Source organism: Cricetulus griseus, chromosome 6 (genome assembly GCF_003668045.3).
Source record: "Cricetulus griseus strain 17A/GY chromosome 6, alternate assembly CriGri-PICRH-1.0, whole genome shotgun sequence".
In the NCBI taxonomy this organism is placed as follows: Eukaryota; Metazoa; Chordata; class Mammalia; order Rodentia; family Cricetidae; genus Cricetulus; species Cricetulus griseus.
The window spans coordinates 12,075,064-12,146,716 of NC_048599.1; the positions used below are offsets into that span (position 1 = coordinate 12,075,064).

At 46.8% G+C, this 71,653-nt stretch overlaps 1 protein-coding gene across 1 annotated transcript; it reads left to right on the forward strand.

Moving 5' to 3' along the window:
* Positions 1-2,966: 2,966 nt before the first annotated feature.
* Positions 2,967-54,607, forward strand: B4galt5 (beta-1,4-galactosyltransferase 5). The gene is given in 10 exon segments (NM_001246778.1): positions 2,967-3,031; positions 3,033-3,082; positions 41,441-41,575; positions 46,104-46,217; positions 48,403-48,527; positions 49,343-49,459; positions 50,267-50,454; positions 50,924-51,046; positions 53,380-53,481; positions 54,369-54,607. Coding segments are annotated over 10 exon segments (1,167 nt in total). The 3' UTR covers positions 54,517-54,607.
* Positions 54,608-71,653: the final 17,046 nt, after the last annotated feature.

Here is a 71,653-nt window from a genome sequence, read left to right on the forward strand (position 1 = left end):
TGAGCTTCTGAGGATTCTTCAGTCTTCCCACAGGAGCACTGGCATCATAGACAAACACTTGGGCTTTGAATCCAGTTTTTTTGTGGGTTCTGGTGATTCAAGCCCAGGTCCTCATACTTGTACTGAAGCCCTGTTACCCATGTATTGCCCTTCTTAACCTTGTTCATTTTTGAAAGAGTCTTGTTATGTAACCCTGGCTGGTCTTGAACTCGTGGCAACCCTTTTGCCTCTGGACTGCCTGTAACTCCAGTTATAGAAGGATCTGATTTCCTCTTGTGGCCTCAGCAGGCGCCTGCAGTCATGAGCACATACCACCCCCCTCCACATACAAATAATTAGAGTAAGATAAATCTTTTCAAAAAAGAATGAAAAAACAGGCTGCAGTATAGCATAATCCTGATCAGTTAGGATAGACAGGCCAGGTAAACAAGAGCCCTGGACTGTTTCTGAAGTGCTGGGATTACAGGCTGGTGCCACCCTGGGGTTTTGCCAGCTCTCAAAGCTGCTGGCCTAAGTGCTAACCTTCCTTTTCACTTTGAGTTTCGTTTCCGTTGAAAGGGGATGGTTGACCACAGGGAACCTCCCAGCCAACTAAACTTAGCATACATGGGCTTACATGGGCTGGAGAAAACTCCAGGACCTGCCTGTCTTTAAACGCTTTGATTTTCTCTGCCTTCAGAGTTTGAATTGAGATAATCCCGCCCAGAGATGCTATCTTACTTTAACTGTTTATGAATTCATTGTGCAATGGCCTTCTCTGGGCTGGCATCTGGAACCTTCAGGAGAGCTTGAGGGAAGAACAGGACACCTTGCTACTTGTCAGTTTTTTCTTTGACACAGGTCTCATGTAACCCATGCTGCCCTTGGATTCACTATGTTAAGACGAGGAATGGTTCAAATTGCTTAAGCACCTAGTACGGGCTGGACACTTTACAGAGACCCTGCCCTGAATCCTCGTGGAGGAGGAGGGAAGGAGGAACGGGGGAGCTTCTGATTTACAGATAGAGAATCAGAGGCAACTTGTCAGAATGAAGTAAAAGAAAGGAAGAGGCCAGATCTCGAGGATCCTGTTGAGCCATGGCTATGGCCTTTACCAAGACCATATGCTTTAGCCAGAAAAACCCTATCTCACCCCTTCCAAACCCACCTTGACCTTCTGTGTGAGTTTCACTTTTACTTTACATATTCTGTGTGTGTGTGTACACAAGTGTGGAGGTCAGCCCAATGTGTCACCATGACTGGTTCCTCTCATTGAGGGTTCTGAGGCATCCTGCTTGAGCTCACTTATTTCATGTGGAGCCTGCTCTGTGCTCTGGGACTTCAAGAAGTAGCTATCTGGTCTTAGCAGGCACTCTGCATACCTCTGCTGCTCTTATGGGTCCCGGGCTCTGAGCTAGCTGCACAGACACAGCAGAAAATGAAACAAAATCCCTGTTCTTGTGGAGCTCTGATCTGGGAAACCAAAAGGAATACATAAACGAAAGCATGGTTTCAGAGATGATGGGAAAGCCAGGGCTCAGAAGAACATACATGACAGTGCAGAATGAGAAGCAGGGTTAGTGGTCAAGGGCCTGCAGTGGTGACAGGCCACTTTTGATTTGAGCCCTTGCTGCGCAACTTGGATGACTTGCTTCTCTCTTTGCGGAAACTTCCGTTTTCTCATGTGTGCAACAAGAAAAAAAAAAAAAAACCCACAAAAAAACAAAAAACCCAAAAACCTAATTACCTAAGGACTCAGAGTGGGTTAATGGATAAGAAATCCTGTCTCTCAGAGTCTTTACACTGACAGTTGTCACCATTGTTCTGTCCTGTAGCATGTGTGTGACCTTGTTTGGATCTTTCCTTTCTTCCCGGCATTTTATCTGTGCCGGCCTTGGTGGGGCTTCTCTTTCTCCATCTTATTCTACAGATGACAGGTTCTCACTCTTGTGTTCATGCTACCTATGGGGGGAGGCTTTTTTCGACAAAAAGCATTCCCATGTTCAGTTGTCTTCAGATCTCTTAGCATCATCTGCTATTACCGAGTTCTGTTTTCTCCTCCACATGAATGCAGGCTCCTAGAAGACAGATTTTTATCTTTTTTTGCCCTGTGAAGCATCCCCAGCCCAGGCGCTGGCACTTTATCATGAATGGTGACCGGAATGAATGGATGAGCGAGGGCGAACACCAGTGCCCGGGCCTCGGCATCCTCTCTTTCCTGCGGAAGCGGGCTGCCTGGTGGCCCAGACGCTGCCCACCTCCCCTCGGCCCTCGGGCTGGGTGCATGCTCCCGGAACCAACGCGTACTCTAGGACTAGCGAGATGCTTCCTGCCAGCATGGGCGGCGGCCGCGCGAGGGTCTTGCGCTAGAGTGCAGGCGCGCGGTCTCCTGCTTGCCCCGCCCTCACCTTCAGGCCCCGCCCCACTGCCTCGGGCCACGCCCTTCTCTCCTCCCCGTCAGGCCTCAGGCCCAGTCTGCGCCGAAATGCTTCTTAGGCTCGCGGCGACGCTCGTGTTCCTCAGACCCCGCCCTTATCCCCCCACCCCGTCAGACCTCAAGCCGGGTCCCTGCCGCTGTGGTCCTCAGGCTCGCGGCGGCGCCCTTAGCATCAGGCCCCGCCCAGGTCCCGCCCCCACCGTAGGCTCCGCCCTTCTCCCGCCCCCGTCAGGCCTGCCTCAGGCCTGGTTCCCCCTGCTGCTCGCTCCTCAGGCTGTGGGCCTTGCTCCCGCCTCCCCGGGCACCAGACCCCGCCTCTCGCCCCGCCCCTCCCGCCCTGCCCCGCCCCGCCCGCCCCGCCCCCGCCGCTGCGCTCCTCTGGCCGCCGGCCCCCCTCCCGCCTCATGTGGCCCGGCCCGCGGCGGCGGCGGCTGAAAGCGGCGAGGCGGCGCGCGCGCGAAGCCCGGAAGGCGGCGGCCGAGGCCCAGGCGGCGGACCGGAGCGGCGGGAGCGGGGCCCGGGCCAGCCCTCGAGCGGCCGCCGGCTCAGCATGCGCGCCCGCCGGGGGCTGCTGCGGCTGCCGCGCCGCTCGCTGCTCGCCGCGCTCTTCTTTTTTCTCGCTGTCGTCTTCGCTGCTCTACTTCGTCTATGTGGCGCCCGGCATAGGTAGGAAGGCGCCCCGCGGCCACCCCACGCCCTTCCCGCCGCGGCCGCGCCGCCGCCCCGGCCGGCCCCGCGCTCCGTGACTCGCCGTTTCCTGCCGCGCCGCCCCGCAGCTCGCCGCACGCGCGGCCTCCTCCCTGACGCAGCGCCCGCGCCCCCGCGGCCGCGCGTTGCCGCTGCCCAGACCCGGCGGGGCTGCGGGCTGCGCGCCCCTTTCCCCTCCCCCTCCCCTTCCCCGAGCCCGCGCTCGCCCGCTGCTCGCCCGCGGCTCGCCCGCGCCTCCTCGTAGCGGACCGGACCCGCTCTGGGCACCGATGGGAAGTTTGAATTGGCCCTGGAGGAGGTGCTGTGTGACAGGGGCCTTGGGGAACCGGTGCCAGGTGGAAGGGAGGGGGCGCCCAGAGAAGAAACGGAATGGGTAGCGAGCGAGTCTTCTCCAAGGCCCGCCCTTTAGAGGGGGAGACGGCCTGGGGAGAAAACTAGCCTTTCCCGGAATAGAAGGGGCGCTGATGAGAAGGCAAAGGTAGCGCTTTGAGGGTTAAGGGTAGAGGACACCGAGGTCAGATGTCCTGTGTGACCTTGGGCCCTCAGCTTCTCTCCTCTGTGAAATGGGGGCATGAATCCCATCCTCATCAGGTTTTAAAGAATAGCGGTCCATAAGTGCCCCTTTAAGCTTTTATCGCCATAGCGGATGCCCAGTGTCTTGGAAATAAAAAAAAAAAATCTTCTGTTACAGGTAGTTTGGGGAGGCAGGAGGGAAAAGGTCTAAGGAATGCGACTTGTCTGCCTTAGTGTGGTCTTGGAGTTCTAGAGGAAACTTCAGCCCATGGTGAAAAATGAGAAGATGCTGTTGGGGGTGGGGCCGATAGCGAGAATTCTGGATGGTTGAGATGGGTGCCGCTGTGGGGAAGTGCCTTTGAGATCGCAGTAGTAAATGCTGCTGTTCCCTGTTGACCTGGCAACTCTGAACTGGCAGAGAAATTTCCAGAGAGAGAGTGGGAGGTTCTCTACTGATTATTTTTTTAAAGCTTGTTTCACTTGATGGTTAAATGTTGGTGTTTCACGCTGTCAGCCTTATCTGGGAACATGGAAAAGCCAACATGAGATTGTCATGACTGACTTGGTGAGCAGCGTCCCACTAGGGATGTATAATTATTGTGGCTTGTTAGGCTTGCTAAGTAAAAGGACAGGAATTCTGGCTGAACAAGAATAGATAACTAATTAGTGGAATTAATTGAGAAGAGAGCTCATTAGCGAATAGGATATTAGATTCTCATAAAATGTGTGTGAATTGATGGGTTTAAATCTAGAGGCATCTTCCAGCCAGATCCTTTTTTTTGTCCTTTCATGAAAGTGACAGGTGTTTCTGGTCTGTGTCTATGTATCCCATGTATTTCCATGGTGATCACCCTTTTGATAAGAAAGGGTAGAAACCAGACTCTCCAACAAAAATTAAACTTACTGACTTCAGACTCCTCAATGGTACATTTTAGGTCGATGGATCCCCAGTGCCACCACCACACTTAGAATCCCAAATCCTGTGTCACTGCAAGATGGAGCACTTGGGATTTCATTGGTAGCTTCTTAGAAGTAAGCAAGAGAGCAAATTTATTGTGGATTCATAGTGTGTTGGTAGAGAATAGGGACAGCAGGACTGGGCTGTGACTGGGTGTTAGAGTGGCGTTTAATAGTGTGCAAGGTCCTGGGTTTGATGCCTAGCACTGTAAACAAGAAGAGGGGCTAGAGAGATGGAGTGAAAAGAAGGGAATCTTAGGAATACATAACCACAGTTATATTTAGCTATTTGGCTGTTTTTAGAAAAAGATTTGTATTTTATATGTCTTGCTTGTATGCACGGCTGTGTACCACATGTGTGCAATGCTTATGAAGACCAGAGGAGGGAGTAGGATCCCCTGGATCTGGAGTTACAGATGCTTATGAGCCACCATGCTGGTGCTAGGAACCAAGCCTGGTTCTTTCCAAGAGCAACAAGTATTGCTCTTTGCTGACCCATCTCATCATCACCTTCCATGCCTTCCTGGTTAATGAACTTCATTTTTCAAATGTCCAGCTTTTAACTGTGCGGTGGTAAATCTTTCCCAAAGGTTGAGGCAGTCTAGAGAATGTCAGGGTTTATGTGTCTTCAGATATAAAAATCTTATTTGAGTTGGTTATAAAAATGAGTTTAAGCCGTGTATTGTGGCACATGCCTTTAATCCTAGCACTTAGGAGGCTGAAGTAAGAGGATCTCAGTGAGTCTGAGGCCAGCCTGGTCTACATAGTGAGGCAATAGTAAGTTCTAGGACAGCTGGGGCTACAATAGACCCTGTCTCAAAAAACTTAAAAAACTTAAAGAAAAAAAAAAAAAGAGAGAGCTTAGAGGGTTGGAGAGATGGCTTAGTGGTTAAGAGCACTGGTTGGTCCAGAGGATCTGAGGTCAATTCCCAGCAGATACATGACAGCTCACAACCATCTGTTGTAGTGAGAGATCCAACTAGCCACACCTGTGGCACTGACCATGCCCATTTGAGCGTGGTCACAGGTGTGTATGTGAGCCTGTGGGATTTGGTCTGGGGTTCAGGACAGGCTTGAGCTCTCTTGGTTCCAGTCTCTCCCGCCCTGCACCCTCCTGTCCTTTGGTTCGATTTGTAGTTGTTGTGACAGTGTACTCCAGGGCTAAGAGACCTCACCATTCCCAGAGTGTATCACAACTTAGTGAGACCCTATATCCCAAATGAACTAGAAACTGGATAAGATGACTCAGAAGTTAGAACATTTGCTACCCTTCCAGAGGACCTGATTTTGATTCAGAGCACCTACCTGGGGAGGCTCAAACTACTTGTAACATTCTTTAGGGGCTCTCAAGTCCTCTTCTGACCTTTTTAGGTACCTTTACATGCACAGGCATACATGTGCATGCTCTCTCTCTCTCTCTGTCTCTCTCTCTCTCTCTCACACACACACACACACACACATATACACACACACTGATACACATCTACACGCAAATAAAAAGAATAAATAAATTAAAAAAACCCCAGGACTATAACTCAGCATTAATCTAGCATGTGTGAGGCCCTGGCTTCAATCCTCATTTTAGGGGCTGAGAGTTGACAAAGAGGAAGGGGAGGAGGTATTTGAGATGTGAGCTACCCTTCTTGAAGCCGTTCCTTCTCCACAGCCTGAGGAATGTTTCTTTCTCATCACTTTACCTGCAGTGTTGACATACCCTCTTTTCTGGAGAAAACTTTGATCTTATTTATGACCCTCTGACTAGAGGAATTCAGAGCTCAGTCCTTCCAGCCTGACCAGGTCTTTAAAGGGAGAATGGGCCTGAGCTGCTGATGGATGCCAGTATTGAGTGCTGATCTGAAGACATCTTAATAACTATGGTCCCCTCATCTGCCATCATTACACCAGGAACCCTTTGAGAGCCGTGCTACATGTGGTTAAGGCTAACTGAGCATTCTACTGAAATTTTACTATGTGAAGTTCTGTTTTGCCATTTCAACCAATTTTTCTCTGCTTTCTTTGACGGCTGGAGAAAGGAAGTGGGGAATGGTTTTCCCATTTTGGTCTGCTTAGTCCCGTGGAGAGTTTGATTTGTGGCTAGTGTTTGAAAGACAAGAAAGAACCCGTTGTTCAGATATCCCTCCTGATTTGACCAAATAACTTTGAGGAAGTACTTCATTTGGTTTCACTCATTTGGGGTGTGTGTGTGTGTGTGTGTGTGTGTGTGTATGTGAGAGAGAGAGAGAGAGAGAGAGAGAGAGAGAGAGAGAGAGAGAGAGAGAGAGAGAGATATTGAGGGCTCAGTGAGTAAAGCTCATGACCTGGGTTTGATCCCATGTGGTGGAAGGAGCTCTGAGTTTTATAATCTCCCCATGGCATCAAATAAATAAATTTAATAAAAATTAGGGTGATCAAGACAGGACAGGTTTTTATTCACTCCAGCTTAGGCAAGCCTTAAACCTTCAATTCTTCTGCCTGTGCCCTTTGAGTATCTGGGATTACAGATACTTTGTGATACCTATATACATACATACATAATCTTGCTGGGTGGTGGTGGCACACGCCTTTAATCCCAGCACTCATGAGGTAGAGGCAGGTGGATCTCTGAGTCAAGCCTTGGAGTGGTATCTTGTTCTGCCAGTGGACTTGGAATGGCTATCTCCAAAGAGAGTTCCTGTACAGCCAGGACTACACAGAAAAACCCTGTCACCAAAAAACAAAACAAACAAAAAAAATTATACCTCAGTCAAACTAATGAATGATTTAGTACATGGAATGCCAGTAGTTTGTTGACATTATAAAAAAATACTGGATTCTAAAAAAAAAGGTTAAAGAGAAAGTACATGTTTTACATAATCAAATAGAGGGTTTTTTCTAATAAATGTTGGAAATGTTCAGATTTCCTTCAGTCTGTTATGGCAGGAAAAGCCTTTTGTTGTTACTGTCCTCAGAATGCCTTCTGAATGTCTCCATCACTTGACACACGGGATTTTCTCGAGGAATTACAGTGGGGGTATATAGATTATTTTGCTTTAGAAAATTAAAGTACCTGTTAAGGTACTTTCTTTCTCCCTCTGTGCTCCTTCCCCAACTTGGGCTCACAGATTGTGTTCTGTTGGGACATTGTCTCATGTAGCCTAGGCTGGCCTTAGACTTGCCCTGTGGCCAAGGATGAACTGAACTTCTGATCCTTGTTCCTCCACCTCCCAAGTTCTGGACAGATGTCTTGAATATGGCAGTGCCCTGTATCCCTTCTTAGGAGGAATCTGTATCTGGAGGGCAGGCTAGATTACAGAAGGAACAGTTCCCCTGCTGTCAGGGTGTGGCCATGTTATTTTGTCCTTTGCAGAGTTCTTGCTGTCTAAGAAAGAAGGTTTTTAGATTTTGAGTGAGCTGGTCTTTGGCAGTGAGAAAGGTGGGTCTGCTTCTCATGCCTGACTGGTCAGGATCATGACAGCCAGGAGAAAGGGGGCTCTCTTGCCATGGATTTCTGGAGTTCTTTGGGAGAGTGACAATCCATAGCCACAATGGCCAAGATGCTACTGACTCATCTGGTCCCCTTGATTGGGCTTTGTGACTGTTAAAGGGAAGGGACTTAGAATCAGTCAAAGGAAACCAGTGAGGAATGGAAAGCTGCTGAGGTCTATCAGGGATAGCAGGAGTAGAGGTGAGGCTAAGTAGATAAGGACTAATCAGAAGCCCGACAGCAGGTGGGCGTGGGCAGAGAGGAGGCCTTCAGTCAGTCAAGAGCTATTGGGGAAGTCACAGTCATTCCTCAGGTTCCAGGACCCACCTTTGACCTTATTTTGTTTTTTGTAGACAAAAGGAATTAAGAAAATGGCTCCATAAGTTGGCATTTGCATGTCTGTCTTGTCCCCAGATGTGGTCAGTTCTGAGTACAACTTTCATTTCAAAGATGGCATATCAGCCAGACTGAGCCATTCACTTGCCTGCCCAGAGTTAAGAACTATGATGTCTCAGGGGCACACCTGCTATACAGATGATGGCAAGATCAGTTGCAAGAAACACATCGAAATGGAAGACAGTATGTCCTGAAGGGCCAAGTCAATCTGTCACCAGCTGACCTAGGTAGGTAGAGAGGCTTTGTTCATTTAGTCAGCAGGTCACTTTGTGGTATCCATCTTTCAGACGTGGGATAGCTTAGAAGTGGGGAGGGCAGAGTATTTCTACCCTTGTGGTCCTTCTAGGGGAAGGTTTTGTGTTTCTATTCTGATGAGGATGGATACAAGTGGGAGAATTTTAAGATCTTGGGGTCAACCAGAGAGCCTGGTTAAAAACTGAATAATACTGTCACTCATTGGTCTGTGGATGGGGGTTGTGGTGCTGGAGGACCAGGACATGCAGTAGCCCTGGAGTAGGAGGGTGTAAGGAGCTGGTAGGAGATGAGTGGGACCTGCAGGCCCAGCTGTGGAGGACTGGGCCTTAGTTGAGGTGGCAGCTGTACCTCTGTTCCAGTCAGCCCTGACTTTGAGGGCTCTTTGTTCTCCCTTTCCCTGCCTGTCCATAGAGGAGACTGCCTCTCTATGTGCTTGTCAGAATTATATTGGAATATGGGTATAAAAGGGCTTGGCATAGAGCCGGGCCCCAAACCCTTTAAGTTTGCCACTATTCCTGACTCAGATTGCCACTGCTCTCAAGTGCATTGAGATGGAGCACCATTCACACTGTGATGCAGAACTTGCTGCGTCTTCTTCCCTGTGGACCGAATAAGCTGGACTATACAACAGAGTCACTTTATGATCTGAGGTTGCATGTACTAGACCCGTTTGCCCTTTTCTGTGTTACTAGGGAGAGAGCCCAGGGTCTCACATATCTTAGGCAAGCTCTGGACACAAGAGCTCGACCTACCCCCAAGAACTCCTATTCCCCGGGAAAACTCTGCTGCTGCAAGTTTGGGGAAGGGTTTGTGTGTGGTTCCCATGCTTTTCGAGGTGCTGTTGCTTGAGGACATTGGCCTGGCATCCAGGCCTTGGGATCTACACTGAAGTCTGTGACAGACAGAATCTGTCTTGTGTCAGGTAGAAAAGAACTACAAAGGATGGTCTGGGTGTCTCTGGGATGTTGTCTGTCTTGTTCTCATCTTTTGTCCTGGGGCCATCTTTAAATTTTAATGTGCAGAGAGGTGTCTTGCTTTTTTTCCAGCCCCTCATCCAACTTGTCAGCAGCAGGGTGGGTGGGCCCTTTGCACTTTTCCTCCAGTCCCTGCAGAGTGGATGAGAAGTGAAAAGAGGATTGCCTTTTGACCCACGGCTTTTATATGGTTCCTTTGTGTGAGGAGCATTCAAATGGGATCCTCCCATGAATTCAGTTTCCCCTTAAATAATTCAGAGAGCTGGCCCTTCTCAAATTCCCTGCTTTTCCTCCTTCCCTTTGTTAGCTTTCTCCTGGTGACACTGACACTGCCTGTGGAAGGAGACTGGACATTGTTCCCAGGTGCCTTAGTTACCTGCATCAGTTAGGAATAGCTCTTTGAGGTAGGGAGTGGCCTAATTACAGAGATGAGCTGTGCAATGGAGTAGCCACGACTGTGGGTGTGGAGTAGTGAAAAACCAAGTATAGAATTGGGCTGTAAATCAATCTCTGTATGCAAGTGGGCACAGTTCTTTGTTATTTTTAATAAAAAGTTGAAGACACTGTAATAAATACCAGTATGCAGAACTTATTTTCACCCTCTAGGTATTCTGAACACTGTAATTTATAGGCATTTAAACCTCTTGCTTAATTCTGTGTCTAGTAAAGTGGGAACTTGGAAAAATGAGAAAAGAGAAAATGTATTTTTTCCCCTCAGAACTGTTGATTGTGAGGGTTTTGCTATTTATTTATTTATTTTGAGACAGCACTATGTAGACCAGGCTGGCCTTGAACTCAGAGATTCACTTGGTGTCTGCTTCCTGATTTCTGGGACTAAAGGTGACAATTTCATGTAGCTCAAGTTGGCCTCAAGTTTGTTTGCTTGGGAGAGTATGACCTTGGGCTCCTGCCTGTTACTCCCTAGCAGGTATGTGACACCATGTCTGACCCAGAGCTCCGTGTGCTACACAAGCACTGTACAAATGGACTACAGTACCCTCTCCCTTTTGACTGATTTTTACATTGGGGTGGGGTTCCCTTCCTTTGGTGATCAGGCTGGCCTTGAACTCCAGATCCTCCTGTCTTTGCAGGGATTACAGCTGTGAGCCACTGTATCCAGTTCATACTGGAGCTGGTTCTCTTGGGCAGTAAGGACAGAGCCTGTGTGGATCATAAACTAGTTATGGAACACTGGTGACCCCTCCCTTGGGTGGACATAACTGAGGAATTGTGGTCTCTTTCCTGTTTCATCACCTGATGTGCTGCTCAGAGATGTTCAAGAAAAGATGACCTCAGGCTCCGTCTGATTACCACCATAAAAGCTATAAAAGACCACTGGGCAGGGCAGCTGGACAGTGTGGAGCCCTTCCCACACTTGGGAATTCTTTCTCACGTTTCTTTAATAAAACTGTCATTCATTCTGCTCAGTGTTTCAGTTTCCTCATTCTTGGACATGAGACAACAAGCATCTTAGCTTCCCGAGTTAAGCCCACCAAGAGAAAGGCTGCATCTCATGAAAACAGCCACATCAAGCTGAGGGATTCTACTTTTATGCCTTTATACACAAAGCCTGAAGTGTTAGTGCTCAGTTTATATTTGGATTAGTGAACCATTTGTGATGGCACAAAATAATATTTTCCTACACTTCTGCCATATTTGTGTTAGTTAAACCTCTGTTGTCATTCAGAAGAATGACAGAATTGTTGCTTTTAGGGAGACTGACTTGTTCAATTGCAATTCTGGGGGTATCTGATTTTGCACATAGGTAGGGTTCCACCATCCCATTATATCCATAGCCCTTGGAATATTCTCAAATAAAGTATTTGGATGGACAACTTTTTTAAAAGATTTATTTGTATGTATGTATGTATGTTGTGTGTGAGAGAGTGCCCAGGGAGGTCAGGTCAGACATTCCTGAGTCACCTGGTGTAGGTGCTGGGAACCCAACTCGAGTCCTCTGATAGAGCAATGCTTGTTCTTAACCACTGAGCCAGCTCTTCAGTTCCTGGATCAGAACCTTAGAGGAATTCTACACCTTTTTTTATTTGACTTACTAAAGGTTTCTGTCTGAGGAAGTCAAACCAGACAGACCAGAAATGACAGGCTAACCCCCTCCTCTATCACATCCAGGGTCTTACCAAACCGTGCCATAGTAGGTTCAGAGCCAGGCTAGGCTGTAAGAAAAGGCATGTGGTATGAATGAATTGGCATCTCATTCTAGTTTCAGTTTTCATTTTCCTGTTGGTGTTCAGCATCTTCTGTGATGATTGGCTACCTGTGTAATAGCTGGAATAATATTAAACCCTTATCAGATGTTAAGATTTTTATATATTTACCTTTACTCTTTGGCTTATCATTGTCATTTTCCTAATAGTGTGTTTTGAGGCACAAAAGAAAATAATTTAGTTTTATTTTCAATGCTAGGACTTAAGTCTAGAGCCTATCTGAATGGTGACTTCCACGGATTAATCTGAGCACTCAAGGCTGAGGCAGAATTGCTTCAGTTTCAAGACCAGAGTGAAAAAACTGGGCTATAGAGTAAGACCCAGTTTCAAAAAAAAGCAGCTAAGTGGGAGAAACCCTCATCTACTTTTATTGCCCTGTCAATGCTGACATGTTCGCTTTTTGCCTTAGGTCTGAGATGGCTAGTGGGTTTTGAAAGGGCCAGTCTGGCCTTGAACTCAAGATCCACCTGCCTCTGCCTCCCAAGTTCTGGGATTAAAAGTGTGTGCCACCACTGCTTGACATATTCTTAGCTGTTTTAAGGCATGGGTTTTATGAAGCCCAGACTTGCCTCAAGCTGGTAGCAGTCCTCCTGCTTCAGTTTCTCTCAGTGCTGGGATTGCAGGCCTGCTCTCTGTGATGGCTGATTTCAGATTGTTTTTAAAAGGTTCATCTGTTTGCCAAACCTGAAATACTCCATCAAGTGTTTTAAGTGTTGGGAGCATCTTGTGACTGATTCTGATGAACATGGCCAAGCCATATTATTCATGTTTCCTATTTACTGATTGTTTTGTTAAGTAGGGCTGAAAAATAACTCAGCATATTAACATTGTCTGCTTGTAAATGCTGTTCTCTAATAATTCGTGCAAGACAAGATTACTACATTTTTATGTGAGAGACAGTACAGTTTCTGGGTTAAACAAATAGAATGAAATTTGGAAAATGTAGATCTATTACCTGTGTCTGCCTGTATTTTCCAAATACTAAGTTCTTTAACCCTGAGCCACCTCTCTAGCCCTAAGTTTTACTTTTTTATTTATGTGTATGTGTCTGAGTGTGTTTGTAGAGGTAAGGAGAGCAAGTCACTCCCTGGAGCTGGAGTTACTAGCAATTGTAAAGCTGTTCCACATGGGTTGTGGGAACTGAACTCAGGTTCTCTGGAGAAGCAGTGGGTACCCTTACCCACTGAGCCATCCTCCAGATTCTGAAGTCCGTACATAAAAGAGTGTCATGGCAGCACACCCCTATAATCCCAGTACTTGGGAGGCAGAGGGTTCAAGTGAGACCATATCAGTGTGACACTTAGTAGGTGCTCACAAAGCGTTTGTTCTGCCAGTACCTTTCCAGCACAGGCCACCTCAGGACTGTTTCCATGGCAGCAGCTCTGTGCTGCTGGCCCCAGGCCTCTCTGGGCCTTGATGCTCTTGGCCACTGCTATATCCATCCCTGGCTCCCAGACGACCAGATGCTCAGGAAGGACTTGTTAAGTGTTGGGCACTGAAGGTGGACAGATGTGAGGTTCTGAGCATTCCCTGTTGCTGGAGTATGTTGATGCTCTCACTGTTAGTAAACCTTCAAGGCAAAGAACTCACATAACACAGTTGTAAATTCATCATGCCCACTGAAGTCAGATGCTTGCTGGCTATCTGAGCGACAGGTCTGTGGGCTGTTGACAAGTGAGGGAGAATCCAAAAGCCCCCAATTTATGACTCAAGATGGGTTCTAACCATGCTTTCAAATGTAGTAAACATAGAGTATATACAGTGTGTGAAGGCTGTGATGTTGCACACCACAAGTGAATGCAGTGTTGCTTTGTTTCAACCTTAACATAGAGTCTGTGAGGTAAAATAATCAATAAACATAAGGACACAGTCCACCCTGACTTGGAGTACAGGCTGCTGTGGGCGTTGTTTCTAGTTTTAATTAGAGGAACACTTAGGTTGATGTTTTCTGTAGGGAGACACTGTAGCCCCGCCTCCTAGTAGCCCAGACAGGTGTGCCGGGACATGCCCGTGAGGGCGTGGTGAGGAGAAGTCTAAGGTGACTCGGGAACGGTTCTTAAGGGACAGCGCACACGTGGAGACCCTCTTCTCCCTTCTCCCTTCTCTCTGGCCTGGCTGCCTTGCTGCCCCTGGCACGCTTTGGCTTGCCCTTGGCTGGTGTTATATGAATAAAGAAAACCTTAGCCATACGGACTGCTGATTGATCTCTTCAGTTTTCCATGTTCTATGTTTCCAGGCTTTGTCTTTGGGACTCCCACATGCTGCCTGTCATCCCTCTTGATTTTTAGTCAAGGTTCGCTGGGGTTCAGACTGGCCTGGAACTCATGACAGTCCTCCTGCCTTAGCTTCTAGACTGCTGTAATTACAGATGTACCTCACTATGCCCAGCCCAAAGTTTGTTTCAAGAGGCAGCTTTTGCTTAGATCTGGAGTTGTTACTTCTTTTAAGGAGAGTGAAGAGCCAAGCCTTTTATGAATTTGCAGCCCATGGGAGAGGCCTGCCTCTCATGGGAGCTACTCTCCCATGCTCTGCATTAATGAGCACAAGGTAGGAAAAGATCCACTCTATTGCAGCAAGGCCAGGGCCCATCCCAGGAGATACCTGCAGGGCTGCCGGATCCCCCACTGCGAGGGTCTGGCTTGGGCTACCATCTGAGGGAGTGGGAAGGAATCCAAAGTTGGTTTGGCATTTGATTTTGTTTTGCTGTTGATTTGGTGAGTCTGGCTTCTTTTCACTCTGGTTTAAAGTATTAGGAATCTTAAGATTTGTAGGAATTAGACTATTTGGATTTGTTCAAATTTCACTTGGCACTAGGGAAGATTAACTAGAGGTTAAAAACTACCTTAGGGGTTGGCTTTGGGCTCAAGCTAATTTGTTTCCTTAGTAATGACTTTATTACAGAAAACTTCAAAGCTACAATTAAGTGAACAGCATAGTGGATCTCCATGATGTGACTCGGGACTTAACCATGAAACAAAGTGGAAGGGCCAGCAGAGCCCCTCCCTGCCCCAGCATAAAGCAGAATGCAAGCCAGGGGTCTGCTAGTCTGTAACATGGACTTTTGAAGCTTTGAATGACTGGGCTTCATTCCTTTATATGACCTGCGGTCTCAGGTGCCATCTGTGGAAAGGGATGGCAGACAGTGGGTAAGCCTGCAGGGACATCAGACATATTGAGAGATTGGGTATAGATGCTTCAAGTGCAGTACCACTTCAGACAAATGTCCCCATACTGTCCCTGTGCCCTAGCTACCATGTTCAAAAGGAAGAGAGCTGGCTAGGTGAACAGGAAGCTTCTTGCCTATAGATTAGAGTCTGGAGTGAATGGATCGTGCAGGGCTTGAAGCTCTTGGTCTCAGTGAAATTTCTGCCACTCCCAGTCTTCATTTGGACCCTTGCAATTCTGAACTTCTGCAAGGGCCATGTCTTCCCAGGCTGTGGTAAACGTGGAGGGTGAAGGGGCCTGTGCCCTGAAGGCTCTGCTTTCTAGTACAGCACCTGTGTGCTGGCATGCCCTTGGCCTTTCCTCTGAGAAGCCGTTGCTAATTTCTGCTATGCTTAATTTACACCAGCCTTGGGCAGAGCCAAGTCTATACTTGCAAGGGAGAAGGCCTGAAGAAGCACCTGCTGGCCTGGCTCTCACTCTTGTGGTTTGTGTTCAAGATCATTGCCCAATAGCCACCAGTTAAACACTACAGGTCTAATTTTAGTGTTATTAGCCTTGTTAACTTATTAGTGCTGATTAAAACAGTAAAGCAGATGGCACGGTCAGAGCTGATGCATCAGGTATGCATTGCATGTTGAAGAACACTCTTCATTGAGTTGTGCCGCTTGCCAGCTCACTGTTGATGGGAGCTGTGTCACCAGACATGGACCATTCTGGAGTTTTGATTAGGTTTTAACACATTGCCATTCTTATTCTGTTGGAACAATATTTTTAAACCATTAAGTCGACTTTAAGAGTGGTAAAGGGAAATGACACTAATTTACTCATACCTGTTTCTGTCACCGTGTTAGTTTCCTTATTTTCTTCTATGAACACAGGTATTTGAGGAGGCTGAGGTGAAGAACAGCAATAATTGAGTAGGTACTAGACTTCTATAGAATACTCTTAAAGCCTTGCTCTCTTTTCTCTCTTTTTCTTTCCTTCTTTTTATTTTGAAATGGTCTTATATAGTCAAGATTTGAGCTCTGGATCTCCAGTCTCTGCCCTCCCAATGGCCTCCTTGCTGTAGTCTTTTCCAGGGTAGTTGTTTCTCTGTTGTAACTATAAATACAGTGTCTGGATATAAGATTATTTCTGGCAAGGGATTTTTTATATGGAAACCATAAAGTATGTTGTCTTTATTGTATATAAAATTCTTGACCCTTTGGTCTCAATTCTACTTAATTTTATTCCTAAGTACTATCAAAAAAGTTAAAGAGACTCTCTTATTCCAATGTTGGTGTGATACTTGGGTTAATTTAATGTGTGAATTTAACAGTTTATCTCCTACTTTGGTTAGTTCAACAAAACAGAGAACCTGTGTGGGCCTGGTGATCCATTGTGTGATTTGGTCATCTGAGCAGGGGCCCTTTTAGGGATTAGGAAGCTGTCTGGAGATGAGTCACGCTGTTGCTTGGTTTCTGTTGTTTTGAGCTGGAACCAAAGGGCCAGTACTCTGTGCTGCCTGCATTTTCCTTTCTCTAGTCCTACACCACTGTGGGCACAGTGGCCTGGCTTGTCCCTGGTTCTGGGGCTACAGGAGTAAAGCTCAGTTAGGGTAGACCTTCGAGGGTGGTGGCTTTCCCATTCTTTCAGTCACTCAGGATATCCCCATGCTTCTCAGTTGTTGGAGATGACTGGTTTGAGGTTAGACAAGGTGCTTTCTTTTCCCACCCCTTTTAAGAATATCTGTGTACCCCCCCCCAAAAAAAAAAAGAAAGAAAAATCAAGCCAGGCAGTGGTGGTGCACGCCTTTAATCCTAGCACTTGGGAGGTAGAGGCAGGTGGATCTCAGTGAATCCGTCTCAGTGATTTCCAGGACAGCCAAGACTATTACACAGAAAAACAAAACAACAAGGAAAAACCCAAACAAACAACAACAACAACAAAAAAGAAGTTAATAGGAATCTTGACTGACAGCTAGTCCTCAGGTCTTAAGGTATTGGGGAGAGCTCTCAGGGTCAAACCCAGTGCTTCATGCTTCTAGGCAAATGTTCTACCACTGACCTGTACCCCCAGACCACTCTATTAAAGTTTAAGTTACCTCAACAGTGTCCCTTTGCTATCACAGGATCTAGGTCACAGTCGTTGTGTTTACTTGCCCTGTTTCTTTGGCCCCCTGGAAAAGTTCCTCAGTTCTCAATTTTCATGAGTGGGACACTGTTGATCTTTGATGACAGGTCTCACTGAGATTGTGTGATGTCTTTGGCCGTGAGATTCCATGTGTGATGGCCTGTCTTGTGCAACCTGTGTGGTGATGTAGAACCCTGGTCTGCCCCTTTGTTAAGGAGGTTCATGTGATCACAGCCTGCCCTGTGATCCTTTCCCTGTTTCACTTTAGTCAAGACCGTCGAGTAAAAGATGGTGGTGCTCTCTGTCCTCTCAGTGTCTGTCTGCATCCAAGGTGCAGTGGATGGAACCCAGGGCCCCATGCCTGCTAGGCAGGTGGCCTGCCACTGAGCTGTATCCCTAGCCCTTTTGTTTATTTCTATATGACATTTATTTATGCCATATGTGTGTGGGCTTGCATGTGGAGGTCAGAAGACAGCTTGTGGGAGTCAGGTCGTCTACCACATGAGTCTCAGGAATCAGGCTTGAGCTGCTGAGCCATCTTGGTGAGTGTACCGTGCACTTGTGAGAACACGTGTGTGTTTGTATGTGTGTATTAATCTGAATCTGTTATTTGCATGCTCCATTGTGTTCATTGGGCTAATGGCACCTCTTTTCACCTTGACTTCTGTCTGTTCCTCCCTTCCTGAACACTTTCCTTTCTGTATGACAAGGTGTCCCACACACATTTTGTATTTCCCTGCCCCAGATGGAGCTGGCACTTTCTCCCCAGAGCTGATTCCTCCTAGTAGGGGGTGGGTTTGGGGAAAGAATTTCTTGTTGCTAGTGTGCACGTTGCTCTGGGCGAGCTGGGTCCTAGGCCTTTTAAGTGTACAGACTGGGATGTGGGAAATCACGGCCCATGCACATTGCCCTATCTCCCATTCATACCAGCACCCCTGGTGTGAATGGGGCACTCAGGGTTCATTCTAGGCTTCTTTCTCACTTTGTGTAGCTCGCTTGTCTGCCAGTGAGCAGCCTGGATAATAACTCCCTCTTCCCTGACACTGTTGGGGTCACTCTCTTGAGTGTGTCCTTGCTGTTGTACCCTGGTCCCTCTTTGGACACCCTGCCCCTAAGCATACTCACCTCCCTGTTGGTCTTTCTTCACCCTGTTCATGCTCTAGCACCCCCAGGAAGCTGGCCACCTTCACACACACACACACACACACACACACACACACACACACACACACACACACACACACACACACACACACTTACTTTTCAAGACAGGGTTTCAGTGTGTACCCCTGGCTGTCTTGGAACTCACACTGTAGACCAAACTGGCCTCAAATTCAGAGAGCCACCTGCCTTTGCCTCTAGAGTGCTTTTTTTCTTCTTCTTCTTTTTTTTTCTTTTGGTGTTTCGAGACACAGTTTCTCTGTGGCTTTGGAGGCTGTCCTGGAACTAGTTCTTGTAGACCAGGCTGGTTTCGAACTCACAGAGATCCGCCTGCCTCTGCCTCCCGAGTGCTGGGATTAAAGGCGTGCGCCACCAACGCCTGGCTCTCTTTTGTTTTTGAGACCAGTTCTTACTGTGGTAGCACAGGTTGGCTCTGTAGCTCAGGCTGGCCTCAAACTGAAGGCATTTTATTTGCCTCCACTTCCCAGTAGCTGGGATTACAGGTGTGTGTCACCATAACTGGTATTGCTTGAAATTGGCATTTTGTTTTGGTAACAGGACCTCTGTATTTCTCCAGGACATCTCCAGTTCCTGAGCCCAAAAGCTCCTTCTGCCTCAGCCTCCTCTGAGTGTTAGAGGCACATACCACTGTGACCATACTTGAGATTCTTGTACTCTCTTTTCTGTGTCTCTCCCTGTCCTGGATGTTTTTGTTGCTTCCTGTGGACTGCACACTTTTAGTTACCCTGAGGTAACAGTAACCAATTAGCTCATGCCATTTCATTGAGTCTCCTGTGGTGTGAGCAGCCCATCTTGTTTGTCTTTAGGCTTCACTGTGGTCTCTCTCTGTTCCCTTGTTAGTCTGCCTCCAAGTGCCAGCATGGTGTGAGGGCCTTCCCCACTGACGGTTTGCATGTGCTAGCCTGGGAGATACAGGTATCTCCAACCTAGTAGCCCAGGCCAGGCTCCCAGAGGTTAGAGAATTTTCCCCATCAGTCACCTGATTTCCTTTGGGTAGAGCTGCCACAGAACACCACTCCCCCCCCCCACCCCCACACACACTTGCAGAAGTCTCCATTGATGAGACTGAACCGGATGTTACCCAGTGTAGTACTTTCGTCACTGGGTTTGAGCCCTTTGATTTAGAAAGTTGTACTTGGAAAAACAAAAGCGGATGCTGCAGTGTTTGGGGGCTCTGGCACTGGCTTGCTGTGCTTTCTGAATAAGCCCTAGCTGCATTAGGAGCCCATCCAGGCCCTGTGCTACCCATATAAGCCCATTTCCTGTGCAGAGAAAGGGGCTTTGAAGTGAGGAACAGAACTTCCTAACTTCTCTGGAAACAGCTGAAAACGAGTCTTCCTGCTCACTTCCCTGGCATACTTTTTAAGAGCTCTGATAGCTGCAGGGCCCACATGGAGTCTCCAGCTCCAATCTGTCACTGCCTTATAACCACCGTGTGGTTGTGAGGTGCGTTTCAGGGCAAGGATTGATTACTTTTGTGCCCTCATCCCCTTCAGGAATTCCCCTTTTGGCAGTCCATGTGGACTGTCTAGGGGTTGGGGCTCCTTGTATGTAGTGGTGTCTTCATGCAAAGCTGTCGCCTGCACTGCCTCACCCTGGCCCTGCAACCCTATTTGCAGTACCCTCTAACTGTAAGCGCCTACCTCGTGCCACAGGAGCTTAGGCATGGCAGCACCAGCAGCCACCCAGACATTTGCTACGTATGTGCTGGGCCTGGCAAACACTAGGCAGCTTCCCTCAGAGCTATGCCCCAAGCCAGGCTCCTTTCTTTTCTTTCTTCTCTCTCTCTCTCTCTCTCTCTCTCTCTCTCTCTCTCTCTCTCTCTCTCTCTCTCCTCTCCCTCCCTCCCTCCCTCCCTCCTTCCCTCTCTTCCTTCCTTCCTTTCTTTCCTTGTTTTTTTGAGACAGGGTTGCTCTGTATAGCCCTGGCTATTCTGGAATTGCTCTGTAGACCAAGCTGACCTTGAACTTAGAGATCAACCTGCCTCTGCCTTCCAAGTACTGGGATTAAAAGTGTGCACCACCACCACCAGGCTTCAGAACCAGGCTTTCATGTGAGGAAAGGAAGCCAGTCATTTAATGATGTCTGATCCAAGCATGAGAATATTAAGGCCATTTTCACTCAGTTCCCAGGCCCCTAATGGCTAGGTATAAAAAGCTATCTAGCCCTACAGCTTACAGGCCGTAGGATACTTAGCTAACTTTACAACTACCTTGTTTGACACAGACAAAGAGAAACCCACTCACCCCTGTCTTGACCTTAGAGCCAGCCACCCTCTGTGTTCCTGTCACAGCCATGCAGTTGACTGGCTTTGTGGCTTTGGGCAAAGTGAATCTCTGCTGTTGCCTCATGAGGAGCGAGGTCCTCAATGGTGAGTGTTTTCAGTAAGGCCTGCCATTGCCTCTGCCACTTAGAGTCTACCTAGTGGGCAGTTATGATTTTAGACACAGGCTCTGGTGAGTTCACATACAGAAAGTAAGCCAGCGGCTCTGAAGTCACAGTGGTCTGAAGTGGATGCTCACTCAGAGTGCTGGGCCCACCTTGTGTATTTTTGGGAAAACAGGGAAGTGAAATGTTGGAGATACTCATAGATTTAGCCATCCTTGCAAGCAGTGCTACATAGAAAGCAGTGCTTTGTATATCAGTGTGGTCATAGGACAGAAACAGCACACTGTAACATACCTGTTAATTATAGAACTCAGACTTCAGTGAATAAGTAAAAGAAAGCTTGGCAGGTGAGAACACTGACGACAGAAAGCGAAACTGTAGGTACAGTTTTAATCAGGCTAGCCACTCTCCAGCTCACCACGCAGGCACTGGTGTTGCTGGGGAGTTTGTTGCTGGGGGAGCCTGGTTGTGCAGAGATAAATGGGGCAGGAAGGACATGGACGTGCCTGTGAGATGAGGGCACTAAAATCATTCAATAGGGTTATTTCAGGTCAACCGGTGACTACAGCTCCCCTCCCCTCAGTAGCCGTTAGTTATTTTGGATTTAAAAAACAATATATTCAGGGCTAGAATGATGACTCAAAGATACTTGCCACCAATCCCGACAATCTTGAGTTTGGTCCTGGGACCCAACCATGTAATACATGGAAAATGACGCACAAAAGTTGTGCTTTGATCTTCACACATTGGCTGTAGTATACATGTGCCCCCCAATATGTACAACAAATAAAGGTAATTTTTTAAGTAAAAAAAAACTTAAAACCCAGCCTGAATTCTGACACTGGGGTAATCACATTAACATTTTGATGCTCTTTTTGGCCTTTTTTTTTTTTTTTGGTATGAAAATGTTTTAAAGGATTTATTTTTACTTAAATTGTGTGTTGGGTAGGGCTGTACGTACGTACGTGTGTGTGTGTGTGTGTGTGTGTGTGTGTGTGTGTGTGTGTGTGTGTGTGTGTGTGTGTGTGTGTGTGCCTGAGGAGGGCAGAGAGGTCATCAGGTCTCCTGGAGACTTGCAGGTGTTTGTGAGCCGCTTGAGGGTGTCCTAGTCCTGTGCAAGGGCAGTGCTTGCTGTTAACCATCTCTTTAGCCTCTTATACATAGTTCTTCCAAACCATAGTTGTTATATTATACACACACTTCTGTGTACTTAGTCAAAGTGTCAAAGTATAGTTGGAGGCAGAGATTGCCGACTGGCAGTGCTCTAAGCAAATGGGGATGGTGCTAAGAAGAGCAACTCTGTGGCATGCTGTGCTTGAGGAAGATTGTGTTGTAGGATAGACTTGTTTAACTGTGCAAAGATGTGTTGCATTTGTTTAACTATATAAAGATGTGTGGCTGTTTTACCTTGCCTTCCTAAGGCACCTGATTGGTCTCAGAGGAGGGATGGATTGGACTGTCTGGCAGAGAAAAAAGGGGAGCCAGCCAGCCAGCCAGACATGGAAGAAGCAGGGAAGCAGGACAGACAGTATGGTCGATGAGGTAAATGAGCCTCGGGGCAGCACATAGATTAATAGAAATGGGTTAATTTAAGTTAAAAAAAAATCTAGCTAGAAAAAAGCTAAGGCCAAGCACTCATAATTAATAATAAGTCTCCATGTTGCCAGGTGTTGGTGGCGCAAGCCCTTAGTCCCAGCACTCGGGAGGCAGGGGCAGGCAGGGGCAGGCAGATCTCTGTGAGTTCAAGGCCAGCCTGGTCTACAAGAGCTAGTTCCAGGACAGCCTCCAAAGCAATACAGAGAAACCCTGTCTTGAAACAAACAAACAAACAAAAAAGTCTCCATGTCATGATTTGGGGACTGTCGGTCTAAGAAAGCCCACTACAGGAGTGACAGCATTTCTTTTTAGGATTTTTATTTTGTTTTGTTGAGACAGGGTTTCTCTGGCTGTCCTAGAACTCCTGTGGACAGTTTGACTTTGAACAGAGAGATCCTCCTGCCTTTGCCTCCTGAGTGCTGGGATTAAAGGCGTGTGGCACCACTGCCCATCTCTTTTTAGTTTTTGGTTGAAAGATTTATTTTGTTTTTAAAGTATGTGTATGTATCTGTGTGTGCTGGTATCCATGGAGGCCAGAGGTATCTGATCTCCATGGAGCTGGAGTTTCAGGTAGTTATGAGATGCCCAGTGCTGGTGCTGGCAATTGAACTTTGCCAGAACATTGCAAGAAAAATAAGTACTCTTAACCACTGAACCATCTTCAGCCCCTATAGTTATTGTTTTGATTTATAACAAGGTTCTACTTTGTAACTTAGGCTGGCCCAGAATTTATTATGCAGCCCAGGTTGGCCTCAAACTAATGCTCATCCTGCTTGCTCCACAGTTGATGAGATTACAGGTGTGCATCACAGGTCTGGCTCCAATGTGGCTCCTTAAAACATGTATACAGTATATGACTGGCATATAGCTGACCTATCTGTTGCTTCCATCATCTGTTATGTTGGAAACATTAAAAGTCATCTGTATTTTGAGATAGTTAACTGTTGTCTGCCATTGTTACACACATAGTTACTGCACATGTATGTGTGTAATTTTCCAGAGCTGTAATTAAGCTTTGTCCCATGTTGACTGCGCTGCTACAAAGTCATTGTCCTCTCCAGCTTATCAGCCATCTTGTTCAACTCTCCATTTCACATCTGGAGACCAGGATCCTATAGAAGTCAACTTCTGCTTCTCTGTATATGTGACGGCATGGTAATGTCTCCTCTCTGTGACCATTGTTTTTATCAGAATGACTCATGTTTCCTATCTATATATTGTCTCAAGAGTGAAAAGCAGAATAAGTTACCCAATCTTCAAGGAATTCCTGCTGGGACAGCAAGTCATACATACAGATCCTTTCCAGCTCTCATCTGCTGTCTGTTACGTAAGAGTCCAAGTCCATGGGCCCCAGCCTGCAGGGTTATGTTACAGGAACTGATTACAGTGACGGTCACAGCAGAGACAGTGTTCTGTGCTCCCCACCCAAAGATTCCATGTGGCTATTTAGAGAAAACTAGATTTTTTCAACCATTGTTAGCAGTTAGTGCCTTCAGGATTGTAGTCTTCCTGGTGGAGGGGAAGGTGTGTAGACCTGGTCAAGGCCGTGGCCAGGTTAGCTTTGGGGCTTTGAGGGCATAGAGGGGGAGCTGAGGAAGGAACTCTGTTCATCTCACAGACTGAGCCACAGGGTTATTTCACTGATATGCCATACTGATGACCAAGGAGCACAAGTCCTTCAGACTATAAAGTACTCATGGTCATCTCTGTGTGTAGCAAGAGGAGAGGAAAACCTGTTTACTAAGAAACTGGTTTGCCAAGGTCAGTGTTCTGTTTTCCTCTATACTTCAATCTGCATATTTTCTGTGAATTTGCCTTCTAGTTCAATAATTCAACCTTTTCCCCTATATAATCTAATATTAAAGTAAATCATCTACTTCTAATTTCAGTTTGAAGTCTAGAGTGTGTGTGTGTGTGTGTGTGAGTGTGAGTGTGTGTGTGTGTGTGTGTGTGTGTGTGTGTGTGTGTGTGTGTGTGATATCCCAAATTGGCCTCAATCTCAGTATGTAGCCAAGGATAGCCTTTTATTTTATTGTATATGTGTATCCAAGTGAAGTCATGTGTGCATGGGTACCCACAGAGGCTAGAAGAGGTTGTTCCTTGGAACACAGGTGGTTTTGAGCCTCCTGATGTAGGTGCTGGAACTAAACTCAGGTTCTCTGTAAGACAGAAGTTACTCCTAAGTACTGAGCCGTTACTCTAGCCAGGAGGATGACTTTTAATGCCTGATCCTCCTGCTTCCACCTCTCCTGTGCTGTCACAAAGCCCAGTTTATTCAGTCTTGTAGATAGAATCCAGGGCCTCATAAGCATGCTAGTCAGGCCCTCTGCCAACTAAGGTGTGTCCCTAGTGTCGTGCTCCTTTAATTAGTTTGTGTAAACAGGCACAGACATGCCATACCACAAGTGCAGAGGTCAGAGGACATTTGCTGGAGTGGGTTCTGTCCTTCCATTGTATGAGTTCCAGGGATTGAATTCAGGCCGTTATGATACCCTTGGTAGCAAGGGTCTTTACCAGCTGTTTCTTCTCACTAGCATTGTTTGTTTGAGGTAGAGTCTTGCTACATAGACAGGCTGATCTAGAACATTCAACTCCCCTGCCTTAACTTCTTTTTTAGATGAACCATTTCTCTTTTTATCAACTAATCATATGAAGTATTTTGTTAAAAGAATGGAAAGCTGGGAGGCTGGAGAGATGGCTCAGTGGTTAAGAGCACTGGCTGCTCTTCCAAATACCTCGGTTCAATTCCCAGTGCACACATGGCAGCTCACAACTGTCTGTAACTCCAGTTCCAGGGGATCTGACACCTTTACACCAATGCACATAAAATAAAAAGAATGGAAAGCTTACTGACAGCAGCTGAGCTGACCCCAGGGTTAGGTTTTGTCAGATTCCTTTTGTGCTGGTTTGGTAGCACCCTTCTAGGTTGGCCCTACAAGTGCCAACAGAGGGCCTGGCTGCTTTCTTGGCCCTTCCCCTGGTACTTAGGCTGTGCCCCTTAAGCACTTTTGCTCAGCTTCCCATCCTCTTTTGCCTCTCTGCTTCTTTGGACCTGAGATGCTGTCACAAGGTCTGCAGGGTTCTCTGCTGTCATTAGTGCTTCTGGTCCTGTGCCAGGCTGCGTGGCTCTTCTTTAGTCTTCTTCCTGGCACCTGGAATTGGCCACAGCCCCCATGGGGCAGAGCAGCTGCACTGTGATGTCTCCCCCTGGAACTCTCCTACAGAATCTCATCTCCTGGCATTGTGTTGGCCTTGGCAGCTCTCCAAAGTCTGCAGGTTTTCCTGCTCTCTGGGGTCTCTGGTCTGGCACAGGTTCTCAGTTGTCCCCAAAGCAGAAGCTGCTTTCTACAAGTCTTTAGACCCAATGAGAGGACCTGGAGAGAGAGAGAGTCCCCACAAAAAAGACAAAAAGAGCTCAGAGCCATTGCAGGAGCAACTTAAGAGTCCTCCTACAGATCTTCCAGCTGAAAGGAATCTGCTAGGTAGTCACTCTGTTTAAAGAAGAAAAAAATCCGTTTTTTCTTTTTTCTTTTCTTTCTTTCTTTTTTATTTCAAGACAGGGTTTCTCTGTGTAGCCTTGGCTGTCCTGGAACTTGCTCTGTAGATCAGGCTGGCCTTAAACTGAGAGATCCACCTGCTTGTGCCTCCCAAGTGCTAGGATTAAAGGTGTGTGCTACCACATCCAGCCTAACTCAGTTTTTAAAGTGGGTACTGGAATCTAAACCTGGGTCCTCATGCTTGTACAGCAAGCACTCTTTCCCACTGAGCCATCTCTCTAGTTCCAGTTTTTATTCAAATATAAATTTAACTTCTTTTCTTTTCTTTTCTTTTCTCTTCTTTTCCCTTCAGTTTTTCGAGACGGGGCGTCTCTGTTTAACAGCCCTGCTGTCCTGGCACTCACTCTGTAGACCAGGCTGGCCTCAAACTCACAGAGATCTGCCTGCCTCTGCCTCCCAAGTGCTGGGATTAAAGACATGCACCACCACCTCCTGGCCAACTTATTTAAATATTTTCAATAAGAGAAGCGTGTCCTTATCCCCATTTTATGGTTGAGGAAACAAATTCAGAATGGTTACTTTGCTTAGAGTCACTTGGCAGCTTAGGATGTAAGAGGATTCTCTTCCAAAGTTGACAGTTTCAACCACTGGGCTATTTACCTTGCAGTTAATTAATTCAGTTTAAAGAGATAGTGAAACCCAGAAGCACCCAGATAGGCCATATACAACAATGGTGTGCAGTTTGCAGCTTCTGAGTTGAGCATGGACTTAAGTATTGGTGAAATTTCATGTGGGGTCCAGTTTGATATTACTGACCTTCTGCCTGACACTAATGCCAAACCATTGTAGGGTACACAAAATCATATGCTAGCTAGCCCAAGCCCAGTGTGGTGACTCACACCTGTAATCCTAGTACTTGCTCTAGCAGGGGGATTGCCACACGGGCTTTAGGAGTTGAACTCAGGTCCCCTGGAAAAGCAGGCCATGCTCCTAACCACTGAGCCATCTCTCCAGCCCCAAGGTTTATTTATTTAGTTCACAGGGATTTTTTTTCTGTTTGTTCAATTCTATTTATTCTATCATGTTTTTAGTTTGTAGAGTGCATTTGTCAGTTTAAGACTTCCTGTTCAGTTTTTTCAGGTGCTTGTATTCTCTGTTTTCTTTGTATTCATTGAGCTTCCTTAAAACAATTGTTTTATTCATTTAAAACTGTTTTTCCCAGTTTTTTTTTATCATTTTTTAAATTTGAATTAGAAACAAGATTGATTTACATGACAATCCAGTTCCCTTCTCCCTCCCTTCCTCCCCTACCATCCCCCCCCCCCAACTAAAGTTCACAGGGATTTTTGTTTGGGTTTTCGTGATGGTGCTTGGTTTGAACCCAGGACCTCCCAGGTGCTGGCTAAGTGCCCTGTTGTGCTCCCTCTGAGCCTGACTGAGTGCTCTGCCATATTTCCTCAGTCTCCTGTTTGCCCTGCCTGCTGGCAGCAGCATTATGACTGTGATACGTGCCATGGGAAACCTGACTATGGGTTTCAGGAGTCCAGTCCACTGAAGAAATGCTTGCTTGACCAGTAACAGGGTACTTCTACAGCTTGTCATTAAGACCTGGCAGTGTTAGAATGGCAGGACAGATGAAGGTTAATATTTAGTTTTATACCAGGACTAGCAGTTTTCAAACAAGTTATGTTTAGTTTTTTTTTTTTTTTTTTTTTTTTTTTTTTTTTTTTAAGGTTTGGAAAAGAAAGTTAGATGCAAGAGGGTATTTTTAAAATGAAGTTGGGTTAAGCTGTATGCCTTTAATTCCAGCACTGGGGAGGCAGAGGCAGGCAGATCTCTTGAGTTCGAGGCTAGCCTGGTCTATATAGTTCTAGGACAGCTGAGACTGCATAGGACTCACAGTGAGGTGGACAGGTAGTTAGTCAGGACTCTCCCAAGTCTTAGCAGCCCCTGTAATAGTGGCTCTTGGCCAGATAAAAGCTGGCTCTTGGCCTGTTTCTGTAAAATAGGGATTATAGTAAAACCTCTTTTTATCAAAGACGCTGAAGTTTTAGGTTTCTTCTTTACTAAGATGTGTGTAGGAGGAGGAGTCTCGGAAGAACATGTCACTTGGCACTCCCAGGGCCCTGCTGTACCCCTACTGTCCTAGGCTCAGTGATGCTGTGAGTCACTGAGCATGGGCCAGTTGGCTTCTTAAATCTCTTGGCTCATTACAAGGCTTGTCCTTCAAACAGCTTCCATGCCAGAGAATGTGCCCACTTAAGCTGTGGCAAGCACTTGTCTTACACCCATAGTTAGATGATTCCTGTGCACCCGGGACAGAGGAACAAAGGGATGGGCTTTTTGCCAGCTAGACTATTCTTACATCCTCTGATCTGTGACATTGCAGCTCTGTTCTGAGCCCAGGGTTCATTTTTTCTGCTTCCTTGCTTGTCCTATGCCAGCTCTGGGGTAGTCATCACTAAGCTGACCTGCAGTCTATTCGTGGTGCTAGAAGTGAGCCCAGGGCTTCATACAAGAGAAACAAGCACTTTGCCACTAAACTACATATACTCCCAGCTCTGGCCTTCATCTTTAAGTTAGTCCATGATCCTACTCTGTAGCCAACAGGTGTGCTATCTGGAACCGGACTGTTGATCCTCTTTTGGGGCAGAGTGGGCACAGTCCTCAGTTCAATAGCTTGACTTAGTTTCTGCTTGTATTGCTGCTCCCAGCATCAGTTATTGAACCAAAATGCAAGACCATTCTCATCCCCACATGGAGCATTGCTGTCCTGCTGGCAACATCATTTTCTTGAGTGTGTTTGTTCTAACTGAAAATTAGCAAGACATTTCCAGAAAGCCTGCTTAGAGAGGTGATTGGGGTAGGATGTTGTAGTTGAAACAAGCACAAATTACTGCTTTTTTGTTGAGACAGGGTTCTACTGTGTAGCCCCGGCTGGTCTTTAGCTTGCAGTCCTCCTGCATCAGCCCTTGAGTACTGGGATTAATGCATGTACTGCGACACCGCACTGCATTATAGTCAGTCTCTAAGGGACTTGAGTAGACAGAGCCATTCTATGGGAGGGCTCCAGAAGCTAGAGCATAGTAAACATTGACTCTTAAAGACTCTCGAAGGGCCTGTAAGTGTTTGAATTCAGGAATTCAGGGGACACAGCCCCCTACTCTAAAAATTGAGGTTACCCAATCTCCAGTGATCTTCCACACCATAGAGTGAAGCCCACAACTGCAAACTCCTGACCATGAACTAAGACGCTCAGGTGGTCTTGGTGATTCTGAATGTTGGGGTTCAGCTGGCCTTCCTGCCTGTCTGCCATCTTCCTTCCTTGTGAATGGGTATCTTGTGTGACTGTATGTCTGTACATGTGTGTATCTGGTACCCAAAGACCAGAAGAGGATGTTGGTTCCCCTGGAACTGGAGTTACAGATGGCAGTTAGCCTGCTTGTGGGTGCTGGCAACCAAACCTAAAACCTCTGAAAGAGTAGCAAATGCTCTTAACTGCTGAGCTATCTCTCCAGATCTGGTTGGCTTTAAAGATGAGTCAGGAGGGGAAGAAAGGCAAGAGGAGAAACATCAAGTAACCTGTGTGTTGTGTGTGTGCATGCATGCATGTATGTGCATGCTCAAATGTGTGTGGAGGTCAGAGGTCAGCTTCAGTTCCTCAGTTGCCATCTACCTTGTTTTATTTTTTGAGAAAGTCTCTCCCTGGGTCTGGAGCTTGCTAATTTGGGTGCCTATTACACCAGGGATCTGCTATCTCTGTCTCCTCAGCTCTAGGTTAAAGTGCATCCCAGTGCACCCAGCTTTTTAATGTGGGTACTGGTCACTGAAGTCAAAGTTTTCGTGCTTCCCTAACCCCTTGGTCCCTTGTCTTCTATTATTTTAATTTCTGGGGAGTTTTTTACATTACTTAATTTGTTTGTGTGATGTGTGTGTTTGATGTACTCAGGGAGGTCAGAGAGTAACCTGCAGGAATTGATTTTCTCCTACTGTATGGATTCTGGATTCTATAAAACTCGGGTTATTAGGGTTGGTGGCATGTTCCTTTACCTGCTGAATCATCTTGCCAGCCTCTTTTATGTTTTGATAGAGTTTCATGTAGCCCAGGCTGGCCTTGAGGCTTACCATGAACTCCTGATCTTCTGTCTCTGCCTGCCGTGGGATGGGTTTACCAGCTTGTACCACCATGTTGAGTTTTAATCTTCAGACAGCAAGAAAAACTAGAGAAAGCAAGATAGGTTTACTGGGTTAGCCCAGATGCAGAGTCCCTGGTGTGCTGATCCACAGAGGTTCTGGCGGAGGCCGAGCTGCAAATCCAGAGTCCCAAGAGGCTCAGAGCACCCAGAAAGGCTGTTGTCAGGCAAGATGGGGATGCTAATTGGCCTCTGAGTGAGTAGGGCTGCTGCTGAGCTCCATCCCTTGATAAACTTCCTCCCCCTGGCAACTTATTAATATTTAAAAATAAAGTGCCAAATCTATTACAGCCACTGTAATTTAATTTTTGCTACATTTCAGAACTATATGGTCGCCAGCATGGCATTAGTGTGGGCTGAGTTTTACTGCTAAACTATTTACTTATTTATTTTTAATTGTTGTATGTGATGCTTTGAATGAGAGTAGCAGTAACATTAACTTGTGTTCAGGTATACCTTACAAATGTGACTTTGTCCCTCCTCCCTGTCCCTATCTTTCTTCCACAGTGCATGCTTTGCTGTGGTGAAGTGTTGGTTTCTGAAATCTTGGTTTGGGGTCTTTCAGTCCAAGATATGTAGCAGAGGCATTGGCTGGGGTCATGACTGGCCCTACAGAGCTGCTCGTAGATTCTCTTGACAGTTGTTGGAGTGGCGGAATAGTAAGAACAGAAATGGCCAGCCCCCCCCCCCCCCTTCCAGGTGTGTGTTCGGTATCTGTGTTTTGAGACAAGGTCTCAAGGGCTGGTCTTAAGATCTTGCTGCAGAGACAAGGATGGTCTTGAGCCCTCAGTCTTCCTGCCTTCACTTGCTAAACTCCAGACTTGCAGACACACACCACAGTACCTACGGGCTTCATGGGCTGTCTTCTAAGTCATGCCAAACACAAAAATTTGGACCTAAGATGATTTTACCTTTAATTATGTGTATATGTGTGTGTATGCCACGTGTGTGTGGGTACCCCTGGAGGCCACAGGTGTCAATCTCCAGAGCTAGAGTTATAGGCATTTGAGAGCCACCTGAGGTGAGTCCTGGTAATTGAGCTCAAGTCCTGCTGGGAGAGTAATACACACTCTGAACCCCTGAACCACTTCAGCCCAATAAATGGTATTCTTGATCCTATAAACCAAATAATGGCTTGGGGAAAATGGGGCAGCCATTGGATGCTTTTAACTTCATACACAGTCAACTGTGGTCTCTATCCTTGAATTATGATCTTTGATTCCTTTACAGAATTCTTACTTTTAATATATTTTGACTTAGCTTTAATTGGCAATTTAGATATATCCAAAATCAAACTTCTGTAACTTTGACAAAATCTTACTATGCAGCCCTGGATGGCCTAGAACTAACAAGACTTGTCTCAGCCTCCGGAGTGCTGGGATTAAAAGCACTACTACACCAGCTACTCTCAGCTTTGTTTTTGCATTTGTTTTTTGGGGGGGCAGTTATGAGGCAGGATTTCTCTGTGGCTGTCCTGGAACTAGCTCTTGTAGACCACGCTGAATTCACAAGAGATCCACCTGCCTCTGTCTCCTGAGTGTGGGGATTAAAGCCACCAACTCCTGGCTACTCTCAGCTTTGTTAGCAATTGGCTCCTTTGCTCCTGTGGAATTGGTTCATCAGAAATGACTTTGCTACCTGTACAAGGCCAAAGGGGAAAGTCAATGACTGAACATTTTAGGTCAAGTAAAGAACAGCACAAGAGAGAAAAGGAGTGCGAGCTATCCTCTGTGGCCTCCATCTTCTGCATGTGCTACTCTCTGGGGCTATGGGCAGGCTATAGCTGTAGCCTGGTGTCTGGACTGTAGGGAGGTCTATGCCCTCAGACTTCTCTGGAAAGCCTTGCTTTATTTGCTGTCTATGCCTCTGGCTGGGCAGTTTTTAGTGCTTTCTCTGGATCTTTGACTCTTTTGATGAAAGCTTGATTCTTAACTCAAATGTTTGGCAAGTTGGGTGTTAATAAGAACTGGCATGATGCCTTCTTAGAAACTGAAATTCACAAAGAATGGATAACCCTGTTAATCTACTAGGATCTTCCAGGTTAACAGTAATGCAATTACAATATCATCCTCACTAGTGAAGAGGCTGCATCGAAGAAGATATTTGGAACCTTGGTGGGAGGCTGAGGCAGGCCTCAGGTCAAGGCCAGCCTAGGTTGCAGAGAGATGTATCACCTAAGAAAAAGAAGACATTTGATTTGGACTGTATGCCAGAGAGCAGAAAATTAGTGAAGTTTGACACAGCACCCCTTTATCATACATACAACAACTTTCCCATAGGGTTGGGGAAATGGTTTATTGCAACAAAGAAAAGAAAATAAAGTTTTGTTCTGTTGTCTTTTGAGACAGGGTCTCATGTAGTCTAGGCTAGCCTCAAACTTGGTATATCTCCTTGACTTTCTGGTCCTCCCATCTGTACATCCTAAGTGCCAAGGTTGTAGGTGTGCTCAAGCCACTACCCAAAGCCAGAGGAAGATTCTTACCCTGTGGTGTCTGCCATTTGTGTGGTATAAATGCAGCTCTTAGGAGAGGAGTGCTGGTGCCTTTGTCAGTACCTCAGTTCTTGGTTTCTGGTTCTGGGAAGCTCTTCTGGGCTTCAAAACAAGGGAAGTTTGAGAACGTGTTGTCCCTTGTTGACCTTTGTAAAGCAGAGGTCATTCAAGTATGGCAGCCGAAGGGGTCATAGCAGTGTTCCACTTCACTCAATGACGCTGGCATGGCCATGGTAGGTGTGTCAACTGGAAATAGGAGTGGGCAGTTCCGGCAGTGGGACAGAGAAGTGTCAGAGCCCATGAGCAGTGGTGTCAGCAGCAGGGATCTGATACCATCCATAGCACAGGCCAAGGCTGCAATTGGAAAGAGGGAGGCTACGCCTCTCACAGTATCTTTTCTTCTGCATCACCCAGGACAGTGCACAGTGGGTGCTGGACAACATGTCTGTGATGCTAACAGTGTCTGAAGGCTTGTGTGTTGTTTCTTCTGGTCCAGGGTTCCCTTTGGTCATGTAGTGTGAGATTTGGGCATCTTTGCTGAACTCTCTGTGGGGCATATGCCTACTGTAGGTACTTGTGAGGGTTGGTCAGTGTCATGCTATTCATAATTAAAAATTCTTAAGTTGCAGTTAGAATTTATATTAGTGCCTATGTAAATGTGCAAAGAACTCAAATTCCCATAAAGACAGCAAGAGTGGAAGCTGTGGCTTACCTGCCTGTTCTGAGTTGCCTAGTGAGCTTTGTTTAGATTCTAATCGTGTGCCATTTAATAATCCAGATTTTAAAAAGACTGGCAGGTTCGTAGGATTGTTTTCAAGACACCACATGGCTGTTGATTTTACCACTTTTTTGTTTTGTTTTTCGAGACAGGGTTTCTCTATAGCTTTAAAGCCTGTCCTGGAACTTGCTGTGTAAACCAGGCTGGTCTCAAATTCACAGAGATCCACCCGCCTCTGCCTCCCAAGTGCTGGTATTAAAGGTGTGCACCACCACTGCCTGGCCACTTTAAAAACAAAAACAAAACAAAACAAAAACTTGGAAATAAATTGACTGGAAACAACCTGTGATGGACTTACTTAATGACTGTTGTGCCAGGGATGGCATGGCCTTTGAGAGCAAGGCAGTTCTTCCCAGAGTCAGCCTGAAATGAAACTTTTTGCCCTTTGTCCTTGTGGGATTCCACTTCCAATTTCCTTAAACATTTTCTGCTGCTCCAAAGCATTTAAAAGGATGTGACATTGCGGGCATGCAAATTCTTGGTGTATTTTAGAGAAAAGAATTTTTTAAAAGATTTATTTGAGTGTAAATATCAGTATGTGTTTGAGAACCACCCCCACACCCCCAAACCCAAATTCCCCCCCCCCCACACACACCCACCACCCAGGTCTCATTATGTACTCTGGCTATCCTGGAACTGGCGCTATAGAGCAGTCTGGCTGCAAACTCTCAGAGATCCTCCTCCTGCCTCTGCCCCTGCCTTTGCCCCTGCCCCTGCCCCTGCCCCTGCCCCTGCCAGGTTTATTACATGGGTGCTGGGATCCGAATTCTGGTTCTCATGATTGTTCAGTAAGCATTTTTAAAAATAATGTATTTTTATGTCCATTGGTATTTTGCCTGTCTGTATGTCTTTGTGAGGGTGTCAGATCTCGGAGTTACAGACAGTTGTGAGCTGCCGTGTGGGTGCTGGGAATTGAACCCTTGTCCTTTGGAAGAACATCCAGTGCTCTTAACTGCTGAGCCAACTCCTTAGCCCCCTTAGTAAGTGTTTGTAACTGCTGAGCCATCTTCCTAGTTTTCTGGCCTTTTTTCCTTTTTAAAAGAAAATTTGTGTGTTGCTGTGTGCCATAATCTCTATCTTTACTGCCCCCCAGCATGTGCAGTGAGTAGATTTGAAATGTGTAAGTCGGTGACTCTCATTCCAGCATCAAATTTTTAAAACTTTATAATAATCTCTAAAGGTACTCAGGGAGGCATGTCAGGTTGGTGCCCAGCACCGAAATACTGGGATTCAGTTGTACATGTGATCCCAACAGTAAAAAGCCCACATCAGAGAAAGAAATGAGGATGCCTTTAGGCACTTGGGAGACCTAGACTCCAAAGACCAAGCACTGTTGTGAAATCTGACTTCTCAGGGTCAGATGACTTAGGCAGACCTCTGTTCCTGCTCCTGTAATTCAGGCAACAACCTGCATGTCAATGACCCCCAGGGTCGGACACACACACACACACACACACACACACACACACACACACACACACACACACACACACGCATTAGGAAACACTAGTGCAGCAGGATGCAGGAAGTACACTGACTCCATAGGAAACCATGCAGATGCAGGATCAATGGGTTCATTCTTCACTGAGAACCTTGGTAATCTTTGGTGGTTAGGGCGGGATTCAGCTATTCATAAATTTAATCGGATATTGGTCATGGAAGTCGTGAGGCTTCACAGGTATTCCAGCACACTGGGAGTCACACCACAATTCTTCTGACACATGTGTTTTGAATCTCCTTGTTCACCCCTTGTGCCTTCCACAGTGTAGGTCTTGGAGATCAAACTCAGATTGTTAGATTTGGCTTTTACCCATTTCCCCAACTCACAGACCAAGACTGAGTCTTACTGCTGTGCAGACCAGCTGGCCTTGAACTGGGGACTGGCTTCCTGTGTCTGACTCCCACATACAAGCATTGCAGTCCTGTGCTATTGCAGTTTATGTACTTTATTTAGAGACAGAATCTCACTTTATTGCCAAGGGTGGCCCAAAACTCACTGTGTAGACCAGGCTGGCCTCTTCGTGTCTCAGCTTTCTATGTAAAGCTTTACAGGAACAAGTGCCCAGGCTTGATGTTGGAACCTTGGTGTTTGGGTGGGGGCTTTACTTGTTTGAGCATTTCCCACTAGTTGGCTCTCTGAAAGTCTAGTCCTGGCTTTCAGAGTGGGTGCTTATACCGAGTGTGTCACAGAAGCTCCTATGATTTTCCTCTTTTTCCAGCTCCCTACTATGCTGAGCTCTGTTTCCTAGATGCTTTAGCTTCCTAGGCACACTGACAAGCGCACAGGTCTACAACAAACACTTCAGCACATTTTCTCTTGGTCCCTCTTTTCCTTGTGGGTTCATTACATCACATCATTTTGACTTCCCAATCTGGTAGTTTTGTGGGGGATTTTTCTGTGTCATAGTCTCACTAGTCTGTGTTCAAGAGAAAACTGCAGGCTAATTAGAGCCCATGAAGAGAGGAGATGCCATCTCTGTGCCTGAAAGCACTCTGAGGAAGCCATGGCTGCAAGGAAAAGCTTATTTGTCTTATCTGTAGCCTGGTTATAAGAGATTCCTCAATCTAGGCATGGGGCTGAGCAATAATTACAGTGTCATCAGCAAGGCTGATATATGCTTATCACTTTAGCAACTTGCACACTGTGGCAGCATTTCTGAGCTGGTGCCTGTTCTGTGTTGTCTCAGCCTCCCCCACCCCTCATGCTTGCTCTCCAGGAGCCTGCTGCTTCTCAAGAGAAGTCTAAAGTCTATGGAGGCACTTGCTGACACCATGGAGACTTCTCAGCTGGATGTCAAGCTAAAATTGGTTTTTCACTGCATTTCAACCATGGTGCTGCAAAGTACTGCTTGTCAAAGCAAGGCTCATTACATACAGTGTTCCAGAACACCTGGGCTTTGTACTTGAGGAATTTTTGACTTCATTAACCAATGCCCCAGCGGTGATTTGAAACAAAGTGTTGACACTTCATGGAAAAAGGGTCAAGATGGCATCTACCTCATAAAGATACAGTTCTGAGTGAGTGTTTAGACTGGAAGTCATGTCTGCTAGAACACGAGCTCATGTGATGTGTGTGGCTAAGTTTAGTAATGACTTTCTAGGGACATTCATAAGTTCCTAAATACAGTTTATGTCTGTGACCCTTGGTCACTTGCACATTTAACAAAAGGGTGGGAGGGACCCTTGTGAGGTCCTGTGGTCTGTCACTGTTGGTCTCTTGTGCACATGACAGAAAGGCACTTAGCAATAAGATTAAGAGTATTTTGCCTCCAGCAAGCATAGTAAGAACTAATAACACACTGTAGCTGCTATTTACTAACACTCAGCAGATAGCCAGTGACTCTACCCAAGTTATAATAGGTTTATTACCAGAAATAGCCTCAAACAGAATTTCCCATAGCCAGATCTGCAGAGAACCTGTTGATATTGCTGGTGTCCTGTCAGGGCCAGGTGCTGGTTTGGGGAGTAGCAGGAGCTTAAGCTGTCTGTTTTGAAGCCCTCTGAAGGGGGCTTAAGTTGGCCATGTTTGGGTAGCAGATCAACAGCTGCACCCGCGGTGTGGGTACCATTGCTGTCAACATGGGCAGCTGGCTCTGCCTGTGGCACACCAGGGTGGAGGCTGAGACATTAGGAGGAACACACATGGAAGTGGGGTTGAATAAAAAACAGTGTCGAACGTCACTGGAGAATTTGCTTTGCAGATGTCAGTGTCTTACAGATTGCCTGTGTTCTTGGAAATCATTGTTTCTGCACAGGGCTTGTTAGATGGTACTGATTCCAGGCAGGCTGAGTCTGATCTGTGACAATTTCTCTTTGTCTGGCAACATTTGCCTTCTTGGTCTTTTATGTTTTTCAGGGTTGAGCACCTTCCTGTAGTTAAACAGAAAGGCTTTACTGGTGTGTGTCTCCTTCCCTCCCTCCCCTCCCTCCCTCCTCCCTCCCTCCCTCCCTCCCTCCCATCCTTCCTTCCTTCTTTTCTTTTAAGATTGTTAAAATTCCTTTTATGTCTCAGTGTTCTATCTGCATGTACAACTTTATGCCAGAAGAGGGCATCAGGTCCCACTGTAGATCTTTGTGAGCCACAGTGTGGTTGCTGGAAATTGAACTCAAGACCTCTGCATGAGCCACCGGTGCTCTTAACTACTGAGCCATTTCTCTATCCCATTGTGTGAATTTCTTAGTACAATGACAAGAGTCATTCAGGAAACAGTATTTACAATCTATTAATAAAATAGATTGTAAAGCAATTTAAATTTTTAATTAGAACTTAATTGCTGCTGGTTGGTGGCTGTACACACCTTTAATCCTAACACTTGTGTAGGAGAGGCAAGTGGATCTCTGTGAGTTCGAGGTCAGGCCAGCCTGGTCTACAGTGAGTTTCAGCACAGCTAGGGCTTCACAAAGAAAATCTGTTAAAAAAAAAATGCTTATGGGGTATGACAGTTTAAGAGTTAGTCTCCTTCCACCTGAATCCCAGGCATCAGACTCAGGTGGTTGAGATTGTCTGTGTTATGTTTTTATTTAAAAAGAGGAAAAGAGAAAGCTGCAAGATGAGACATGTTAACTAGTTTATTATATGGCCCGGCAGAGTAGGGAGACTAAGAGAGAAGAGGAACGGGGTAATGGCTGACCGTCATGGCTGGTCACCATAGAGAGGCAGAGAGAGCGCGTAGGTGAGAGAGAGCCAAGAAGAAACAGAGAGAGAGAGAGAGAGAGTAGAGAAGCAGCGTAAAGAGAGGAAGCAGAGAGAGAGCGTGAAGCAGGAAAGTTGGAGCTTTTAAAGGGAAGACTTCGCATGGGCCCTCAGGTTCCACGCTGTCTCTTAAAGAGGAGGTAGACCCGATCAGCGTCAAAGCCTGAACCTTTCAGGTGGAAGCACCTTCATCCGTTGAGTCATCTTAACCCCAAAGGCAAGCTTAAAAGTGGACCCTAACAAGCATGCACACATTTTCTTCTAGCTGCTTCATTCTTGGACTCCTTTCTGCCCGAGGTTGTTTTTTGTCATGGTGCTTTTATCACATCAGCAGAAACAACTGGGACAGAAAGGGAAGGCTGGCATTGGAGGCTCCCTCCTGAACTCTGTGTTGACCCAGGTTTGAAGGTTTCCCAGGATTTTGTACTTCAGAAGAGCAGACCACTGTTTATCAGCCCCATCAAAGCAGGAGATATGTGTGGCTAAGATTAGAAAGATCCATCTGACAGTTTTGTGCAAGAGAAGAACACTGACTCTGTTTTTATTTAAGCACCTGGGCTCCTTTGTTATGGCACAATGGAGAAGGATGCTAAAAACATGCCTTTAATCTCAGCACTCGGGAGACAGAGGCAAGTGAATCTCTGTGAGTTCAAGGCCAGCCTGGTCTTCAAAGAGAGTTGTAGGACAGTCTCCAGAACCTACAAAGAAACCCTGTCTGGAACACCTATAATCCTAGCATTTGGGCTGAGGGCAGGGAGGTTGTGAGTTTAAGGCTTGCCTGAACTACACAGCCAGTTTAAGGTTGACCTGGGTTTTATAGGGAGAATCTGTCTCAAAAGAAACAAAGCAGGGCTGGGGAGATGTCTCATTGGGTAAAGTTCTCTGTGTAAGCATGAGGACCTGAATGAGGACATAGAGTGTGAAGCTGGCTGTGGTGGTGCACACCTTTAATCCCAGGGGGAGGCAGAGGCAGGTGGAGCTATGAGTTCAAGGACAGCCAGAGCTTCAAAGAGAAACCACGTATTGAAAAACAAAACAAAAGGTTGGGTGTGGTTGGTGTGTACCTGCAGTCCCAGCCCTGAGCAGGCAGAGACAGGAATCGATTCCCCAGAGCTTACTGGTCAGCCAGCCTATGAAATTGGTGAGCACCAGGTTCAGCGAGAGACCGTGTCTTTAAAAACAAGGTGGGGAGAAACAGTAGATGAACACATGATGCTGGCCTCTGGCCTCCACATTGCTTTTCATCCCCTACAAATCCAAACCAAACGAAACCAAAAGCTAGTGGTGCAGCCAGGTGCCTCAGAGGTCACTGCAGCAGGGATGGTCTCTTGCTTCTTTGGCTCTTTAGAGAGATTAAGAGAAAGAGAATTAACACAGTAGAAGTTCCTTGTAGGAGTGTGTCTTCAGGTATACCCTTGGGCTAGCAGTATTGGTGTCACCTGAGAGCTTGTTACAACTTAGTGGTTCAACCCTGACTGCCCTGTCTTGGAAAAACCAAAACAAAGTCCTGTTTCAAAGGAGGCATTTGACATTCCTGAAGCTAACACCCCAGGTTGCCCTCTCTAGCCTTCACACATGTGCACCATACATGTACACCCACCAGCACCCATTGAATGAAGAGCAGCTTGTTTTTAAGGTGATTTCCAACAGCTGGCGTGGAAATGAAGGAAGACCAGGTTAAGGGAACAGGAACAGTGCCACAGAAGCAAGCAAGTAATCTGATAGGAAATTTAAAGTCTCATTTTTTAATGAATGAACTGTGAACTGCCCTCCTGCTGTGACCCCACACTGCACTGTAAGATGGAAATAGAAAATGTGCACAAGCTTCTTAGAGCTACATCTTAAAGATTCAGGAGTTCGGTGGCGATGGTGCACAACTTTAATCCCAACACTTGGGAGGCAGAGGCAGAAGGATCTCTGGAGACTGGCTGGCCTAGGAGGCCAGTCCATAGAGCAAGTCCCGGACAGCAAGGGCTACACAGAGAGTCCCAGTCTCCAAAAAATAAAAAATAAAGAATTTGGAAGTTCTCCAGCACCCCTGGAGAACGAGCCCTGTGTGTCTGTTCTGTTCTTAGAGGATGGGACGGTTTTGCACATGTTTTCCAGCATAGAACTCTTGGATACTGTGGACTCCATTCTGAAGGTGTCTTCAATATGGATCTATCTTGTGCTGGGTGCCTGGGATCTCCACACTCTCCAGCTGCTTTGTCTCCACTCCTGGTGGAGCATCAGACTTCGTGGCTGCAATGGAGTAAACTGGCATTATCCCTTCAGTTGTTACTGCCCATTATGTATGGGACACAGTGATGACAAAGCATGTCACCAAGATACAGCTTGTTGAGCCAGAATTGACAGCCAAAGGCCATGTGTACTGAGTGTAGAGGAGTGCCAAGACAGTAAGCCCTATACTACAGCCTGAGGTCATGTTGGAGGCCAGCCACACATTAAAGATTCCACTTCAGATCCTAGAAGGGACAGCTTGGAAATGGGCCACCCCTGTAAGGCAGTCCTTTCCCTGTGAAGGAGTGAGCCATGGAGTGGCTGGCCAGGAAGGGTGACAAGGTGACAGTGGCTGGCCCATCAACTACTCATTTGCACACATCTCCTGAAGAGCACTCAACTGTGCTTGCCTTACTGCCTTGGGCATTGGCAGGCTGGGTGGGGCATCTTAGTTCACCGTTCTGCAAAGGTGTTAGGACACAGCTTTCAGCACCTGGGGGAGCAGAGTGGCCTGTAACTTCATTCTGGGTGACATCAAGTGTAAAGTGGTGTTCGAGAGCACAGATCTTGGCAAGTGTTTCTATTGGTCTGCAAAGGTCCTTCTGATTGTCACTGTGTTGGAGGGCACTGTGAAGGCTTGCACACCAGGTGGGACGAAACTGCAGTTTATGCTTTTCTACAACTCTTTGGTGTAAGGATTCAGTCATGATGCTGCCTTGCCCCTGTCACCGGGCAGAATGCACTCAGGCAGTACCCTGGTCAGCCCGGGTGCAAAGAACCCCTTTAAAAGAAAGACACCCTGCCCACTCATGCTCTTTCCGGTCTCTCTTTCCCGATGTTTGCCTGGGGTAGACTTTCCTGTCTCCCTCTTCTCTTCTGTCCTCTCTGTCTCTGTGTCTCTTTACCTCTTTTCTCTGTCCTTCCCACCTCCCTCCCCTTTCTAATAAAACTTCTCACTTAAGCCCTGTCTGCCTGGCATGTTTGTCCCTCCGCCTTGGCCTACCTCGTGCTTTATCATAACACTTGGGATTGGCTGAAATTCCCCTGAGCCCTACTGGCCACCCAAGAACTGTGAGTGTCCTGAATCCAGGGTGGAAAGTGGAGATGAGACTGGAAGGCCTTAGAGCTGAAGGTCTAAAAAGTAGCTAAAGCCTGAAGTTGTGTGATAGGTTCCACCGACACTTCTTACTCAGCTCTCCTCTACCCTCTTTTCCACAGTGAATACCTACCTCTTCATGGTGCAGGCTCAAAGCATCTTGCTTCGGGACAATGTGAGGACCATTGGTGCCCAGGTGTATGAACAGGTGGTCCGTAGCGCCTATGCCAAGAGGAACAGCAGCCTGAATGACTCTGGTAAGGCTAGTGAAGAGGGCCCCATGGAATGTCTTTTCCCAAGGGGGGGGGGGCTGAGTACCTCCTAAAGAGAGTGTGTTGAGAGAAGGGCTGGTCGGAGTCATCACTTCTGCTTAGGGTGTGTTAAGGCAGCTATAAGGCTGCATTTTCATTCTGAACTCAAGGTTGTCTTTCAGAACATGGCTTTTTGTTATGCTTTTGAGACAGTGTCTCCCTGTGTAGCCCTAGCTGGACCTGCCTCTGCATCTCAAGGGCTGGGATTAAAGGTGTTCATGATTACACCCACCCTTATTTTTTTAATCTATTTGTGTTGGGGCATGAATATTCCATGGAGTGAGTATGGAAGTTGGTTATCTCCTTCCACTAAGTGGGTCCCAGGAGTTGAAGTCAGATCATCAGGCTTGGTGGCAAGTGCATTGCATTTACCCACTAAATCATCTCACTTACCTTCTTTCAGGATTCTCTCTCTCTCTCTCTCTCTCTCTCTCTCTCTCTCTCTCTTCTCTCTGTGTGTGTGTGTGTGTGTGTGTGTGTGTGTGTGTGTGTGTGTGTGTGTGTGTGATGTATGAGAGAGAGAGAGAGACAGAGAAGAAGAGTGCTTGAGTGTGTAGATGCCCACAAAGGCCAGAAGAGAGTGTTGGATCCCTTTAAACTGAAGTTACAAGTAGGTATGGGCTGGCCAGTAGGGGTGCAGGAAACTGAACTTGGGTCCTCTGCATGAGTATTAAGCACTCTTAAAAAAAAAAAAATTGTCTTTATTTTATGTGCATTGGTGTTTTGCCTTCATGTATGTCTGTGTGAGGGTGTCAGTTTCCCTGGAACTGGAGTTACTGACAGTTGTGAGCTGCCATGTGTGTGCTGGGGATTGAATCTGGGTCCTCTGAAGAGCAGTCAGTGTTCTTAACCACTGAGCCATCTCCCCACTCCTCATTAAGTACTCTTAACTATCTCCAGCTTTATTTTTTTTTCTTAAAGAGAAACAATATAGCTCTCAGAATCATCTAAAATATCAGCTGTTATTGAAGTACTAAACCTGAAATTCTAACACTTGAGAAGCATATACAATGAGACCTTTTGAAGATAGGTAGGTAGGTAGATAGGCAGGCAGGCAGGCAGGCAGGCAGGCAGGCAGACAGACAGACAGACAGACAGACAGACGATAGATAGATAGATAGAATGAATGAATGAATGAATGAATGAGGGCTGGTCTGTGGTTGAATGAATGGAGAATACTTGTCTAGCGTGCACAAGTCCTGAGTCCATCCCCAGCTCCAGGGGAGAAATGCTGCTCTCCTGTTGAGTGTGGAGATTGGTATGCAAAGGTAGAATCCATGTGCTGGATGGGCCAGAGAGTTGGCCCAGTGGATAGAACCTCCAGCTACTCTTGCAGAGCCTGGACTCAGTTCCCAACACCCAGATGGCAGTTCACCACCATCTGTACCTCCAGTTTACAACCGACTTCTGCAGACACCAGGCGCATAAGTAGTGCAGACACAAATGCAAGCAAAGCATCCATACACATAAAATAAATACATCTGAAATGTAAGAGGCTTTTTAAAATCCTGTCGTTTAAAAACTCTCCAAACAAAGAACAGCATTCTGTTTCCTACCCCCACTCCCAGAATAGGACCAGCACTCCTCAAGTTGCCATCCCTAGATAAAGACCTGGATGTGTTAGCCATTTGGCTTAGATACCCTCTAGGTAGTCTTTAAGAAAGAAAACAACAACAAAAACCAGCCTGAGTTGAGAATTCTCCAGCTCCAGCCACAGAGTGGATGAGAGCCAGCTTTAGTGTTCTCACACTTGTGTGAGTTTAAAGGGCTAGGAAAAGAGACAGTCTGTGCGAAAATGTGTCACAGCCACCACAGCTCTGCTGGCCCTGCCCTTTCCTGGAGGGAGTTTTTTGCATGGTGCTTCTGTTGAACCTTATAGGTGAATGATGTCATGGCCTTTTTGCTGTGTGGTAGTAACAGTACCCTGGAAAAGAGGCATTTGCTTACACACTCTTTAGATCCCATTCAAATGGTAGGAAAGTGTGTGTGTGTGTGTGTGTGTGTGTGTGTGTGTGTGTGTGTAGTGGTATGTTATGTGTCCTTACATGTGTGTGGTGGTGTGTGGTGTATGTGTTGGTATGGGTGTGTGTGGTGTGTGTGTGGTGGTGTGTATGCATGTGTACCTATATGTGTTGGTGGTATGTGTGTGATGTATATTTGTGAATGTGTGTGGTGGTGTATGGGTGGGGTGTGTGATGTGTGTGTTTTGTGTGTTTAATGGCATAAAACCTTAAGAAGATCACAGTGGGAGGGACATTAGGTTGGGAAGTAAAGATAAAAGTCAAGGGCTTCACAGACTCATGGATGCCAACCAATAATTGATGATACAGCAGGAGAGCCTCACTGCCCAGTGTGTCCCCAGAGTCTCTCAAAGCTCAGGAATGGCCAGTGTCCCAAACCTTTGGGAATCAGAATAAAGGTGAGGTCATCCTAAGTCACATAGCAAGTTTGAGGACCAGCCTAGTATACTTGAGACTCTTGTCTCGAAAAATCAGAAAGGAATAGAGTGAGGGACCAAGATCCAGGAAGGCTGAAAATGGCTGTGTAGCCTGATGCCTAGAGCCGTGTCCCCAACCTGCCAAAGAACTGGAGCCCTAAGACCCTCACATGTGTACAACAGTTCCCTTGGTGTGGGTGTATGTGCTCTTGTCCTCTGTGCCAGAGTGCTCAGGACTGCGGTTATGGCAGAGGACGAGAATAGACCAGTGAAAGACCTGAAGATGACGGGGTGGGGGGCTCTGAACCATGTACTCGGCCAGAACAACCTGCCACATGACTTGGTGTCCACACCCTAACAGCTGCCCAACTTCCCACTCCAATGCTTAGCAACACTACTACTACTAAATAGATACAGAAACAAGGGAAAGCGGACTAGTGAAGGGGAAGACTTGTCACTCTGAACATTCCAGGACCAGAGAGTAGTGAGTTTCTAGGCTTGAAAAGTTCACTGAACAGGCACCACAGGGTGGGAAGTAGATTCCCAGCAAGGCAAAGCATTTGCAATTCCTGAACAAGGAGCAAGCTCTTCTACTTCCAAAAAGAAGTTACTGGCCACCTACAAAGCCAGGTCTTTGAATGGTGCCGGCCACTTGCAGCACCACGGTCTAGAAGACAGCAGACAGCTGTAAATGGGGACTTGCCTATACTGCTCTAGCTCAGCCACTGTGAATGAAGTGAGAGAAACAGAAGCCATCAGATACATGAGGTTTCAAAAGCATATACTTTCCACCACCTCTGTTGCTGTTGTTTTTCCAGACAGATTTTCTCTGTGTTGTAGCCCTGGCTGTCCTGGAACTCCCTCTGTAGATCAGGCTGGCCTCAGACTCACAGAGATTTCTTCCTGCCTTTGCCTCCTGAGTGCTGGGATTAAAGGTGTATACCACCACCACCCCACCACATCCTTTTAAGTTTTAAATGTTTTTTTTGTTTTTGTTTTTTGGTTTTTTTTTTTTTTTTGGTGTGTGTGTGTGTATTTGAATGTTTTGTTTGCATGTATGTCTGTGTGCCACATACATACCTGGTGTCCATGGAGGCTAGAAGAGGACATTGGATCCATGCATGAGACTGGAGTTACAGACAGTTGTGAGTTGTGGATGCTGAGAACTAAATTTGAGTCCTTTGCAAGATTGGCCAGTGCTTTAACCACTGAGCCATATCTCTGCTCCCCACCCTCCTTAAAGAAGCCATTGGAGAACCTGCTCTATAGTGAGGTAGAAGAGGAAACTAGGACTTTCAAAAATGAGGTTTAGTTCTACATACTGGGTGAAGGTCATCCAGTGGCACTGTTGAAAGATCTGAGGGTGGTGCACTGTCACAGCAAGAAGCTGCCTACCCTTCTCTGAGAGGCAGTGCAGAGCGAGGGCAGTGCTGAACCAGGAACATTTCCCTTGTGAAACCAAGGTAGCAGAAGATGAAAACAGCTCCCCCAAAACAACATCACCTTACACACTCCTCTGCTATGTCTGATGTTTATGGCATCTTCCGATTAATACCAGCCATTGCCCTAAGTCCAGTTATGGCAAGTAATTGGGAGACTATATAGGACAGGAAGAGGCAAGGCATGGAGGCAGTGAAAAGGAAGTGTAGTAGCCTACCTCATCTAGAGTGAATTCATACAAGAGGCAGCCAGAAACAGGTTAGTGGGATGAGCTCCTTGGCTGTGAACAAGTGCAAATACCAAGGCAGCTTGTCAAAGGTCAGAAGTTCTGGTAAAATTGAGTGGGGGGGAGATGGTCTGTGCTGGTTAGACTTCATTCTTATTCCCACTGTCTGTAAACTTGAGTACCAGAAGCCCACATGCAGATGGGAAGGGAGCCCTTACATCAGTCCCCTCTACTTTTCCTCCTGTAAATGGCTTCATATTTTAGCTCCAGCACTGAACCACCTGCTCCCACCAATCTACAAACCCTTCTGTGGAGCTGAAGGAGTCAGTATCCTAGTGCCTGACTGAGCTGTCTTTCTCTTCCCTCCCTAGATTATCCTCTGGACTTGAACCACAGTGAAGCCTTCCCCCCAACCACGACATTTCTTCCTGAAGATTTTACCTACTTTGCCAACCACCCTTGCCCAGAGAGGCTCCCTTCCATGAGTAAGTGGATCCGGCTTGCCTCAGGCTGCTTCAGGGCAGGTCTCTGGTTAATGCGGAAGGGAGACTGTGACCAGGTGGCCTCCCTGCCTCTTTGGATAGTGAAATGGCTCTCTGCCCTGAGAGTTGGGGCTGCAGGACACACCAACCAGCTCCTCCAGCCAAGCCTGCTGCTGGTGACCCACATTCTCTGTGGTGCTGTGTTCTGCCCTTTGTGACAGCCTTCATAATGTGTCCTGGAGAAAGTTCTGGCCATGCCTTTGTCATTTTTGTACAAATTGCCACTGCTTTGATATGTTAGATCTCTACCCATGTCCCTTCTTTTTCTGTGTCACACTTGGTTGTCACTTGTGCCATCCCCTCTGCTCACCCCACGCTTTTTCCTGTTCCATCCACTCTGGCTGGTTGCTAGAGGCTATTTTCTTGTTAGTTTTGTTTGTTTTTTAGATAGGGTCTAGGAATTCCTTTTGTAGACTAGGCTGATTTTGAACTCACAGAGCTCTCTACCTGCCTCTGCCTCCTGAGTGCTGATTAAAGGTGGGTGCTACCATGGCCCAGCAGAAATTATATTCTTAACAAAATGTTGGTTTAAAAAAAAAAAATCAAGCCATTCATAGTGGTTGTTAGTCCCACCATTTGAGAATAAGACCACTACCATAGTCTAAAGCTAAATTTGAAGCAAGCTTTAGTTAAATACTGGCCAGGTGAATGGGCTCTGGCCAGGTCCATATCCAGGTTCCTGGGAAATAGCTTAGAAACATAGTTTGTAGAGGCCTAAGAAAGAAAACCCACAATTCATTGCACCTCCCATCAGGTCCAATCACAGGCAAGTATACATCCTGATGTCCCTTCATCCTTTGAACCTCCCTCCCACGAATACATAATCCAGCACATTCGATGCATTTGGGTCAAACAAACTTGTTTAGGGGAGTGAAAACGTGGCTTGTTATCTCCCATAAACAGTAGCCAGCATTTCAGGAACTGTCTGTCCTTGGGCAAGGGGCTTGCAGATCACAGGCATTTTTGTTTCGTGGATCTCTTAGGCATAGTGATTAAAACTGAAATGTAGCTTTAGCTCTCACAGTGGCCACCTTTAATCTCAGCACTAGTACTCCACTTTGTCAGTTACCAGCTCTGTAGACCAGGCTATCCTGAAACTCACAAAGATCCTCCTGCCTCTGCCTCCCTGAGGGCTGGAAGCAAAGGCATGCACCCCACACCTGGCTTCCCAGCACTTATTGACTGTCATGGTTTCAGTTTGGGGCCTCTTGTCAAAGATGAGTGCTCTGAGTTTGGGCACCCTTAGTCAGAGCCCCTACTCAGTGGTGCCTGGGGTGACATAGGCAGCTGGCCTGCTTCTGAATGAGCTGCCAAGCCTAAGTGTGCCACACTCTGTCCCTCCTCTGATGAATTCAGCTGCCGCCTTAGAGGCTTTTTTGAAGTACAAACAGTTTATTGAGAAGTGAAATAGGAGCTCCCTATAACTGGGAGGGGTCTTGCAAAAGAGCTGCCTCGCCTCAGTTTCAAGGTCTTCCTTTCTTTCTCCGCCTTGGCAGGAGATGGCCTCTAAGGTGTTATATACATGAATTCTAATTGGTATTAATAATAAAAACTCTATCAGGGGGTGAAAGCAGAAGATCAGAGGAGCAAATTGGCCGGCCACTAGAGAGTTCTCACATCTACCAGTGCTCTGACCAAAGGGGTGATCCTGTTCTCAGACTGCTGCCACAGACTGCCTAGACTGCCATGAGCTCCGGTCTCCTTCCTTCCGCCTTATATTCCTCTCTGCACCCTGCCATACCCCTTCCTGTGTCCATCTTCTTAGTGCTAGGATTAAAGGTGTGTCACTCCAAGTGCTAGGATCACCTTTGGGTAAACTCTGTTTCTCTTTTAGACTGGATCAATTTCTTGTATCCCAGGGTGGCCTTGAACTAACAGAGATCTGTGTGTCTCTGTCTCCCGAGTGCTGGGATTAAAGGTGTGTGCCACCACTGCCTGACTTCTATGGCTAACTAGTGAGGCTAACTCTACACTCTGATCTTCCGGCAAGCTTTATTTGTTAGATCCTAAATAAAACATCATCACAGTGGTGTCAGATGGTGACACACTAAAGGACGGAGAGATGGAAAGCACAGGCCAGGGCTCAGCCTGGGAAACTCTTAATTATTTTTCCTCCCTCTCTGTCCAGAGGGCCCAATAGACATAAACATGAGTGAGATCAGAATGGACGATATTCACGAGCTCTTCTCCAGAGACCCAGCCATCAAGCTTGGAGGCCACTGGAAGCCTTCCGACTGTGTGCCTCGATGGAAGGTGGGCTATGCGTCAGACCCCAGGTGTTGGAAACACATCTGGGATTCCTGGGATTCAAGAGCTGTGACATCCGGGAAATTGCGCTCTGCCTTCCCATTTTCGAGAAATGTTTTTCCCTAAGGACTCCCCTGTAGTCATAGAGATTGGTAGCACCCTGTTGGTGTGTGGTGGCACTGAACCCCTTTGTTCTCAGGCAGGATTATTTACAGGAGGTAGGGTCGGTAGGTCGGCTGACACATTTGTGGGCTGTGTCTCTGCAGAGCCAGTGTTTCCTGTCTGCTCTCCCAAGTTCCTGGAAGAATTCTAATTGGGCTGCAGTGCAGTTGTGCAGCCGGACCCTTGGGCCTTTGTAGGATGATTGTAGTCAGGACAGGGACAGAAACTTAAGATCATTCTTTGACCAAGTGTTTCATAAAGGACTTGGGTGCTGCTGACCCTGTGAGGAGTGGGCCATGACACAAGTCACTGGATAAACTTAGTACATGGCAGCAGGTATCCACAGATGTCCAGTGTGGAACGAACTGTGTGCAGCATTGAGGAACTTGGCACATTTTGTGTTTGCACGCTTCTAGAGGGACCTTTGTGCTGGATCACCTGGGTATATACGCCTCCTAGAGCTGTAGTCAAGATAGGATCAGTTAGTTCCAGGGTGGCCTTGCTTGCACAGGTCAGCATTACAGGATGTCAATGGGGCCTCAGCATTCTCTAAGGGTTTCTCATCCAGGAGTACCCAACTGTGTAGCAACTCAAAGAACTAACTGGGCAGCTAGGGCCAGCAGCTAACTCGTGACTCCTTGCCCTGTGATCCACTGCAGGTGGCCATCCTCATTCCCTTCCGGAACCGCCATGAGCACCTCCCAGTCCTCCTACGACACCTGATCCCCATGCTTCAGCGCCAGCGCCTGCAGTTTGCCTTCTATGTGGTTGAGCAAGTGAGTGATCCTTAGTTTCCTTCTCTCTCTTCTGAGTCCACATTCTGGGAAGTTGCAGATGACACTATCTTCAGTGTAAAGAGCCCAGGGTGGCACTGTCCTGAGGTATTCTCAAAATTAAGAGTCCCTCTTCTTTGGGGTGTGGTGACACATGCTTTTAATCCCAGTACTTGGGAGGTAGAGGCAGTTGAATCTCTGAGTTGAAGGCCAGCCTACACAGAGAAATCCTACTCTGTGTTGAGAAAAAAGTGTCTTCCTAGATATGTCTAGGTTTGTGTCGTTGTGTCAAGACCAACGAGTACCTCCCTTGCACCTGTCCTGGGTGTATGTTTTGGTACTGGCTAGGGTAATTGAAGGTTAACATGTAGTTCAACTAGGCCATATCTAGTGTGAACTGGTCTCTACCTGCCACTGAATTTGTAATCCTCAGACATTAGTCCCTAGAGACTTAACTCCTGACTGTTATAGTGGACCCGTCATAATAAACAAGCTGAGATGAGCACATGAGCACGCCTTCTTTCACCAGATGTGTTTAGAGTGGCAACAAGCTGGTGACTTAGACTTGGTAGTGCCCGGCCTTTCCCTGTATATCCTGTGGCCATGGGCCTCTGTTTTCATCTGCGGCACGTGTCAATGCAGTGCTTTCTGAAGAAACAAGACAGACTCCAGTAGACTCCCTGGGTGACTGTGGGCTGAGCAGCGCTACACACTCTGGGCCCAATGGTCCGTCCATTTGGCTCCTAGGAGCCCTTTTGGTGTGCAGCGAAGGCAGTAAAATCTTTGCTTCAAGATCCTTTGTTCTTTCAGGTTGGCACCCAGCCCTTTAACCGAGCCATGCTTTTCAATGTTGGCTTTCTAGAAGCCATGAAGGACTTGGATTGGGACTGCCTGATTTTTCATGATGTGGATCACATACCTGAGAGTGACCGCAACTACTATGGCTGCGGACAGATGCCCAGGCACTTCGCAACCAAACTGGACAAATACATGTACCTGTGAGTGTCTCCTCCTCCCAAAGGCCAGTGGCAGAAACGAGACACAGCTGGCTGTGACTGGCTGTGTCAGCTGATGGGTGGCTTGTAGAGTAGTACTGTGTATAGGAGGAGTTCAGCAGTGAGCAGGCATGGGGTCAAGTGTCACCATCTTGCTCATTGTGGAAAGTGGGTTAGTAGTGTGATTGGGGTGTGTGTGTAATGTTTGAATGGTGACAGCCAGTGGTGGTGATGGAGTAACTGAACACTGATCATGGCCATGGTTGCACAACTTACTAAATACACACTGAGTAAATTCTGTGTTCTGTCACTCACTGCACAATAAAATTGTCTCTCGGAGCCTGGAGTGGTGCTCAGTTCTCTTGCCTGGCTGTGTGAGCCTCTGGGTTTCATCTCTGCGTGCAGGGAAGCAAAGACAGATTCATCGAGAAATTCAACTCTAGATCTAATGCGGCTGCTGTCCTTCCTTCAGGCTTCCCTATGCAGAGTTTTTTGGTGGAGTGAGTGGCCTGACTGTAGAACAGTTTCAGAAAATCAATGGCTTTCCTAATGCCTTCTGGGGCTGGGGCGGAGAAGATGACGATCTGTGGAACAGGTATGTATCCCCATCCTGCCCTCCCCCACCCCCACCATCGTGTCTCAGAGACCAGGAGCCACATGGTCCCCCAGCACCTTTGCAGCCACACTGGAAAGAACCATGTGCAGAATAGCACTCCAGCACGCTGCCGGAGCAAGGCTGTAGGGTGTCCCCATGTGTCCTCCACCGTTTTTCCCTGTGAGCAGCCACACAGCACAGCAGCTCCACCCAACCTTTCGGGCTGCATTCTAGGAGCTGCTGCCTTGTGTTCTTTCATGATGGAAATGAATATTGGGAGTCATGACTATTTGGAGTTTGTTTTTAAAAATTATACAGTTATAAATTTAAATAACAACAGAAAACCCCTTCTAACCAAAAAAAACAAAAGTTATAATAACATACGGGGGAGCCGGGCGTTGGTGGCGCATGCCTTTAATCCCAGCCCTCGGGAGGCAGAGGCAGGCAGATCTCTGTGAGTTTGAGACCAGCCTGGTGTACAAGAGCAAGTTCCAAGACAGCCTCCAAAGCCACAGAGAAACCCTGTCTCAAAAAACCAAACCAAACAAACAAACAAAAAAACGTACGGGGAAGGGGGCTGGAAAGATGACTCAGCATTAAGCACACCTATTGCCCTTCCTAAGTTTGGTTCCCAGTACACACGTTGGGCAACTCACAGCTGTCTGTAACTCTAGCTCTAGAGGATCCCATACCTTCTGTAGGCACCTGTACTCACCCACATACTCACACACAGACATACAAACATAATTTAAAATGTAAAGATTAATTTGGGGCCAGAGAGATGGCTTGCTGGTTTAGAACACTTGGTGCTCTTACTAAGGACCGAGGTTCAATTCCCAGCACCCACATGGCAGCTCACTCACAACTGTCTGTTATAACTCCAGTTCCGAGGGATCTGATGCCCTCTTCTGACCTCCAAGGGCACCAGTCTTGCACAAGGTGCTTATACATACACATAAAAAAAAAAAAAAGTTTTCAATACTTAAATGTTAGAAAGAAAGAAAATAATAGTTGGGTGTGGTGTCTTCTCAGACCTATGATTCCAGCACTTGGGAGGCTGTGAGGAAGAGGGTTCTTTGAATTCAAAGCCAACCTAGGCTACCTAGTAGACTTCCTTCATAGAACAGGGAAAGGAAGAAGTATGTGCATTGTAAAATTCATATATGAATAAAAATAAATTGCCCCAGTCTTGGAAGCCAAAACAACATTGTCGCCATTGTAGTTCATCTTGAAAACATCAGATCTGTGTCAGTTTATCAGACACACACGTAGCAGTGGCCTCAGTCTCATATAAGCATCCCTGCTGGGGCCCAGGTGATGTACATGTTAGGAACCCATGGTGTCTTGTGTGGGATGCCGTCTGAAATCACACAGCTTGCTGCTGGCATGTTTAGCCTTCAGCGTTCCCATGCATGCAGGTGGTAACTTAGTAGATGGTCTCATTCCCACTGGAACTTAGGAAAAGATCTTAGAAATGAATTTAGTCAGAATGTGATGTATTTGTTAGGGCTCTTGAGCCATGTTATAACAGTGTTTCCCGTGTTCCATGTGGCTTTCTGTGCACTGTGTGCCCATGTCAGTGGGACCTCCCCAAGCTGAAGGGTGGAGTTCCTGGTGAGCTGTTCACAGATATGTCCCTGCGGTCTGCAGCTGCATGCCGGTGGGGACTTGAGGTGGGTGTTGGGGTCATCCTCAGTGGCTGTCCACCTTGTGTTTTCAGACAGGGTCCTTCACTGAAGCTGGAGCTCGTAGACTGAGCTAGGCTGGCTAGCACTGAACTTCAGGGTCAGCTGTCCCTCCCCTTCTCCCCCGCCCAGGGCTGGGGTCATACCCTCCCCTTCTCCCCTGCCCAGGGCTGGGGGAATAGACACACAACACTCCGCTCAGCTCTTACATGGGTTTTTGTCGATCCCAACTCATGTCCTCATGCTTGTGTGGTTGCTGAGCTGTCTCCCCAGCCCCCAGGCCATCATTTTCAATAGCAATTACATGGCCTTGCCACAGACAGAAACGCTAGTTAATCTTCTGCTGGTAGGTGTTCTATGGGAGTGTGCCATCCTTTGTTCACATGTGTGGGCATCAGTCCCTGGTGTGACTGGACAGTCAAGAAACACATTGTGACAGCTGCTGGGTGTAGCTCAGGGATGGAGCACTTTCCTAGCGTGCCCTGACTATGAGGTGCGTCCATGCACGTGCACTTGAAATATTAGCTGGTTAAAATAAATATCAGATCAGTTGGATGAGTGAGGTGCTTGGATGCTGTTGGAGAGACTGTGAGTTTACTAGTCTCTGGGTCTTCAGCATCTCACTGCTGTCCCTTTGATTTTGGACAGGGTACAAAATGCAGGTTATTCTGTGAGTCGGCCGGAAGGGGACACAGGAAAATACAAGTCCATTCCTCACCACCATCGAGGAGAAGTCCAGTTTCTTGGAAGGTTGGTGTCATTTAAGTTGCCGCCCCACCCCTCTGCCTCTGTGGCGCAGCTAGGCATCACCCGTGTCTGTTCAGATTAACCAAGGTAGACATTTTGGGTGACCATTGGTGAAGGTTAGATATTAGGTCTCCCATGTTACGATAAATCTTTCTGCCAAAAGCAGCCTGGGCCTTACCGCAACGTGGGCGGTCTCCGCCAGCCACCTGAGTTCTGCCCGCCAAGTTAGGGCCCCAATTAATGCACAGAGACTTACATTAGGTACAAATGCCGCTTGGCCAATGACTAAGATTCTCATCTGTTAGTTCAGTCTTAATTATCATAAATCTATATATTTTATAAGACTTATCGGACACCTTCCATTGGCGCCCTCCCTTGCCAGTGGATCACATGGTGATTCTGGAGGAAGAGAGGGACCACTTCCTTCTTCCCTTGTTTATGTATGAGTCTCCCTGTTATGTCATTTCCTGCTTGGATCATCACTTCTTTACTACATTTCCCAGAATCCTCTTTGACTCCTAGTCCCATGTAACTTGCTGCTTCATTGGCCAAACAGTACTTTATTCAACAATCAATAAGATGAACATACACAGAAGTACATTCCCCATCACTCCCATGCAGCCTGGGAGTTGGGGTCACATTCTTCTAACCCCTGCACCGTGAAGGTGTCTCTAAGGGAGTGACAGGACTTTAAGCCTGGCTGCTTTTTGTTCCCCTTCTGTAATCTTTCCGGGGCTTTTCCACTCTGACTTTGGGCCATTCTCTTAAGCCTGCATTTCCTTTGACCTGAGATGCATTAGATGAGATGCTGTAAAGCTGGACTAGGAAGCTGCCCTGACTGTGGACCTGGGATTCTGGCTCTGAGTCTCTCTCTGTCCTTGGCTTCCCAGGTACGCTCTTCTGAGGAAGTCAAAGGAGCGGCAAGGGCTAGATGGCCTCAACAACCTGAACTACTTTGCAAACATCACATACGACGCCTTGTATAAAAACATAACTGTCAACTTGACACCCGAGCTGGCTCAGGTGACTGAGTACTGAGATGTGGAGAGAAGCTGTGTCCGCCTACCCACCAACCCCTCAGAAGCGCTGTGATGCGCCATCCTGGGGGTCATCACAGAACGAGGACAGAAAGAGAGTGGAGTGCAGGACTGTAGGGTTCCAGAAAACTGTCACAGAGCACACACACAAAGGCCTTCGATGTAGGCCCACACAGGGACAGGCGGCTTGGGGACACCTCTCATCAGCACTGGCTTCATTCTACAAGACAGACGTCTGCCCTGCTGCTCTCTTCCGTCCCCACCCTAGGGCCAGCCTAGGTGTCCCTCAGATTAATGGATGGCCAAGCCCAGAGGCCACCATGGCCAGCCAACCCCTGGCTTGGAAGCGGGAGGACTGCACACTGTTCTCTGAATCTCTGTTCTTTTTGGTTTTCATTTTGTTTAGTTTTGGGGCTTCCTTCCTTCCTTCCTTCCTTCCTTCCTTCCTTCCTTCCTTCCTTCCTTCCTTCCTTCCTTCCTTTCTTAAGAAAATTACCTTCATTGGGTGGGAACTAAGGGTAGAGGGGAGGGACCTGGGGTGATAGACATTTAACAGTCACTTCTTGAAGAAGTGTAATTGTAAATAAGCCATGTAAAATGCCTTTTTAAAATTTAATTTTATAGCTGGCTCCACTTCAAAGTGAGGGCTTCATATATTAGATCACCTTCGGTGGCAAACTTAACTGAGTTACCACACAGTTGGAGAGTGTCATCTCCCAAATCCCTGTCATTTGGGGCATGGACATGGGGCAGAGCAAAGAACCTCTCACTACAGTCCCTCTCTCCCCCTCCCCCTCCAGAGACTTAACAGCTAAGCAGGGACTGCTCTTAGGGCCACAGTGTTCTCCCCTCTTACAGACCTCTCCATGCTGGGGTGTGTGGGGGTTGGGAGGCAGGGGTGTAGGGCTATCACTCCAGTGTGGAAGGCAGGGGCTGGAGAACAGGAAGTTTGAGACCAGTGTGGGTTACATAGCAGGTTCCCGGCCAACCTGTGCTGTGGAGCAGGGTCCCCGCATACCCCTGCTCTCTGATCTTTTTTTTTTGTCCCTTCAACATCTCAGAGTGGCTGTTGGGAGACACTCCCCTTTCTTTGGAACTTGGCCAGTTTCTCAGAGCTGTGCCTGCGTGACCAGCTGGCTTTAGTGGTTTCTCTGTTTCCCTTTTTGGTTTCTGGGAAGATGCTGTGTTGTTCTAACAAGCAATTGATTGGGAAGGGCTTGGTCAGGGAGCAGGTGGCACTGGGGTACATGTGTCAGCCAGGGTCCAGGGTCCAGTCTGAGATTTCACCAGAGCTTTGACCGGCAGCCAGCAGAGCTCCCCCTGCTTTCCAGTGGCAGTTCCTAAGCTGCACTCAAAAGGGTCCCTCCTCCCTGAGCCAAAGCCCTTCTTGTGTCTGCTGCAGCCCTGTCTCTACAGCAGGACTCTGAGTGTGGTGAGGAGCGCTTCCAGCTTCTGTTCTTTTGCCTTTTTGCCTTCAGCGCCCTCGATGTTCATGGTTTACATAGGTGGGTGTGGGGTGTGTAAATATGTGGGGTTGGGGTTTTTGCATTGCACAAGTTGGTTCTGTGGACATATGATCCCCACAGACTGTGGGAGTGATTGGCCAGGCCTTGTTTTTTTTTTTTTTTTCCTTGTTTTTGTTCTTTTTGTAGAATAGAGTGGTATCTAGGGAACAGATGGCATTGCAGACTGCTTCCCGCTCGTATGAGAGAGCAGGTGCCTGCCCTTGAGAGCGCTGGTGAGCTGCGTCATCTGTTTGCACTGGGCAAGGAGCTGCACTGCTGCGTTGACTTGCCTTTGTCTTACGGTACACACAGCAATAAAGATTGTGTTGGTCCCCAGTCCTGACCCTCTCTGCCCTCCTCTTGTTGGTTTTACAGTGCTGGGGATGAAACTCATGGCCTTGGCGTGCTAGGCAAATGCTCTGCCACTGAGCCATGGACCCAGCCCTTGCTCCCCTCATTCTCCTGTTTTTGCACTGAAGGCCAGGAACTGCTTTCAGTGTGGCAGAGTCATGGTCCTTTGGCGGGGCTTCCAGGGAGGGACAGCGGTGCATGCAGCATGTGTCCCGGTTGGAGCTCTGCGTTCTCACACTTGCCACAGGGTACTGCTTTGGGCCAAAGGCTGATACTTGATTGAAGAAAGAAAACGCTGATTGGGGGACAAAAGGAAAGGTCTTTTTACTGCTCAAAGTAGGGTCGCTTATATTCTTTTGCAATCATGTCCAAGTTTGTTTTTAGTGTGGACTCTAAGTGGGCACTGTCAATCATTGTCCACCAGGTCACATGCTGAGTGGGAAATGCTACAGTCAGAACCATACTAACAGGCCACGGTTAGGCCACGGGTGCTTAAAGAAAATGACAACGAGAAGCGAGTGTGATCTTGGTGTATTTTGGCAGCTGAGATTATTCAATGCTACACATGAGTGACCCTTAACCGACCTTGCCCTTGACTGCCTTGTGTGTGCAATGTTCCCCTTCACACAGGGTTTCTTTCGGGGGAGAGGGGTTTTGCGAAACTTTGGTTTTGCTAAAACAGGGACTCTTATCAGCACTTCCCTCCCTCAGAGGACAGTAGCAGAGCAGCGGAGCATGTACTGACGGTACCCACACACCACTGATGAGGCATTGAACGCAGCTAGCTTATTCCATCATTACTTTTGTTTGTTTTCAGCTTGCTCTCTGTTTTAAAAGGTGCCAGGGGTACATTTTTGCACTGAAATCTAAAGATGTTTTAAAAACACTTTTCACAGAGAAAGTCCTTTGTCATTACATTATTCACTCATGTGTTTGTACATTTTTGTATGTTAATTTATGAATGATTTTTTCAGTAAAAAATACATATTCAAGAACCAAACTTTGGTGGTCGTGTCTGTGTAACTGCCTTTCAGGGAGGTTTCCCCTCCTCTGTAGAACACCACACATAGGTGACAATTTGATTCTACAACATTCTCTGTGGCCAGTCCTGGGTTGCTTTCTACCTGATTCTACTCACAGATTGTAATCACAGATTTTTATAAATTGAGGGTTTGTCTGTGTGTGTGTGTGTGTGTGTGTGTGTGTGTGTGTGTGTGTGTGTGTGTGTTAGAGAGTGTGTGTATGTATGTGTATATATGTGTGTGTATGTATGTATGTGTGTGTGTGAGTGTGTGTGTATGTGTGTATGTATGTGTGTGTGTGTATGTGTGTGTGAGTATGTGTGTGTTAGAGTGTATGTATGTGTGTGTATGTGTGTGAGTCTATGTGTGTGTGTGTGTGTGTGTGTGAGAGAGAGAGAGAGAGAGAGAGAGAGTGTGTGTGTGTGTGTGTGTGTGTGTGTGTGTGTGGTTTTGTCTTGTTTTCCAGTCTCCTGTAGCCCAGGCAGGCCACAAACCTGTTCTGTATATGTACTTGAAGATGACCTTGAACTTCTGATAGGTGTGCCCCCACCAAGTTTGGGGGAAGGGAGATAGAACTCACACTTAGGGCAGCCTGCCCAGCTCTGCACCGGTGGAGCCCCAATCCAGTCTTTCTTGCTATTTTATTTCATGATTGTAGATCTTTGCCAGAATGTCTGTGCCCAGTTTGTGTGCCTGGTGCCTACAGAGGCCAGAAGAGGGCATTGGCTCACCTGGAACTAAAGTTCTAGGTGGTCATGGGTCGTCATGTAGGTGGTGGGAATTGAACCCAGGTCCTCTGCAAGGGCAGTCTGTGCTCGTGACCATTGAGCCATCTGTTCATTCCACCCGCCCCCGCCGCCAGCATTTCTTTTCTTTACAGTAGAGGACACAGCCCTGCACCTAGGCACTGGGAACAAGATGGGTGAAATAAGAGCGCTCTCAAAGCAAGCTGTCTGAGGCTGAGGTGCTGGGAAGCCATGCCTAGTCCACAGTATGTGCTGGGAAGGAGGCCCTAGCTGATAGGAGGAAGCCTGGAGTTGAGTTGGAGAGCTGGGCAAGGTCAGCTGCATGTCCACAGCAACAGAAAGCACCGAGGCTGGGCAGGGCCTGTGGATCAGGGAAGGAGGCTGGGCACGTCCTGGGGAATGGAGTTGGGTATTTGGCAGTCAGGACTGTATGTGGGAAGATTCCACCACAGGTTCTAGGGGTGTTAGCAGCTGAGAGGCTGGAGAGAAGCAAAGACGTAAGGCGTGATGGAGGGAAGAGGCTGGGGTGGGACCCAGGGCTGGAGGCTGGAGGATCCCTTGGGAGAGCCTAGCTTCCCTACTTGTTTGGCACCAATTTCTGTATTGTGTTTGCTGGGTTGGAAACCACCATGCAAAAATACCAAGTGGGCAGCTGTATGCTCTGGTGAGGGCATCAGGGGAGGGGCCATGCAGACCCAGCGGATCAGTCCCTCAGATGAGTGAGGGTTCGGGAATAGAGTTGGGGCAGGGGAGCTGAAAAACAGATTCATGGGGGGAAGCGGGGGTCACAGAGAACAAGAAGCATAGATCTGGATGGGGTTTGTGGGGCCCCACAGGAAGCATGGGGCGGTGTTGCACCCCTGAAGAGGTGTAGCAGAGGGACACAGGAGAGTCCAAAAGCAACAGGGATGAAGGGTAGAGAATGGCGATCGGTGGTAAGGACGCCAGGTACTGTGCTCCAAGGAAGGTGGCAGGAAGACCCGGGGGTGCTGGCTGCATGCAGCAGGGAAGGTCCCAATGGGAGGGGAGCCATGTTACTGGCAAATGTGACATCTTGGGACAGCTCCATCCAGTGAACAGAACTGAATTTGTCAGAGTGCATTCCCACTTGTGAATGGCCTGCGATGAGAAAAGTGTCCTGGGGCCCTGTTTGTGCCAAGTATGCCGTGAGGAGGTCTCCATCTCCCTTCCTCTGGAGAAGCGGATCCCATCTCAAGTTCACATTGGTCCTTTGCCTGAGTCTCCTGTGGGACTGAGGGTGGGCAGTGGGTTGCGCCTCAATAGAGGGTGTCCAGCAGCCTCTGCCACTAAGTGCCAATCAAAAAATGTCACCAGACTTCAAATGACTCAGGAGGCAATTGCTTTAGGGACCTGGAAGCCAAGAATGCCCGCCTTGAGGTCAGAGAGTGGGCTGCAGAGCACTGCTCTAGGGAAAAGCCAGAAGCCCTGGCAGCCCACAGCTGCCTTTGTTGTGGGCTTTTAAAGCTTTTCCAGGCACAGCCTAAAAGTCATTTATTCTAAAAGCAATAAATGAGTTCAAGTTTGAGGGCGGGGGGGGGGGGTCGAGTCCCCACTTTAATAGTTTGCCTACATATTTACATGTGTGGGGGATGAGTTTATGGTTTGTAAAAGGCCCTGTGATTGGTCCATTTCCTTATGGTTTCCCTGAGAGCCCTGTGTGAACATTCAGGCTAAGGCGTCACTCCCTGCCTTTACATTTTGCTTCTCCAGACTCTTTCATCACACCCCAGACTAACTATTGAGGTGCCTATTGACATATCAAAGAGGACTCTGGCCACCAGGTTCTCCCAGCATCCCTCAGGGCCCTCCAGGCTGGCTTGTCTCAGCCCTATCCCAAACATCACCATCCGGGACTGGGCTGGCTTTCCCTACCCCAGCTTATATATAGGATATATATTCCTGTATAACCCAGCCATCCTGGTTATGGGCTGTTTTTGCCTTAGTCTCGGGGTCTCCTGGCTTTCCCCTCCTCCTTCCCCTCACATGACCCTCACTCTGGATTCTCCCAGATGTCTCTGCCTCTGGCTGTGCTGTCTCTCATTTCTACAATAACCCTCCATCAAACCTAAGAGCAGTCATGGCCTCTTATTTCATTCACACACAAACATTTGTAATGTTTTTGATGGAGGGCAGTGCACCTAAAGTGTGTCACCAGGAAGGAGGAGCTTTTTCCTGCTGGATGGCCGGTCAATAACTCCTCCTGGGTGTGGTGGTGGCATAACAGTCAGGCAGTGGCAGGAGGACCTCTAAGATCATAGCCAGCGTGGTCCTACATCTTCAGTTCCAGGCCAGTTTCAACTACATAGTGAGACCCTACCTCAAAGAGGGAAAAGAATCTTCCTGCCAGTGACCCCCAAATGATAGTTGATGTTTTGTTATTTTTCTGACTGATGTGCCTTCTCCCGTCAATGGTGATTCATGGGGAAGGAAGGGTGTAGGGGAACCTGCTTGGGCACTGGCTACAGGTCTGCCTGACCACGCGTGGTCAGGGTGACGTAGAGTAAGAGTTTGAGTTGGCTGAGTTTCGCTTTCAGTTTTCACCCCTTTCGGCTTGCGTACAGACTGCTGCCACGCCGGCTGGCTAGGTAGCTCTGTGAGTAAGGCTTTTCCCTATTAAATACTCTTATATTTCTACTTGACTCCGTATTGGAAATTTCCCACTATATCTGGTTGTCAGGAGCTGGATATTGGAAACCTACACCTCATTTGGGACAGGCTGTGGGTTCAACCCTGCCTGTGGCCTAGGCCAGGAAAGCTCCCTCTCTCCACAGGTGCTCCCGGCTTGCAGCCGACCCGCTGCAGCTGAGCTGCTCAGAACCATCTACCCAGCTCGGAGACAGTTTCTAGCTGCCTAGAGTCGAGTTGGCCTCGGCTTTTAGCAGAGGCTTCCCCTGGCCACTGGCGTGGTAAAGCCGCATCTGTTTCAGGTTGCAGGCGCAAGGCCGTATACTCTCTAAGATAAGCGCAGCCGCTTTTGTGACCTCTCTCCACTGCTGACCAATTGCTGCCAAACACTGCACCAAGTAGTTGAATGCCTGTGTCACCTGCTGGTCAAAGATAGTTACTGCATCTGGAGTAGAAATCAGGTAAAATTATGGCAGAATATTTATCATTTGCTAAAATTGGTAATATTTTTGCTTATTATGTGAATTCAATGTTTGAGGAGGATGCTAATCTGCCAATTACTGGCCTATATGCCGTAATGGCAGTTAGCTTGCTGGTACAAATAATATTACTAGCCAGAGGGCTCAGGAACAGGGACAGAGATAACCTCATCACCTTCTTGCAGGAAATAACAGCTTTACACAATGAGGTTTTATAGAACAGATTAGGTCAGACCACAATTGTGCAGCAAGTGGAACAGAAATTGGATGATATTTATGATAAGATAAACACAGAGAGAACCTCCATGTCTGAGGCCTTAGAGGCTAGGCTGTCAGAAGATGTGACAAGCTAAAGAATATCTGTAGCCAGCTAGAAACTCAGATAGGCAATGTTACCCAGCAACTAGATGCAAAGGTACAAAATACCCAGGATAGGGTTGAAGAATTGGACAATGCCATTCAATCAATTATTGAAGCATCCAAGGTAGCAGATCAGAAATTTGAGTCTAGATTTGAATGTTTGGAAGATAATTTATAGTACAGGGCCGACAGATTACATAGGTCCATACGGTCGATTGCTGAGGACTCAAAATCAGCAAATCATGATCTCGAATCAAGACTCCAATACCTAGAAGGCAGTTTCCATGCCATCTAGATGCTGCCTAAGGATGATCCTATTAAAGACCTAGAAAAACATGTAGATGAGCAGTTAGAGCAATAACATGCTTGGAATCTTTTATGATTAAGGAGATTGAAACTTTTCATAAAGATATCATTACTAGGCTTAAAGATCATTGGGATGCCTCAGAAGCAGAATCACTCCAATCCCAGGCACCTACTCCACCCAGGTATCATGACTATTCTTCTAAGGTTGTTACTCGTACACCATTAGTGTACCCAGCTACCATGGTAAAAAAGCCAGCTTCTAAGAAACACCCTCATGGATGGATGGCTTATGAATGGCAACCTATACAGCTGAAGGATCTTAAGAATATTAAAGAATCAGTTGTCTCATATGGTCTCCATAGCCCATACGTAAAACAGCTATTACATTCATGGGCAACCTTTAACAGGGTGACACCCACAGATTGGGAACGATTGGTAGCAACTATACTTGAGAATTCATGCCAAAACCAATGGAAGGCATTGGTGAGAGAAGAGGCGAAGCTCCTTGAGCGTCAGGGCATAAAGGAAGGTTTTGAAGCCCCTCTAGATAAGCTTCTTGGTCAGAATATTTATGCTGACCCACAGGTTCAGGCTGAATATGATGAAGATATACTGTCTCTATGCAGGAAAGCAGCATTAAATGCCTGGGATAAGGTTCATGAGCCAGGAGAACGCCTAGAAGCTTATACCGGAATAGAACAGGGACCTACAGAACAGTTCCAGGACTTCTTACAAAGGTAAACTAGGGCAGTAGAATTACAGGTAACAGATCCGGAAACAAGAAAATCAATTATATATACAATAGCTTATAAAAATACAAACACAATATGCAAAAGAATACTTTTGCCTTTAAAGATCAGATCAGCTCCACTAGAAGAATGGGTTTTGTATGCAGCCAACATTGACTATCATGTGCAAGACACTGGAGCTTGGGTAGGAGAAGCCATTTCAAAAGCGTTAAAAAGGCAACAGGAAATTAAAAGTTCTAGAGGTGAGGACACAAGGGCTTGGGAAGGAGAAGCACCTTACAGAGGTCAGCATAGGTACCAAGAGGCTAGAGGTTACTACTACTATGAACCAGAACTTTGGGTAGGAAGAGACTTCCCCTGGAGCCCATGAACATACCAGGAACCTAGATGTTTCAACTGTGGTAAAATGGGACATACTAAGAGAAATTGTAGACAAACAAATTGTAACAATGCCTCATACGGAAGGCCACTGCCTTCTGGATTGTGTAAAAGATGTGGTAAGGGCAGACACTGGACCAATGAATGTAGGTCGACCAGGGACATACAAGGAAACCCGTTAAGGTCAGGAAACCCGAGGGGGGGACTCAAGAAGGCCCCCACATCGAGAAAGGTCGGTCATTCCCAGTAGCAGTGGGAAACAATCTCTCACAGGACGAATAGATAGTTCTTTGCCTATTGTGAAAAATGATACTGCTCTAGATGGGAGTTTGCATAGTGATGACGAATCAAGTGTGAATGGACAAAATGAGAAATGCATATTTTGTCAAACTTCTATTAATGATAAAAGGCCTCAGTTGAAAGTGAAAATTAATAATAAAGTTATTTCTGGCTTAGTAGACACTGGGGCGGATGTAACTATTATCACTCAAAAGTCTTGGTTTCAAAAATGGCCTCTTAGAGAGGCAAATGTGCAATTTTTAGAAATTGGAACTCTATCTAGAGTTCAACAAAGTGTTAACTCGGTGGTCTGCATTGGACCAGAAGGACAGAAAGGGAGACTGAAACCATACGTGGCAGATATAGCTATAAATCTCTGGGGTCGTGATCTCTTACAGCAATGGAATACTCAGATTAATATTCCTCCAATGTCAGATAAAATGTTTACCAACCATCCATGCTGTACAGAAACTAGGTACAAATGATGGACCTTCAGAGGAGCCAAAGGCCCTGCCATTGAAGTGGCTTACAGATGAACCAGTTTGGGTAGGACAATGGCCTATGACCTCTGAGAAGCTAGAGGCTTTAGAAAAGTTAGTACAGGAACAGCTAGTTGCTGGGCATATAGAGAAATCTACCAATCCTTGGAATTCTCCTGTATTTGTTATCAAAAAGAAGTCAGGTAAGTGGAGAATGTGACAGACCTGAGAGCCATAAATAAGGTAATTCAACCAATGGGCTCTCTGCAACCTGGAATGCCATTACCTTCCTTAATACCTAAAGGATGGCCAATCATAGTCATTGATCTTAAAGACTGTTTCTTCACAATACTGTTACAGGAAAATGATAGAGAAAAATTTACATTTACTGTACCAACTCTTAATAATTCACAGCCAGTTAGGAGATATCAGTGGAGGGTTTTGCCACAAGGAATGCTAAATAGTCCTACTTTGTGTCAACACTTTGTACAGCAACCTTTAGAAATAATTCATAAGAAATTTTCACAATCTCTTGTTTATCATTACATGGATGACATTCTTATATTTGATTCCAATAAAGAAACTTTGGAACGTATGTTTGAAATGGTGAAGGAAGTTCTGCCTCATTGGGGATTACAGATTGCCCCAGAAAAGATACAAAGAGATTATATTAACTATTTAGGTTACAAGATAGACTTACAAAGAGTCAGACCTCAAAAGGTACAAATTAGGAGAGATCGTTATCACACTCTTAATTCTCTTCAGAAATTATTAGGGGAGATTTCTCAATTACAGAGGATTATTGGTGTAGAAGGACATGGCTTAAAGCATTTTAAAATGGCCCTTAAAGGTGATAAGGACCTAAACAGTCCAAGAATATTATCTGCTGAGGCAGAAAAAGAGTTACAATGGGTAGAAAACAGAAAATTGGATGCACACGTACGTGGGATAAACTTTGATTTAGACTGTATTCTGGTTATCTTGCCATCCAGAGAATATCCTTCTGGAATTCTGATGCAAAGGGAAGACACTATATTGGAATGGATAATTCTGCCACATAAACAGAATAAAAATTTAAAGACATATATAGAAAAGATTTCTGATTTGATTTTAAAGGGAAAATTAAGACTTCGTCAACTGACTGGAAAAGATCCAGCAGAAATTATAGTACCTTTAACTAATGAGGAAATTTCCTCCTTGTGGAAGGATAATGAATATTGACAAATAGCTCTTACTGGCTTTTTGGGAACAATTTTTTGGAACAACTGTCCCAAAACTGACAGAATTAAATTCATAAAAAAGACAGTTTGGATTCTTCCATGTATTGTAAGACAAACTCCTATTTCTGGAGTTCTTACCTTCTACACTGATGCCAACAAATCAGGTAAGACAGGTTATAAAACAGGTGAGGTAAGTAAAGTAGTTCAAAGTCCATATACATCTGTACAGAAGGCAGAATTATATGCAATTCTCATGGTGCTTATGGATTTTACAGAACCTCTTAATATAGTTACTGATTCCCAATATGCAGAGAGAGTCGTGTTACACATTGAGACTGCAGAATTCGTTCCTGATAATACAGAATTAACTTCTCTTTTTTTACAATTACAGGAAACAATCAGAAACAGAAGTAATCCTATATATATATTACACATATCAGATCCCATACGGGTCTGCCAGGCCCACTAGCACAAGGCAATGATGAGATTGATCATTTATTAATTGGAAATGTGCTAGAAGCCTCAGAGTTTCATAAGAAACATCATGTAAATGACAAAGGTTTAAAAAAGGACTTCTCCATCACTTGGCAACAAGCCAAGGAGATAGTGAGAAACTGTCCTACTTGTTCCTTTTATAATCAAACTCCATTGCCACCAGGTTGTAATCCTAAGGGCATTCGGAGAAATGAGGTTTGGCAGATGGATGTCTTTCACTTTGCAGAGTTTGGAAATTTGAAAATATGAGCATCAGACTATAGACACATTCTCAGGGTTCCAATGGGCTACTGCTCTTAACTCTGAAAAAGCTGATTCTGTTATTACACACCTGCTAGAGGTGATGGCAGTTATGGGTATACCTGCACAAATAAAAACTGACAATGCTCCAGCATATGTCTCTACAAAATTGGAACAGTTTTTCAGATATTATAACATAAAGCATGTTACCGGTATACCACACAATCCTACAGGACAAGCAGTGGTTGAGAGATCTAATAGAACACTTAAGGAGATGCTTAACAAACAGGCTTGGATGACTAAACCCCCCAAACATAGGTTGTATAATGCTTTATTAACACTAACTTTTCTTAATGCCAATGAGAAAGGACAAACAGCTGCAGAAAGACACTGGACTACGGGAAAAACTGCTGAACTCAATCAGCCGGTATACTTCAAAGATGTACTAACCTCTGTATGGAAACCAGGACATGTGTTACGTTGGGGTAGGGGTTTTGCATTGGTTTCTACAGGAGAAGAAAAACTTTGGATACCATCAAAGTTGATCAAGATTCAAGTTGAAAAGGAAAAACCTCTTGACAAGGACAAATGACAGGTATTCTACTAAGGTATTTCTCATAAATTAAATAGAAACCTCCCAAAGGAAAGGGAAATGTTTTGAATTTATCTTCACAGGAAAACTCATCTCCAGAAGGCAAAGGACACTGCATGGGTAGATACTTAAGAAGAGAAGGTAGCTATAACCATCAAACAAAAGGAACGTGCCATACAGTAAACTTTACAGCTGTCTCTCAGAGAACTCCATTTCTCTTTATTTCCTAGTCCCTATTCAAGTAAATCAATGCTGGATTTAGAGGTGGATTTGACTTTCCTCCTCTAAAATCCAAGCACGTTATTTAACTAAACTTTAGTGTTTCTGTATTGTATCAAGAAGCCAATTGATGTAATACAGAATAAAAGAAGAATTTGGGGACTGTCTTTGTCTTTTCTTGGATCTTTCTCTCAAGGTGTACACCCGCTCATAATTGTTATGCTCTCATGGTTTCATTCCCCAGCATGTGAACATACACTAGCAAACATTTCTCTGCTAACTGTTTATGTTTGAGTCCCACACAGCCAGTGAAGACCTCCCTGACGGCAATCCCTGGACGCCCCGGAAAGAAAATGGGCCACACCTCCTCGACTGCACTGGATCCAACTTGCTCCATTTCAACTGACACTCCGGCCAAACCTTCGGGTACTGACTTCAATCAAGTTGAGGATTTCAAGCGAGATCTTCGATCAAGCGAATCCCATCTAACATGGACTGGATACAAGACTTTCACTATACTAACATTTTCTTCCTACAAGACCCCATAAGGCTGTTGTCGTCCCATTTCAGCAGGAAGTAATTTGGAGGATGCTACGCCCCCTTCCCCCATTGTCACTTAGGATAGTGTATATACCTAGTTAGGGATAGCTTCCTATTGTTTATGGTTGGAATTGGAAGGAGGTGTTCAGGCTTGGACACCTCTCTCAGATGACTTTAGGGTTTAGTTAAAATAGATAGGATGTGACATAAGCAGATTGTTGTGTCTTATATATTTCACCTTTATGATTGTTAATTTTGGATACTTCAGACTGTTCAGTTTTAATCCTCTTTTAGACTAAAAGGGGAATTGTAGGGGAACCTGTAGCCACGCCTGCTTAGGGGCTGGCTACAGGTCTGCCTGACCACGCCTTCGAGTGCATGGTCAGGGTGATGTAGAGTTAATTTGAGTTGGCTGAGTTTCGCTTTCAGTTTTCACCCCTTTCGGCTTGCGTACAGACTGCTGCCACGCTGGCTGGCTAGGTCGCTCTGTAAGTAAGGCTTTTCCCTATTAATACCCTTGTATTTCTCCTTGGCTCCATATTGGTAATTTCCCACTATAGAAGGGTCGTTGGTTCTCACTGCTGTGAGAGCAGGATGTGAATGGAGATGCTGAAATGACGTGGTGATGAGCAAATGAAATGTCCCTACTAGTTAGCTCTCTGTCACTGTCTATTGCTGTGAAGAGACACCATGACCATGGCAACTCTTAGGAAAGTTGTTTTAATTGCCTGGCCTACAGTTTCAGAGTAGTGTTTGGTTGGCGCTTCCGGCTCATCCCTGCACAGCCTGTGAAGCCCCAGCCCCCATCTCTGTCTTTGTCTGTTTCTCTGTCTCTTTGTCTCTCTCCGTCTTTCTGTCTCTGTCTCTCTGTCTTTCTGTCTGTCTCTCTCTGTGTCTCTGTCTGTCTCTCTCTCCAAACCCTGCCTGCTCAGAGAGTCTCCAAACAAAGGAAAGGCACCAAAAATAGCATAGTTCCAAATTCTTGGCGACTGCCGCCGGTCCCCCAAGTCCCCGTCTGAGTGCTTTTGACTGTACTTGGGCACAAACCCAGCTTGTATCAAACACATCATCATCTCTTGCCTACAATATATGAGACCCCCTGCCTTAGCTCAGATGCACGACTTCTCTGGCCTCATTCTCTGAGAACAGTGAACCTGCCCAGGAGTTGCTTTGTTCTCAATAAACCTGCTGTTAAACTTTTTCAATTCAGCTTCATCTGGCTCTGCGTTGGTAGAGAAACTTATTATGGGGGGGGCGGGGGCAGAAAACCTATGAAGAAGAACATTTCACTGTGCCATACTGCAGTGTTGAAGGGCCAGGGACTCCGGGAGCCAGCAGTCTCAGGACCTGGTTCATAGCAGTGCCATCCTGACAGGCTGTAGGAAAGGCCTTTGGTCCCCTTGCTTGCTATAACTTCAATAGTCCCCAGCCACCCTCGGTAAACATACAACCTCAGGAAAACGGGGGTTTGTGGTAGCCTCTGGACAAACTTGTGTTCCCTACCTTTGAGCAATGACCTAGTCGTCGTGGTGTGTCTCCCTACCCACCCCCAACTCACTAAGCCTGCCTTACAGGAAATGGAGGCAAAGGAACACAGTGTGGCTTCGAAGGAAAATGGCAACCACAGGTTCACCGATTGATTCTTCCAAGCCAATTGCACCTAGTCCTCTCACGCAGTTAGGAGCAAGTCTTCAGGGAACTCCAAATTAATTCAGGGTTAGCCATCAACTTGAAAGGCTCTAGCATCACCATGGAAACATATTTGTGAGTTTCTAGACTGGGTTAGCTGGGGAAGGAAGAGCCACCCTGCAGATGAACGGCACTGTCTTGCAGGCTGGGGTCCTGTACAGAATAAAAAGGAGACATTGAGCTGAGAACCAGTGTTCATCTCTCTTCCTAGGACTGTGGATGACACGTGATCAGCCACCTCAAGCCCCTGCTGCCCTGCCCTCCTCACCTTGACTGCACCCTCAGACGGCAAAAAAGCAAATCTTTAAACTGATTGTATTAGGTACCTTGAGGAAAATAATGTCTTTTAAATTGCTTATTTAGCCAGGTGGTGACACACACCTTTAATCCCAGCTGCAGAGGCAGAGGCAGTCAGATTTCTGTGAGTTTGAGGCCAGCCTGGTCTAGAGTTCCAGGACCCCCAGAGCTATACCGAGAAACCCTGTCTCGAAAACCAAAAACAAAAAATGCTTATTTAAAGTTGGGCATGATGGCACTCACCGTAATCCCAGCACTTGGGAGGTAGAGGCAGGTGGATCTCTGAGTTTGAGGCCAGCCTGGTCTACAGAGCGAGTTCCAAGATACCCAGGGTATACACAGAACCAAAACCCAAAGAAAAACAAAAGAGAGAGAGAGAGAGAGAGAGAGAGAGAGAGAGAGAAGTACAGATCATCCTCAGCTACATAGCAAATTCAAGGTCAGCCTGGGCTTTGGGAGAGCTTGTCTCAAAAAACAAAACAAAAAAAAAGAACAAACCAAAGAAGCATAAAAGAAGGAGGGAGGGGGGGAGAGGAAGGAACTGGACTGGATGAAACCCAGTGTTTGAGCCTTTGCCTCATTTGCATAAAGCTCCATCCGGACCACTGAAGAAAAGGGAGGAAGGACTGGGAAGGATGGTAAGAGAATTCCCAATAACCCTGGTTAAGGCCTGAAACACGAAGAGCAGGACTGGGGGCAGTAAGGAGACATAGTCGCAGGCACTTTTCTGAATGAACGAAACACCCACCATGAGTGCTCGTTTGAGCTTTGAAGAACAGAAACAAATGCCAGGATGAGGGCCTGCGGCCATTCTCCAGGGAGAAGACAGGGGTAAGTGGTGGGTGGTGTGACAGACAAGCTGTGTGGTCAGGCTGATGCCTCTGAGGAGGCCACTCACTATGGGAGCTTGAAGTGGGCAGAGGCAGCCCAGGGCCATACAGGCCACGTGAGCAGCTGGACCTCGCTGCATGCTGTCTGGGGAGGGTATGGGCTGTGGAGAGGGATGAGAAATGCTCAGCCCCTGCCCTAGAATAGCCCGAGGCTTCCCTGGCGCCATGGGAAACCTGGGGACCTGTGGCCCTGTCCAGGTGGGAGGTGAAGGGTGATGGAGGCTTCTGGGGGTGAAGGGCAGCCACACAATGGAGCCCCCAGTGCTCTGTGGGCATTTCTTCAGGACAGAGACCCCTGGAGCTGCCAGGGAGGAAGCTGCCGCTAGCTTGAGACTAGGACGGTCACTCCACATATCTGACTTGAGGTCTCTAGATGACATCCTCTTCTGCATGGAGCAGCTCAGAAGGGCCACTCGGTGTCCTTGCCCAATGCACTCACTCTGGTTTGGTCTTCTGTTCTTCACACTTGCCAGAGCCCACTGCATGTCAGGCTCACTGTGTCACCTGGTGCACCCAGATGCTGACAGGTAGCAGAGTCACACTGATGACAGCTGGGCTTTGGTGACCCTGTGTCCCCAGTCACATCCCACTGCTCACAAAGATCTCCAACTGACGACTACAACTGATCACAACAGTGACACTTCAGTTGACCATGGTCACTCACGTGGTCAGTTGTAGTGATCACTGTGATGATCAGTAATAGTGGTCACCTTGATGGCCATTGACCACTGTGACTGACCATCACACTGACCACCACAGCTGACATCCATAGTGGCCACTGCAACTAACTGGCCACTATAACTGATCACAACAGTGACACTAAAGTTGGCTACTACAACAGACCACAATAGCGGCCATTACGCTCACCGCCACAGTGACTGCTGTAGCTGACCATTACAACTGACCACCACAGTGACCAAGACAACTGACCTCCATAATGACTACCACCACAGCTGACGATTGAAATGACCACTACAAATGCCCTTGTCACAGCTCCGAAGAGAAAGGTATCCTGGCTTTCTGAAGCCAGGCTATACCTTTATCTGTGTTCCAGTGTAGGATGGTTTCCCTGGTAGCAATCCTGCTCCTCTCCAAGAGAGCCGTTACAGCTCACCTCTGTTCCTCTCTGCTGAGAGAGTTTCCCTGCACAGATGTCTATTCTGCCAAGAGTTTCCCGGCAGATGTCCCTTGCTTCTCTGCTAAGGTTTATGCCCCACCCCTCAGAGAAATGTAGCAGTTTGCCCTTGCTCCAGTAAAAGTTGTTACTTCTCAGCCCTGCTCCACTCCGGTGAAAGAAGGTCTTCACCCAAAACTCATCCAACATATTTATTGGGAGGGAGACATCCAGGAGCGTGGCTGCCTCAGCCAGGGTGGAAAAGGGCGGCTCCCAGCTGAACAGGTACAGGGCTTATACAGGCTTTCTTAGGGGCAGAGTTTTTCCAAGGTGAAGATTTTCAGGGTGGGAATTGGTCGGATTTCAATTCCTGAGCTTGTAAGCTTGTAAACTTGTAAACTCAGGGATTGGCTGGATTTTGTGCTCAGGGATTGGTTGGTTTTCCTCCTCTTGGATTGGTTGGTTCTCATACTGACTTTCTCAGGGGCAGAGTGCATTTCTTTGACTCTGGTTTCAGGGTCAGGGTGTGTATTTCTTTGGCT